General features: G+C 33.9%; 3 protein-coding genes across 5 annotated transcripts; 1 reads left to right on the plus strand and 2 right to left on the minus strand.

The window, feature by feature from the left end:
- Nucleotides 1-9,238: 9,238 nt before the first annotated feature.
- On the minus strand, nt 9,239-35,469 carry LOC133187505 (lysine-specific demethylase 5A-like). Of its 3 annotated transcripts, none has more exons than XM_061322905.1 (32): nt 35,176-35,469; nt 33,841-33,918; nt 32,646-32,705; nt 32,467-32,529; nt 31,611-31,787; nt 31,107-31,244; nt 30,685-30,720; nt 29,279-29,381; nt 28,995-29,077; nt 28,575-28,733; nt 28,342-28,461; nt 27,819-27,974; nt 27,605-27,697; nt 27,401-27,489; nt 27,078-27,240; nt 26,873-26,992; nt 26,552-26,746; nt 25,972-26,086; nt 25,490-25,681; nt 25,058-25,208; nt 23,613-23,727; nt 23,239-23,385; nt 22,608-22,819; nt 22,293-22,431; nt 21,919-22,098; nt 20,163-20,312; nt 19,765-19,936; nt 16,547-17,161; nt 15,845-16,074; nt 15,138-15,390; nt 11,466-11,723; nt 9,239-11,218 (listed from the first exon to the last, which is right to left on the minus strand). In XM_061322905.1, exons 1-32 carry the CDS (start codon nt 35,323-35,325, stop codon nt 10,530-10,532), a joined length of 5,601 nt encoding a protein of 1,866 aa, XP_061178889.1. In that variant the 5' UTR covers nt 35,326-35,469; the 3' UTR covers nt 9,239-10,529. The 3 variants fall into 3 exon arrangements, with proteins under 3 accessions (XP_061178889.1, XP_061178888.1, XP_061178890.1); XM_061322904.1 differs by having other exon boundaries at nt 29,267-29,381; XM_061322906.1 differs by lacking the exon at nt 30,685-30,720 and having other exon boundaries at nt 29,267-29,381.
- Nucleotides 35,470-35,866: 397 nt separating this feature from the next.
- LOC133187507 (coiled-coil domain-containing protein 77-like) lies at nt 35,867-43,711 on the plus strand. The gene is made up of 11 exons (XM_061322907.1): nt 35,867-35,915; nt 38,147-38,217; nt 38,415-38,536; nt 38,755-38,876; nt 39,046-39,183; nt 40,917-41,085; nt 41,393-41,642; nt 41,927-42,143; nt 42,566-42,691; nt 42,806-42,958; nt 43,128-43,711. Exons 2-11 carry the CDS (start codon nt 38,213-38,215, stop codon nt 43,296-43,298), a joined length of 1,473 nt encoding a protein of 490 aa, XP_061178891.1. The 5' UTR covers nt 35,867-35,915; nt 38,147-38,212; the 3' UTR covers nt 43,299-43,711.
- Nucleotides 43,712-50,505: 6,794 nt separating this feature from the next.
- LOC133187953 (probable G-protein coupled receptor Mth-like 4) lies at nt 50,506-51,735 on the minus strand. Its single transcript, XM_061323349.1, has one exon. It carries the CDS (start codon nt 51,733-51,735, stop codon nt 50,521-50,523), a length of 1,215 nt encoding a protein of 404 aa, XP_061179333.1. The 3' UTR covers nt 50,506-50,520.
- Between the last annotated feature and the right edge of the window lie 9,859 nt (nt 51,736-61,594).

The raw sequence follows: 61,594 nt of genomic DNA on the forward strand, positions 1-61,594 counted from the left end.
CGTCATAGTTTAGCAGATGTGTGATTGAAAACATTACATAGCATGGATTTTAGCAACATATTTATGAAGAAATTTGCAGTTTTAGCTCTGTCAAGATGCTTAAGTACTATCTCTATCTTATGACAGGCCAGAAATTATTTTTTACTTACTTTGATATCCTTTCACACTGTGAGAGAATATTATTTTGGTATCCTTTCACTCTGTGAGAGAATATCACTTTTATTCAATAAATAAATCACAGTATTTCACTGTTGAAAATGTAATAAATGGCACTAGTTTTTACAAAGGTTTCAAAACGAAATCAACAATACCGGTATTTGCATTTATTACATTTTCAACAGTGAAATAATGTGATTTTTTTATTTATAGAATAAAAGCGATATTCTCTCACAGTGTGAAAGGATACCAAAGTGATATTCTCTCACAGAGTGAAAGGATATCAAAATACTAAGTAAAAAATAATTTCTGGCCTGTCATAAGATAAAGATAGTAACTAAACCATCTTGATAGAGACTAAGACTGCCAATTTCTTCCCAAATATGTTAAAATCCATGCTACGATATTTTCAATCTCACAATTGCTAAGCTATGACGTCTCAACCGCTCAACTATGACGTCACAGCCTATGGCACTGTGTTAATATAAAAGAAAAGACAGAGGCAAAGGGAAAATCAGAGAAATGTAATATAAACTGAAAATTCCATATCCAATTACAAAATATTGAATATCCTCTATTTACATAGTTACAGACGATTGTAGATCAATGCCTGCCTATTTTATGTGTTTAAACACTTCTGCTTAGTTGGAAGAGCTCATTTACGTTTAAAAACTATGCTGCTTTGCACATCATGTGACAGAAATTTGTATTCACAAAGTTACCTGAGGTTAAACATCATGTGGTTATTATTCAACAGGTCACACTGGTCAAAATCACTTGGAAGCAATAGAGACATAGAATGCAAGAAGAAATTTTCCTTTTAAGTTTTTAACCATCTGTGCATTTTTGTTAATAACCTTTGACACGAATTTTATATATTACAAATATATAGCTACTATTAAATAGAGAACAGCAAACATGCGCTGATTATGTATCAAGTCAGTAATAACAAGAGGCCCATGGGCCACATCGATCACCTGTGCACTGTGGCTGGCTAGGAAAAAAGCAGAAATCAGTTCATTATTGAAAAAGTTTAAATACATAAGTGGTCCCAACCTACCCCTAAAAGGGGGGGGGGGGATTTAAACAAACTCTAAACTACCTGGGGATGCCTCCATATCCATGTTACCAATCATTGCTTTGATGTTCTTGAGAAGAAGATTTTTTAAGATTAATTGCAGAAAAATTCAATTGTTCAGTTTTTAAAGATTTTTTTTCCTCGTATGTATTCCTATGTAAAACTTTGATCATCCATTGTGGCCCCACACTACCCCCCAAGGGTCATGATTTGAACAAATCTGAATCTACACTACCTGAGGATGCTTCCATATGAATATGACCAATCATGGCTTCGCTGTTCTTGGGAAGAAAATTTTTAAAGATTTTTCCGATGTATTCCTATGTAAAACTTTGATGGTCCATTGTGGCCCCACCCTATCCCCTTGGGCCTGCTTGGAACAAACTTAAATTTACACTGCCTGAGGATGCTTCTATATATGACCAATCATGGCTTTGCTGTTTATGAGAAGAAGATTTTCCCTATGTATTCCTTTGTAAAACTTTGATCATCCATTGTGGCTTCACCCTTCCCCTGGGGGTCATGATTTGAACAGACTTGAATCTACACAACCTGAGGATGCTTCCATATCAATATGACCAATCATGGCTTTGCTGTGCTTGAGAAGAAGATTTTTAAAGATTTTTCAGATGTATTCTATGTAAAATTTTGATCATCCATTGTAACCTCACCCTACCCCCGGGGGTCATGATTTGAATAAACTTGAATCTACACAATGTAATAAAGGTTTCAGGTAAGTTTCAACTTTTCTGTCCCAGAGGTTCTAAAGAAGAATTTTAAAAATGTTTTCCTATATATTCCTATGTAAAAATTTGATCCCCCTTTGTGGCCCCACCCTACCCCCCAGGGGCCTTGATATGAACGAAAACTGAATCTACACTACCTGAGCATGTTTTCTATATCAATATGACTAATCATGGCTTTGCTGTTCTTCTGAAGATTTTTAAAGAATTTTTACTGTATGTACCCATGTAAAACTTTGATCGTCCACTGTGGCCCCGCCCTACCCCCCTCCCCCCCCCCCCCCCCCGGGGTCATGATTTGAAAAAAAAATTGAATCTACACTACATAGTGCATAATAAAGGTTTCACATAAGTTTCAACTTTTCTGGCCTGGTGGTTCATGAGAAGGTGATGCCACCAAATTTTCACTACTTCTTAATTATCTCCCCTTGAAAGAGGGCATGGCCCTTCATTTGACCAAATTTGAATCCCCTTTACCCAAGGATGCTTTGTAGCAAGTTTGGTTGACATTTTACAGACAATTTACAGACGGACGGACTGACAGACGGACGCCGGACAAAATATGATCAGAAAAGCTCACTTGACCTTTCAGCTCAGGTGAGCTAAAAAGGGTTTACTCATTATTGTACGGAGATTCAAGAAATCGCGATGAACCCCTCCGATGAAAATGGGACTAGATATCACAAAACTATCGTTAGATCTGCATGTCTTAAGATCATTCTGAAGACCATCCCGTCTTCTGACAATCATAAGATTTGCCACTGCCTTTTCACAAAAAACTATCTACAGTATTAATTTGATTATCTATTTTCATGCAGTCAAGAACAGATTATTTATTTCCTTCTGCACTGAAAAAAGTTTGACAAGCAGAAAAAAAACTCTATGTCATGAAAGGGGGGGGGGGTAGTAGCACTAGTCAAGTACAGATTATTTTTCAAAATTTTCGAGGACAGATTTATTTCAAAAATCTGACAGCCCCCCCCCTGCCCCCCACTTCAGAATCAAATAGTCGCCCCCTTAGAAGTCTTGGCATATTTTTCATGCTACTATTTAAAAGGAACTTGCAAAATAAATATGCTTGCTCAAGTTACCTGCTGCTTTTCTTCGTTTGTATTTTTTTTTATAATAGTGAATCTTAAATAATTCAGTAATAAATGATAATTAATTTTTGTAGAGTTTTAATCTCGAAAATAAATGATAATTAATTTTTGTAGAGTTTTAATCTCGAAAATAAATTTTGAATGCACCAACTACAGGGTATCATTCTTTTTTTCTGTTATTTATATATTTATTTATTGAAGGGGGGGGGGGTAAATGACAACTTACTGCCTGTGAACAACTTTCACACAGAACCTGTGTGAGAAAAATAAAGCAATGATAAACATTTGCATGAATGTCCTTGTTTAAAAAAAAAACAAAACAAAACAAAACAAACAGAAGTTTCATTCTGTTGAAAAGATTACTTTAAATTTGATCCACCATAGGTAGAATGTTCTATCTTTAAAATGATGTCCTACGCACCCGGTTTAAGGACATACGCAACATACCTTACCTCCTGATATTTTTTCAAGATATTCTTAATTTAAAAAATCATAGTACCATCAGATATTCGTAGACAAAAAATCAGCATGTATTACAAATGCTTTTGAAAAGATATCAATTGATGAAAATTAAGCCTTGTATAATTCAAAGAAAAATATACAAAAATTACTAAACATATATTCCAGGCCCGTAGGAAGCAAATTCAGTGGGGGGTGGGGGGGCACAGCCATACATTTTCATATATTATCTATCGTTTACTATAGTAGTCTATATATCGGCAAAATTATTGGGGGGGGGGGCACGGTCCCCCCGTGCCCCCCCCCCCCCCCCCGGTTCCTACGGCCATGTATTCTAGATGTTTTGTTTATCCAAACATGTTTTAGATGTGTACAACAGCATATATAGACATTAAAATGTAGCACACAGTTCCTTTGAGTATTGGAACTCTTCAACTCCAGGGGAAAAGACAATAAAGTTCAAACTACGTTGCGTATGTCCTTAAATGTGGTGAATTATTTCAAGAAGATAAGTGTTGTTCTCTTCAAGCTTTTGAAATGAAACTTAAAGGTCATAGGAGACAATTACCTGAACATATTGAGTTACATACTGGAATAAGTTCATCTGAGCTGGTAAAATAAGACTGAAATTGTTTTTTGGATTTTTTACGCAAGATAGCTACAGCACAGTCGATCAAAATTACTCAGTCGTGAAAATTCACTTTGACTAACGTTGCTTATCTCCCTTAGCATATGATGTCAGTAAGGCCCAGTCGCTGTTCAAAGCTACGCAATGTTTACAAACTATCATGTCATTTTGCAGCTTAATTTTAAAGAATATCATAATCATGGCTAAAACCTTGTATAAATATACGATCTTCAAACAAGCCAGTATTCCTTTTTAAAAATTCCATTGCATATTTGCAAGATGTTTGCATGTTTTATCAGTCAAAATGTGATCATTTTCATCGTTTAACACTTCGATCTATTGAGAGAAAAATAAAGCGATCGGAAGAGAGAAAGAAGGGAGAGGGAGAATGAGAATAAATTCATTTTTCATAACCAGGGCAGTTGTTTTAATGAAATCATTTATTTACAACCTAGTTTTACTTTCACACAGAGTCCAACACTTTAGTGTCAGTATCAGTATATGATGACACTTTTCCTGACAAACGATACGTACCTGCTGTGTAGCATACATGGCTTAAAAAACAAGAAAAAAATTTCTTGTGTTACTGTTTTATACAATTTAATTAATTCTTATCATTTGACACAGTCTTTAATTCACTTAATGTACAACATCACCACCAATACCCGTTCTCTGGCGCCCCCCTCCTCCTTGTTATTTCTTTGTTTTTGTAATTGAAAGTTCTTTAAAGTTCTTAATTGTGTCATCTTTAAACACACTGCAGATGGGTTAAAAACAACTCTGGCAAAAACTAAACGTAAACTTGTATATATGAGAGTTAGTACAAACGCCGTTTAAACATGTAGACCTATGTATTAAAGAAAAAAAAAAGGCAGCTCTAACATGTGGAAATATTTCTATGAAGAATAAGGATTCTACCAAATGTAGATATTGAATGAATTAGAAATCGACATTTTTTTTTATTTAGTAAAATTTAATACATAAAATACCAAAAAAAGGTAGGTATCTTTCCCATCAATATGTTAAAATATTTATCAAAGATCAGTACTTATCATCGTATATAAACCTATTTATATTTCCGGTGTACATGTATGTTATATTTACGGGGGATTTTTTTCTGTAAAGGATATAATTTCAAAAGTTTTATTACCTGTTGAAAAGAACATTAATATTAAAATTGTAGTCTCGCAAATGATGGATGGATTTGTAAACTGATCACGGACTGTACTGTTTACTACTTCATACCGAGTATTTCAAAAATCGATATTGTCGAGTCAAACCGTGACTGCACAAAGTATCGGCATCGTAACAATTTCATTTGCTCTGGGCTCAACATTTCTTCTTTATCTATCTATCTATCTATCTATCTATCTATCTATATATATATATATATATATATATATATATATATTAGAATAATACGATCATGTCATAAACGCAGGGATTCTACTGCTGTATCGTTTTAACAGCAATATGTGTGTTTCAGATCGGGGAAAACGAAACTTCAAAACGCTGACAATTTCAGTGGTTCGCGCTTATCATGGACTTCAATACCACTGCATGGCTCCAGTGTTTATTTTGGGGATTCACGTTAGGGATATTCCCCACATACGTGTCATATATCTTTCTTTAACAGAATATTATAGGCTTAATTTTTATTCTAAGTAGAAAAGGTCGCTTTTAATAAATTGCTCTATTCTATGTTGCATTATGCGATTTTTCTTGGAATAAAAAAGACTTAATAACTTTTTAAAATGACGATGAAATCCTCTTGGTATGTCGTATATGTGTATTAAACAGTGAAATATTTTTTTGTTTCTAAAGCGGAGTAAGTAATCGAAGTTGTAGCTTAATTTAAGCGTAATTTTATATAGGATATTCATCAGGATCATCCTCCGATAAAAAGCTCCAGTTTTGAGTTGCCGTGCCTTATAAACGACTCGCTCAAACTGAACTGACTGAACTACGAAATCAGATAACTCACCCGAAAACATAGACACATTTATATTTACAAAAATAGCTTAAATTAACTAGATAAAATATGGTAGAAATACATTAGTCTAATGCTCTGTTTACATCAGTGGGCTCTTGTGACGTCATAAAACCACAAAATCAAGAACGATAAGCGGGTAAGAAAAGTAACAAGTGGAAAAGTTTTCACCTTTGTTTTTCAGTAGAACAAAGGCCAAAAAATATTACTACTCGTAATTTAACATTCTATCATATATAGCTTTAGGTTTAAAAAGTGAAATCCTAGTGTTAAGAATCGTTTCCTATGACCTTTAATGTAATATCTCTTTAATTAAAGAAAGTTGCCTCTTGATTTTGAGGTCAAAAGGTTATAGGTCAAAAATATACATATTTTATGATATACGAAATGGTACACTTAATAAGTTTCCCAATGATATCCTGAAAGTTCTTTAGCTTTTGCAATGAAATCTCATATCATAACCCCTAAATATATGTATGACTCAAAAAATACCCTTATTGATTTTGAGGTCAAAGGTCAATAATTCCTTACGAAATGGGTCACTTTAGGATATCCGATCCTCAGCCAGGAAAGATAACTCTTAAATTTATTATTTTATTTAAAAAAGTTTCAAAATGAAGCTTGAAACTGAGATCTTTTTGTGCAACAATTTTCATTTTATGCATCTTAATATGATTCAAGGTTCTTTGAAGTCTTAGAAATGGTCTTGTAAAAAGTTTACATTTGTAACCCGTAAAAGAAAAAAAAAAATGAATTCATTTTTAGAGAAATCGAATTTCCTTTAGTCTAGCATTAGATACCAATGCTTATTAGCATGATATGAAATTAGATGTGATATGTGATGTCTAGCAATGATAGCACAAGCTTTTTACACTATGTATTAAATGACAATTGAAGTAAAAAGAACTAAAATACTGTATAAGCATAAAAAAGATGTAAATTCTCTCGAAATACCTGGATACCTATATTTTTCTATCCTAAATTATATTTGGTGATTAATTTTCAATTAGAATATGCATAGCTGGTGTTTTTATTCGCATTTCCTGAAAATATATTTGAGATTTGATAATCTTCCCTATAATATCTATACTTATAAATTAATAAATTTTGCAAATAAACTCCGAAACGGGTGCACCAGAGTTCTTACTTACTACCCTAACAATACACTAGATACAAGCTGATGTCCGTAAACTATATTTAGATTTCACTCGCATAGTAAGTATCTTACATTAAATTAAAAGTCTACTTTCATTTTCTATAAACAGCCATGAAATAGCTAAAAAGTGAGTACTGTGGCGTTTCCGGTTGGCGGATCTAAGTTACTGGCAATTTTTAATGAAACTGACAACAAGCAATCGTTTATTTATTACATAAAACGTCATCACTGAAATATTCAATCAATACTCGATTTAAATGATATAAAAGAAATAAGTTGTGATAACCGATTAAAAAGGGAAATGTGCAAAATATTTTCGTCATTCACCGATCTTTATATTGACGGAAGCTTCTAGAACATCATATGGCATCGAGCCCGATGTTAAGAAAAAAAACGAGGCGATTATAGCTGCATGACCATAAAAAAAGCTTTTGTGTAAATGGTCATAATTGAAATAATGGTAAATCACTGATAACACTATAACTTGTGAATATAATTATATATCGAAAGACTATTACATGTACATGTATGTATAGTAGGTTTTCCTAATTAATTTATCGGTAAAATTTGTATATATTCCTTACTGTGAGCATCGTGGCAACGAACCCGAAGTACAATTTGTACTTCGTAATAAACTTGCTTACATGAAAAGAGAAAATTAATGAATAAGGTATTGTTCAAATACAATTAAAGATGTAAAATTTTGCGCTTTAATCAATGCACAGTTCATTTCTGAATACAATCTTTTATAGCTGCAATAATGTAGCCCTCTCCTTTTTTGAAGGGGGGGGGGAGGGGGAGAGAGAGAGAGAGGCCAGAAAATTTCAGATCTAAAACAAAAAAACAAAAAAAAAAAAAAAAAAAATCGGAGAGGGCTACATTATTGCAGCTTAGTCTTTTGTGTCAAATACCCAGCCTATTCATAGGGCGTTAAAAGCTAATTTTTACACAGATACTTGGTTCTTGGTTTATAAATATGTATGTACCTTATTGATAGGTAAAAAAGTAAAGTACATTTTTACATATCAATAAGTTACAAACATATTTATAAACCAAGACCCAAGTACCTGTGAATTTTTACACCCCCCCCCCCCCAATCAATTTATTAGTAAAATGTGCATATTCGTTGCATGCTTTTATCCTTGACGGAAATGAAATAAGAGCATCGGAAGTACAATATCCATAACATAGTATAACAGGTTTCACAATAAACGTCAATTAATGAAATTGCTATTTTTCAAGTTTAAAAAAAAAAATTAAAAAAAATAATACAAACACAAAAAACGGGGGGGTTGGATAGGTAAATCTACTTCATGCGGGATTTTGAACACAGTATTTGTTCCTGCTATAAGCCTGTAGGCTGTCCGTAGAGAACTACAATATATATATTCTGTCGGTAGTGGTATAAATTCAATTCCCCGCGCTTGCGCGGGATTTCATCTAGTGATTAACTATAATGATGAACTTTGAAGAAATTCCATGGGTAAACTCATGTTTCTATGTGAAATCAGAGACATTTTTGTACGCATTTTTAATTAACTTAAAAGCTGATTTTCGGAACCTGAGGATCGGACTACCTTAATTGATAATATCCCTGAAAGTATTCATTTGTTTTTTTTTTTTGTTTTTTTTTGGCAATGAAAATTCGTAACTCCCTATTACAAGATGAATGCCCTTATTGATTTTGAGGTCAAAGGTCACTAATTCATATATTGAATAAATTGTTATGAAGCTGGTACATTTAGTTCTTTTTTGAAATTAAAATGTTAATTCTTTTCAAGTTAAAAAAGACTCCTACTGATTTTAAGGTCTAAGTCACAAATTCATATATGTCATAAAATGGTACACCTTCACTTTCAGTTGAAGGATATTTTATAACACTTTACTTCTTCATCTTACACAATGGCATGTAAATAAACTGACAGCTGTTGTACTTAACTTTTATTTAATGGTGTTTTTTTTCTCTGTTCATCTACACAATATTACATAAACACATTCATAACCTAATTTCATACAAAACATTGTCCAACTGTTGTCACATAACAGTCTGACTTCATTCAGAATGATAAATCATTAATGAAACTTTGTTGCTACATGAACAAGTTTGTAAAAGTATCCATTGTGGCATAATCCTTCCAGCATTCCTTCAATACTATACCCAAAATTCAATATGAATATTATTGCATTAATAAAATGATAAATTGGTACATATCATATAAATTTTTCTTAAAGAAAAACTTGAATTTTCAACACAGATGCCAAAATGTCTACTTTTACTGACTTGGAATAATTTCTGTACTTAAGATAATTAATCATAATAAGTTCATTATCTAACATGTCTAACAACCCTCACAAGTTTCTGTGAACCCTGGAGTTTTGACACAATTTTGGTTTTGGTTTTTGTGTTACCAGTTGTTAGGCTAATTCTACAATATCCTCTGCAATAGTCATTACACCTTGCTTCAGAAAGGATTGGTTCCTACAAATATTTCTGTTTTTGTTTTTGTTTTTTCACCAATCAAAATATATCATGTCAAACACAATGTTCACAGGTCTTAATTATGATAACCTTTTATACAAAGGAGGATGGTACATAAATCACAATGTACATGACTAAAATTGTCCCCTTACAATACAAAAAAAATGAATTTATGTAAAATACTTGTACATCTCCCATGTACAGCAAAAATAGATAAACACGATAAAACAAAAACAAAGCCAACACTCTTATCTACAAAAGATTTACAATAAATAAAACAAATGGATCTAAATGTAACACAAGTATAAAAATCTGTAGGTAACTAAAGGTGAAATTGATAGTAGTCACAAATAGTCACAAAAAACATAGCACTCCAAAATGATCAACAAGAGATACTGTACAATATGACTGCTGCTGAACAGTTGGATATTCTGTACAAGTATGAACATGACCAAAGAAATTTGATTTGAAATTTGCTGACAATGCTTAGGATGGACACAATTTCATTTTATGTTAGGACTGGTATGAAATCCATGTTGAATATGGCAATGGTTTAATACAAACTGTGACACAAATTCTTTCAAATGAGGATTTACAGCATTTAGGTTTTAACCTGTTATGTGATGAAGGCAAGCACAACTGTCTCTCTCTCTGTGGAGTTTATGTACATATATACATCTACACATACATTCACAAAGATTTGACCATTCAGATTAACAACAGACAGATGGATCAAAAGGTCATGACTCGTCTGCCGTTTGTACTATGGCCTCTATATCCTGTGTCATCTGCTCTGTGTCGTCTGTGCTGGGTTTTGTGGTGATCACTGGCGACTCTAACCTTGTCATCATACCATCGATAATGTCTGCCACAACAACAGAGTCGGTCGGACTTCCATCATTCACTTTCTCTCCACTGTCTCCAAGGTTACTGTCCTCCTCCTCTTCAAGAGGAACAAGCTCCTCCTCAATGTCCTCACCAGATATCACAGAACTCACAAAATCCCCCTCCTCACTAACAGACTTCTTCACCGTGGTGCTCTCTGAAACTTTTCCAGCCAAAGATTTTTGAGAACAGAATTCCTGAATTTTAATGGGTGATTGAGTCCTTATAATTTTTGGGGGAGAACTGTTTATCTTCTCTTGAGGAGTGATTTCCACATCCTTCACAGTTAAAAGGTCGGTCTCTCGAGTTGTTGTGACCCCTGACGATGTGCTGATGGTTATGCTCTCTCTAAGACTGTTCCTTACCACCCCCTCTGTATTTGGTGTTCCGTTGGATGAAACAAAAGTTAGTGCACTGTCACGGTTTTTACACTTAAAACACTCATATTCTTCATCCTCAGTGACCTCGTCTGCCCCGAGTCCAACACAAAGCAGATGGTACCACTCCTCACATCGGTCACACTGCACCCAATTTACCTCCTCACCTGTAACAAATAGAACATCTTAATCAGATTTCAAAGATTTCTTTTTTTACAATTACTGTAAATAACCTAATTTTTGTGATACCTTACACAGTCCCTTGATATTACAAGAAAAGTGGTTTACAATATTTTTTATGCTAGAATTAGATAAATAAATGTACATGATTAATGGTTTGTTTTTAACTATATGAACTTGAGATAAAAATCATAATCAATATCTGGCCATTCCCATTATATATGTAGTACTGACCTGTAGGTTTCAAACATTTAATTGCGGCACAGTTGTCATCATCATCATCATCTCCGTCATCTTCCATCATCACCAGACACTCCTTCTCTTTCTTCTTCCTTGGTTTTCGTTTCTTCTTCTCTACTTCTTCTGTCATCCCTTCTTTCTTTACCTTTATTTTCTTCTTCTTGGGTTTTTCCAACTTTTTGAGTTTTTCAGCATTTAGGTCAACCATTAATTTTATCTTTTCCAGATCTGATGCTGTTGATTCTGACATAACTGGCACAAAAAGAAACAACCAAAATTAAAAATGTGTTCCCGTATAAGGAGAAATGTTAACAAGGATTCAATTTTGGCATTTTTAGCGAGGGTGTTGAGATTGCCAATAATTAAATATCACTAAGAATTTATTCCACACAGGTTACTGTTATTTTTCTATGCACCATAAAATGGCTAAAATTACTTTCTCACTAAAATTAAACACTGATTTTTAAGGACAAATTACTAAATTTGTGTCTCGCTAAAAATTCCACTTATACGGTATAATACACATATGACATATATACTGGTACAACTGCAGTACCAATATACTATTAATCACTTTTATTCTTCACATCATAAAAATGTATATACTCCCCTATACCTCAGATTATATGGAGTTAGATTTTGGTCAAAAACTCAGTGTCCAACTTATAGTTGAGTCTTATAAACATTGGTATTTTTCTGGTCGATAAAATGTAATATATTTTAATTTGTTGCTTAAAAATGAAATGCCATATCCCAAAAATATTATTTCAATGCAGGTCCAAATAATTAAGAGTATTTACATGTATATAAAATTGACTTTTTGAGAATGAATGATAAAATATTTATATCAGTGTCATTTTCCCAAAATATTATTTGAAACACAAATAAAAACAATAAGAGCATTGATTTGAAATTGGCAACTGATTCTTGCACATAAGAGGATCAGCAAATCCTCCAAAATGACGTTTAAAATATACAATCGACTTAAAAGCTGAGGGACTTAAATTAAAGGTGAGTATATACGGTAGTACACTTATAAAAAAACAAGAGGCCCATGGGCCTTGAATCGCTCTTCTGATAAACTGTACAACCTATCACTTCTATTTGAAGCCTCGAAGTATCCTGTATATTTACATGAACCCTTGAAATTCCAATTCACACTCTGAGAACCCAAGATGATTCTAAGCCAATTAGTACCTGAGAGTTGGTCATGGTGACCTACTTATCACTTGTCATTCTCTGAGGACCCATCAACTAAGTTTGATGATTCTAAGCCAATTAATACCTAGAGTATTTTTTAAAATTATAATCATAAAATTTTATAAGTAAGTCAAAGTGACCTACTTTTCAATTGTTTTACTCCAAGGACCCAAGATGCATCAACTGACAAAGTTTGATGATTCTAAGCCAATTAGTACCTGTAATATTTAATTAAAGCCATAAATTTTCAAAAGTAGGTCACCGTGACCTACTTTGCAGTTGCTGTACTCCGAGGACCAAAGATACATCGACTGACAAAGTTTGATGATTCTAGCCAATAAGTACCCAAAATATTTAATTACAGCCATAAATTTTCAAAAGGAGGTCACAATGACCTACTTTTCAGTCAACCTACTCCGGGGACCAAAGATGCATCAACTGACAAATTTTGACTATTCTAAGCCAAATAATTCCTGAAAATATTAAATCCAGCCATAAAACTTCAAAAGTAGGTCACCGTGACCTACTTTTCAGTTGTTGTACTCCGAGGACCCAAGACGCATCAACTGACAAAGTTTAATGATTCTAAGCCAATTAGTACCCGAAATATTTGATTAAAGCCATAAATTTTCAAAAGTAGGTCACCGTGACCTACTTTTCAGTTGTTGTACTCCGAGGACCCATGACGCATAAACTGACAAAGTTTTATGATTCTAAGCCAATTAGTACCCGAAATATTTTATTAAAGCCATAAATTTTCCGAAAGTAGGTCACAGTGACCTACTTTTTAGTCGACCTACTCCAAAGACCCATGACGCATCAACTGACAAAGTTTGATAATTCTAAGCCAATTAGTACCCGAAATATTAAATTAACGCCATAAATTTTCAAAAGTAGGTAACTGTAACCTACTTTTTAGTCGACCCACTCCGAAGACCCAAGATGCATCAACTGACAAAGTTTGATGATTCTAAGCCAATTAGTACCTAAAATATTTAATTATAGTCATATAAATTGAAAAGTAGGTCACTGTGACCTACTTTTCAGTTGACCTTTTTTTGAAGACCCAAGATGCATCAACTGACAAAATTTTATGATCACAGGACTTAAAATGTCCAAATTATGCCTCTAAAACGCTTTGAAATTGAATGCCGGCAAAGTTCAAAAAGTAGGTCACTGTGCCCTAGTTTTTAATAAATATGTTTTATGGCCCCAAGATGCATCATCTTACAAGATTTAATGATTCTAAGCCTCCCCGTATTCGAATTAATGACCTTAATTGTTTTAAAAATGATTAGCCATAAAATTCAAAAAGTAAGTCAAGGTGACCTACTTTTTAGTTGATGTACTTTGAGGACCCAAGATGCATCAACTGACAAAGTTTGATGATCATAGGCCTTAAATTGTTCAAAATATACCTCTAAATCATTTTGAAAAAGAATGGCCGCAAAATTTAAAAAGTAGGTCACCGTGACCTACTTTTGAGTCAACATGATATGAGGTCCTTAGATGCACCAACTGACAAGATTTGATGATCCTAGTCCTTATAGTAAGCAAAATATCAACATTTTAATAAAATGTAATTTTTGGTCAACTTTGAAGTGACCTTGAGACCACGCCCTTTGCCCCAGGGTAAATCCCCGTGCAAATTTTAATCTACAACATATCCTCATCCTTTTGTGTAAGTTTGGTGATAATCTGCCCAGTGGTTCTTGAGAAGAAGATTTTTTAGCAACCAGTACTTTTGTTTCTATTTTCCTAATTATCTCCCCTTGTTAAAGGGGAACAACCCCAGTTTTAGTATAAAAGGGAGCCCTTGGGCCAAGGATACCCTGTGACAAATTTGACAATAATTGGCCAAGGGGTTCTTGAGTTATGGCCCATATTCTAAAAAGTTTACGCACACCGCACAAATGGCCATAGCATTAGCTCTTTGAGCCTTTGGCTCAGAAGAGCTAATAACAATGTGTACATGTACTTGCATACTGTGAAATCACCAATTTTTTTTTTTTTTTTTTTTGGGGGGGGGGGGGGGGGGGATGGGAGCATTTGTAGCTTTTGTGGTATGAAGAGACCCACAAATTCATGTCCTGCATGAAATTTTAAAATTTCATATTGTAGTATGATGTTTCTCCTTTAACCATCAAAGTCCCTCAATCAGTAATTTTTTCCTTAAACTACAAAAGTTTAACCCCACAAAAAAACAAACAAAAAAAAACAAGTCATTATATTGTATATTAGACAATATATGGAGAATGTTTCAGTCTTATTGAACCAGACATTCATGAGAGAAGAATCTAGCTCCAGTAGACTGAGTTACTATCTGCTACAGATGTCAGACGAACACCACACAGGATTCACAATCAGATGTGGCTGTCTTTAGCATTTCATAACATGCATTGAATGAATTCAATTAGCTTTGAATGATATCTGTTAACTTTCATGTATCTATGTCCAATGACTTACTTTGATCTTGCTGGAGTTCGAATTCCTTCAGGAGTTTCTTTTCTTTCTCTCCTTTCTCTTTTCTGACCTTGACCTTTTTGGGTTTTTCCCCTCCTTCAGATCCATCCTTTGTTTTCTTTGGTTTGGATATGTCTCCACTTTCCTCCTCTTTCTTGCGTTTCTTCTTTTTCTTTTCTGGATCCTTTTCTTTCTTGAATTTCACAACCATTTTTTCTCTTTCAAAGTTCTCCTTTGGCACAATGTTTTCAGGACCCTGTGTATATGAAAAGAATTTTTATTTTATTTGGTACAGGACATATTGTTTTCCTGGCAAAAACAAAATTTTACAGTGGAAAACTCTACACTCCAACCTTAAACCAATTTATAATGCCTTCATAAAATCTACTATGAACATAATGAACTGTGTGCATTTTCACCACTTGACATGCATACATGTATATTATGTAGCCAATATGTACAGAAAAGGATTCTTATATGATTACTCTTACATCTCGGAAACAAAATTAAGCAACTTGCCTTCTTCATGTGACAGACTCAGAAACAAAATTAGGCAACTTGCCTTCTTCATGTGACAGACTCAGAAACAAAATTAGGCAACTTTCCTGCTTCATGTGACAGACAAAATCTGCTTGTAAACACACGATATTTTTTTTCTGCCTGTTTTGCTCATTCCCAAATTATAAATTCTATTTAGATCAGTTTCGTACCTTATCTCCAATATCTAGATCCAGTAGTTTCCCTTCGCCCCTTGGCTGACAAGCCTGGAGGATCCTCCAGATGTGCTGCGTCTCATCCAGTGACACTTCTAACAGGTCCCCCTCCATCATTAACTCCTCCAGCTGTTTCTTGGCCGTCATTGACAGTTCGAGGACAGGGGCCTCCAGGCCAGAACGAGCCACTAGGGGAGATTTCCTCTGATGTTTTCTAGGTGAGGCATCTACAGCAGATACATATAGGTATAATGTCAGTATTTGACAGATAAATTTACACACAATTAATTATACATGTACAGTACATAGGTATATGAAGGAGAGTTTGAAAAACAAGAAACTATGTAGTTGTGACAACCTCATTGCTATTTTTTTCACTTTGAAAATTAATTAAGAGCACAATAAATCTTCTGACAGCTGTTTTCACATACTTTAAAGCATTTTCATATACTCTGAAATCATTATATTTCATGAGGTTATCATTTTGTGGATTTCATGGATAAACTATGCTCAGGAATTTACAACCTCTATGAATTATGACGAGAATTTGTTGAGTATATCGTTATGATGTCTTCTTTTTTAAAATATCCATCAATCAAATGTTTCAATAAAATTTCAAAAATTCTAATTAACCATTTCCAAAAAAAATTAATGATTCCACAATATTTATTTTTTCCAAACACTTTTAGTTCAACATACTAGATCCTCCTTTGGAGGCTGTAGAATAGGCGTGTTCAGACATTCCTGTGTGGTTAGTGCTGCTTGATATCTCAACCTCCATCTGGATGTCATCCGAGTTTTGTTCAGGTGACATGGGGGGTGACATGGAATTTTCTGAGTCCAGGAATCCAGAGTCCATCTGTTTCCCATTGATCACTCCTGATGTTCCACCAAATGCACTCTGTGTGACACTGGCCAGGTGCCCCTGTAACTCAGGGTTATTAGCCGCCTTCATCAACTCTGCATTAATGATCTTCTCTGTCTTCTCTCTGGCAGCCTGTTCTACCATCCTCTGACTCAGTACACTGAGTTTGGCAAGAGCAGAAGCGAGTTCACTGGTGGTGAGGGCCTGTCGAGCTCGGTCCTGCCAGGCCATAGCTCGCTCAGTCAGGCACTGCAAGGCTTCTCCCTCGGGCAGACGAACGGGGAGCTTCTGCAGAGAAACCAGGAGAGACAGAATGGTTTCCAGTCTTGGTCGTCGTGACCTCAGACACAGGGGACAGAGAAATTTGAGATCCTTAGCAGCCTGTACGGCAGCAGCCTGCTGAGATTTGTTCTTCAGGTTGGCAGATTTAGGCAAGGGTACACAAGTTCCTGCAGGAATAATACAGAACAATTATATCTTACATAAAGTATAATAATTGAAGCTCAAATTGAATTTATTAAGAATATTGTATTATTAAATTTTTTTGAGTTTATTATTCTATTTTACATGTTCGTATATATATTGCCATTGTAACATACTGTTTGAACCATGTCAATATGAGAACAGATCACAGCTTGATTAAGTTGTCTTTATATTTGCTGTTTGCAGAGAATAATACAGGTAAATATGTATCTCTCATTTAAAGATTAAGCAGCAATTTCTTATGGAAAAATTAATTCAAATGATAAGAACATATATAAGTTAGTCACTGTCTCAATATGAACATTTTTTTAATGAAAATCATGTTTTTCTTTGAAAAAAAAAAATCATTGAGAATGTTTGTGGATGTTCCAGTCTGATTGAACCAAACAGTCATAATGGGCGAGTCTAGCTCCAGTAGACTGAGTTACTCTCTGCTAGAAGACAGGCACCACAGAAGACTAATGGTCAGCTGTGGCTGTCTTAGCAATTAAAGTTTGACTAAGAGATGAAATGTTATCAATCATAAGAGAAAGAGAATTGAAAAAGTAAGCTAATGCTCTGCAGTATGGTCATTTTGACATTGACTCCACCAAGTAAGCCCAAAATGAATGAAATTAAAAGTAGTCATAATGATATTAACTTTAATTTTAGTAAGTCAGGCCAGTGAAAAAAAATTCCACTGAACCCACTTGCCAAAAGAAATTATCAAGGATTTTTAAATAAATACAGTGTAAATTCAGAAAATCTGAGTGTTAAGACTAACAATTTTTTTTTACTGACTTTTATACACTGATGTGTGCAGGTACTGCCCCTCTTATTTTTGTAAAGCTTACTAACTTATATCAGTGTAAAGCCTTTATATACATGATATACAAATGTACATAATATACAGTAGTTTAATATTAGTGACAATCAAATAAGCAGACCAAAAAATAATACGTCCCTATATATAATATATAATATATAATATATAATATATATATATATATATATATATATATATATATACATACATATATATATATATATATATATATATATATATATATATATATATATATATATATATATATATATAGGATGTAGTAATATCTAGGGATGTCAACTTTGTCAAAAATTCATATTCGAATATTCAATGAAAGTATTCGAATATATTCGAATATTCAATAAAATAAATAAAATCTGTTTTATTTTAAATATGCAGCATCCTACTCTCATGAAAGGTTTAGCGTAGGTATACTTGTATTGAAAGTAAAATTGTATGAAGACTTTTGTATAGATGTACAATAAGAAATTCCATTTATTATTTGTCATTGTTTGAAATAAATAATTGATTTAAATGTAGAAAAGTATAATTTTAACAATTGATACATGTGTATCTAAAGTAGCTATAACTGAGGAACCAGTCATCTTCCCAAAGGCAAGATAATCGTAACGGTATACTGTTCAGATTTCAATACCTGTAATAAATTACAATTATCTGCCTAATAAGAGATATGATTATAATCTTTGATAATATGTTTTTAAAATAACAATCAAATATTTCCATAGACAATTTTCCTAGGTAATTAACTAATTTCCCGAAAATGAATATAAAATTCAGGATTATCTATGACCCGAGATAATCAAGTATTTTACACATTTATTCTATAATTGAGCCCTTTGCAATATTAATTACAGACTAATTCCATCGGACATTCATTCAACGATCAATTAAATTTATTTTGATAAGTATATTTTTCACGTCTTTAAGACATTCTAAGAAGGTTTTCAATTTGTTGTCTTCGATTCTACATCCGATCGTATCTAACTAAAAGAAACTATGAAAGTACGTTTTGTATCATACATAAAGCATTACTATGCAATTCTTGAACACCTTACTCAAAACAAAACTCATGTAATTTAGTAGATCTATGAGATAAGAAAGTTGTGAAAGAAATTAGGCGATCGAAATTGATTGCTAGTAAATTAAATATGGATAATTCCAACACTGTACTAATCAAAATTTATTAATCACAGTATTTCTTTTTATGAAATCTGAAAAACACCAAATATTCGAATTTTAAATTCATATTTGAATATCAACTCATCGAATGAATATTCGAATGTTCGAATATTCGTTGCCATCCCTAGTAATATCCTTAATGAGCAATAACTCTGTAACACACTGTTTGAACCATGACTGTATGAGAACATATCATGGCTTGATTAAGTTGTCTTTTATCTTTGCTGTATAAGGAGAACAATACACATAATCATGTAGCTCTCATATAATGATTAAACAGCAAATTTCAGAGTTTTTCCTAAACCTTAATTCATGTATAAAGGAAGTGGTGGGGTGGGGGTGGGGGTTATGCTAGACAAAGAATCAATAATTTTATATTCATACATGTGTATTTCTTATTGCATTTTATTTCATGTGGAAATGTATGGGAACATAATATCAAAAGAGCTTCCAGTCCAAATAATAGGAGTTTGAAATTTAACAGAGATGCAAGAGAAATCCTTAAATGCCCCACCTCTCATTAAATTTGCTCTACACTGCAGTTCAAATACTTAATTTACTCACCATGGAACCAGTCTTTACAGAGTTCACACTGTAACATGAATCCCGATCCCTCTTTACGACAGATGCAGTACTTGGCCTCTCCATGTGGCTGGCGAAGTTTGGCAGAGTTACGGTCCCTTAACTCCCTCATCAGTTCTATCTCTCTGTGCTCTGCCATTTTGAATGCAGCAACCTAAGTTTGAAAAAGAAAGCAAAACTTTGATTTAAAAAAAAAATGGAGATGTACTTTTTAAAACTTTTGACCTAAATATAAGGTAACTAAAAATGATCCATATGAGCAGATGAAACATATTTATATACAAATAAATAAATAAACAATATCTTATTAATTACTACAAATACATGAAGCATGTTGATGTAAAATGTACATTATTGATTATAATAAGTAAACTATTTACAATAGCAGCAGGATCTCTTTGTTCATCCACTCTGTAATCTGATTGGTTGTTATTCTCGCTGTCCCGGCGATCTCTTCCCTCCTCTTTGATCTTTTTCTTCACTTTCTTACTACCACTGTAGATTCCTATGTCAGCTCTGGGTGACAAAACCTACAACAAACACATTTGTGAAATATAATGTACCTATTATCTACGGTGATAAATCTGTATTTGACCTCTAAGTATCTTCTGGCTCTCCCAAAAAGCATTAATAATGAAAAAATACATGTATAAAAATTATGATTTATTTGGGGTATAAATTAAAGTACGGATAACTGTATGTTACTGTTGATCAAAGAAAAGTCAACATTAAACTACAACTTCCACCTTTTGTTAATTTTGGCACCAAAATCTCAATGCAGTTGTTAATGTATCCAACACATGTACATGCATGAGTTCATGAATGAGAAATATTATCTTCTTTTTCTTACATGTATATAAACATAGGTAATCAGAGATTACAGAGCTCACCTCAACGAATGTTGTCTTTAAGTAAGGCAAAGTCCCACACTAAACTAATAATCTAGGAGTGTGCATCCCTAGATGCAACATTTATGCAATTTTGATCTGATAGGGCTTGCAGTTACTTGGGAATAGACTTATCTGAAAACTTAAAACTAGTCACTCATTCAGAAAATGTAAGTCAAATCCAGCATCCGAAGCAAGTTTTGAGATTGTTCGTCCCTTGATGCATCATCCATGCAAGTTTGGTTCAGATAGGCCTTATAGTTACTTGGAAATGAGATCTGCTCCAAAAAATTTAATCTGGTTACTCATCCGGAAAATGTAGGTCAAATCCAGCATCCGAAGCAAGTCTAGTAGTGTGAATCCTTAGATGTATCATCCATGCAAGTTTGGTCAATATAGGGTTTATAGTTACTTGGAAATGACATCTGCTCCAAAAACTTTAACCTGGTTACTCATCCAAAAATGTAGGTCAGATCCAGCATCCGAAGCAAGTCCAGAAGTGTGCATCCCTAGATGTATCATCCATGCAAGTTTAGTCAATATAGGGCTTATAGTTACTTGGAAATGACATCTGCTCCAAAAACTTTAACCTGGTTACTCATCCAGAAAATGTAGGTCAGATCCAGCATCCGAAGCAAGTCCAGTAGTGTACATCCTTATATGTATCATCCATGCAAGTTTGGTCAATATAGGGTTTATAGATACTTGGAAATGACATCTGCTCCAAATACTTTAACCTGGTCACTCATCCAGAAAATATAGGTCAGATCCAGCATCCAAAGCAAGTCCAGTAGTGTGCATCCTTACATGTATCATCCATGCAAGTTTGGTCAATATAGGGCTTATAGTTACTTGGAAATGAGACCTGCTCCAAAAACTTTAACCTGCTCCAAAAACTTTAACCTGCTCCAAAAACATTAACCTGGTCATTCTTTAGCTGAAATTGCAGCATCTGAAACCTTGACTGGTACAATGAAACACACTAGAAGCATAATCCATGCATCTCAGACTAATATAGGCCATAGAAGTACTTGAAAAGAAAACTGCTCCAAAAAACCTTAACCTGGGACGCCGACGCCGACACCGACGGTATTACATAACCTCCCCCAACTTCGTTGAAGTGAGCTAAAAAAGCAAATTTTTAAAGAAAAAATAAGACTCAGGTACACGTATGCAAACACTGCCTATTCTATATAGATCCTTTTCCTTCAGCAAGTTGGGAAATACTGAACAAGCCTACAAATCCTACCTCTAGTAGAGAGTATGTGCAGTTCTTCTTTAGGAAGGTTCTAGCAGTCCTCTCACGCCATGACTTGGCAGCTGCGACCTGAGACTCCACCTGTGGTAGCTGATCCAGACGGACTGGAATAGGACGACCCTTGTTCACCAAACTCTCCAGAGCATCCAGATAGGGATAGGAATCTGAGTTCTAAAATATGCCAGTAGAATACATTTCAGAACAAAATGTTGTAAACTGGAAATATGACACAGGGCGGTACTTGATAAATTCTTCTAAAACCCCAACACAAGAGTGAGGTTACTTGGTCCATAATGCAGATATGCCAGCCTCTTCACATTTTCTTGCATATTTTTTTCAATTTAGATTGAAGTGAAATGCCTAACCTGTACAGTCTCGACTTTCTGTGTCCAATCCTTTGCTTTCTTCAGAGCATCCTTAAGTGAGCTAACATTAGGAAGGAATGCTGGGATACCCTTGGCTTCGTTTATGATGGCTTCCAGTGTTGCCATCACATGACGGGGCCTGAAATACACACGTGAAATTTTTACCAACTCTCATTTGATAAGTATTTCTTCTGGTAAATTAATCATTTATGAATCAAATAATATTTTGCTAAGAAATGAATTCAATGAATATATATATTTTTCAAATTCTTCCACACCATTCTTTGATGAAATCTTGATCCATCCCTGCCTTACCTAGCCTGTAAACAGATCCTGGCCTTCTCTTCCCACCTCTCGCTGACTGTCAGTAGCTCCTGTAATTCAGCCATAGCCTTCTCTACAGCAGGATGAGGGGCGAGCCCTACCCCTGCTTCCATCAGTTTCCTCATTGACTCCAGGGTGACCTGCTGCTGATCTTCAAGAAGAGTCAATTTGACCTCATCCAACCATTTTGCTTGCTGTAGCACCTGTTGAAAATTTATACAATATTTTTCAGATCCAGTTATGATTAAGATTCAAATTACAAATTTTCTGGTGTCATTCAAGTATTCCAGTTCACTAGTGAATGGAACAATGCTTTAATCAAAGGAATGAACTATAAGAATGAATTGATACATCTCTGATGTCTTTTATAGCAATGTATAACAATGTTTTGAATCAATGAAACTTTGGTATAGCATCCAGATGGTAAAAAAGGGTTAGAGTTGCTGTAGCAAATATTGCATTACTTCCAAGATGCCCTAGTAAATATAACCTGTTAATATGTATTATATTTGTTTAGTATGACATTTGGCAAAAATTAATTTTTCACCAAGTTATACTTTTACAGAATATTAAGTACAGGCAAATGCTAATACAGTGCACAATAAGGCAACAATTTTCTGACCTGCTTCAGTTTAGGAATCTCCTGAAGATCCACATCTAGTGTAACACTGAACTCAATCAGCTGTTCTAGTTTCTCCGAGTCTGGATTCTCAGCTTCTAATGCCTCCTGGGCATCTTTCTGGAACTGTACAACCTTGTCTAGCAGCTCCTGTTCAGAAATCGTTATGAGTAAGTGTAAGAATAGAGCTTCTCATAATTAAAATTAATCTTCAAATGTGCAATACTTTTCATCTCATGCTTGCTTTTGTTGACAAAATCTACCTCCCTCTGGCATGTCTTACAAACTCAATGTAAACTTGTTACTAAAAACAATTAAATTTGTTCCTGTTCAAATTTTACATAAATTTTCAGACAGCACAGTTAACAAATACTTACCTTGACAAGTTTGGCCTCCTTGATAACACATGCTAGACTGGCCACTTGTTCATAGAAACAGTTCAGTTCATCTAAACTTAGCTTGGCTATGTATTTCCCTTCATTGTGTCGATTTCTGAAAAATAATTTTTTTAATAAAAGATAATTTCTGCATTTCTTTTTTATTCTTAAATTTTCTTGTCTTTCTTTTTTAAAATATTTAATTGAAACTCTTCTGCTTATCAATATACATGTATTAGAAAAACAAAATATGTTTGTTAAACACTATGCCCCCGATGGTAACACAATTCTGGAGTGGAACGTAGACTACAGTGCAATAGTTATGGCCAATGTTAAAGTTTTTCAAATGTAGGTCAAAGGTCACAGTTGAGGTCACATGATCAAAAATTTCTGTACCAATGGAAAGGTCTTGTCATAATGAACACTCATGTCAAATATTAAAGCCTTACCCTTGACAGCGCAATAGTTATGGGCTAGGTTAAAGTTGACAACAGACAGACAGGACAAAAACAATATACCCCCGGGATCTTTTGATCTTGGGGCATAAAAATAAACAGAAACAAGAGAATACTCGGTCACAATGCTCACCTGAGTCATCATTTAGTACATATAAATAAATGAAACTCCTCACTGTGTTCACCAAATTACGCATATATATAGGACTTCCACAATTTAATTTACAGTATATTGAGGCAACTTCACAAATTGTACCCCCCTTTTCTTGTGGATGTCTAAAAATTTCTTTGTAAATTTTTAATTTCCAACCTACATCCTTGTGCCATGCCCTGAACTCGAATCTTCTTTACATGGGAATGCTTGCATGTAAACATGACTAACTTTCTTGAGAAGATGATTTTTCTTATAAATTCCAGTGCAAAACTTCGACTTCAGAGGAGCAAGTCCTTATCTAAGGAGCCATTATTTGAATGAATTTGCATCTACCAACATGGGGATGACTGACTATCAATTTGACATATTATGGTTCATTGATTCTGGAAGAAGCTTTTTTTTTTTTTAAATTCACATGTAAAACTTTTATCCCTACTGTGGACCTGCCATCGTCCTTGGGGCTATGTTTTGAACAAAATGAATCTACACTATATCAGAAGCTTTTGTGTTAGTTTTGTATACCAGGTCAAGTGGTTCTTGGGAAGAAGATATTTAAACGATCCCAACATGTTCCTTATTTCTTAATTATCTCCCCTTGGTAAATGGTGTGATTCTGTAGTTAAACAAACTTGAATAGCCATTGCTTTGTGGCTAGTTTTGTTAAAAGTGGCCAAATGGTTAATTGATAAGATGAAAATGTAAAGTGTTTACATAGAGACAGACAGACAGACAGATAGTCTCCACTCACTAGTTTTGGTGAGCTAAAAATCCCACACACACACTATTGATACACCATCTGGCAGTACCTGTCTTTGATAGAACAACCTATAACTGACCTAGTTCTGGCTTTCTTGGACACGAGCTGAGCAGCCACATTAGCACACTTTTCTGCCTCGTTGACTGCCATAACTAACTGCTGCATCAACTCCGAGTCGGGGAATCTCTTCTCTTCAGCTTCACTAATGTACTCCTTCAGATCAGACAGATCTACAAGAAAAATCATTGACTTAATATTGTAACATTCAATGTACTCCACAAACACAAGTCAGACACTTAAAGGTTTAGATTCAATCAAGATTTACCACTTCACAATGCAAACATTTTCAATACTCATACAGGAAATTAAAAATATCCTTCCACTTATGTTTCAGTTAAGATAAAATTTTTATTCAGAGCTACATGTACATTGTAATTAGATGGGAGGAATAAGGATTTAGTTTCTCTGTGATATTTTGTATGGTTTGACCAATGCAATTCACACAACTTACCAACTTTCTCTTCCACTTCAGCCTCTAAAGCAGTTCTGACTTTAGTTGTCCAGTTGTCAAACGACTCCGCTCGCACTTTTAGGCGATTGAGCATTGTGGGTAATTCATCTAGAGTGTATCTGTATCTCAGACAGTATTGTGATGGTTTACAAACACACAACTTGTCCACATGATGAATACAAACAACTTTATCTGCAAAAAAAAAATACAAATGAACAAATCCAAAAAAAAAAAATTGCAACTTATTCAAGACATAGTTGTCTTTACTTTTTCTAATCAAAATAACTTTGAAGATAATTTAACTAAGTACCAAAATGATTGACATGTAAAGATACTTGGAAATACAATGTATGTAAAAATACTTGGTAATATGTAAACATACTTGGTTTACTAATACATAAACAAACATGTTTTACTAGAACATAAACAAACATGTTTCACTACTTTGTAAACATACTTGGTTGACTAATTTTTAAACATACTTGGTTTACAAGGACAGGTGACAGCAGACAGGAAACAGGTGGTTTTACAGAAGTCACACTGTCGCTCATCGTCAGGGAGTAACTCAAACGCCTCACGCTCTGCTTCCTTTGTTCCCTGTAAAAAGAAGTACATGTATAACAAATTAAATAAGACATCTGATATATATATATATATATATATGTAAAATAAACCAGGTAAAATATAACTAACATCATAATTTCAAATACACGGTCATTGATTTTCCTTCAAAGTTGCCAAAAGGACAATATTTTTGGTTTGTTGCATTTTTCCAAATGTTCTCTAGAATCATTATACAAGTACATGTATATACAGTTTGTAATAGTTAATATGTATTTTAACTTGATTTATAACCCTGCTGAATACCACATGGTATCCACTTGTGAGAATCCTCAGTAATTTTTTACCAAAGAAGTTTGATTTTTTTTTGTTTTTTAATAGTAAATTTTCCCAAAAACATTAGATTATGAAATTTCATCAAGAAAATAATGTCCCAGTTAACCAAAATAATTTGAAATGTCATACTACATACTCATAATTAACTTTTAATTCATTTCTTACCATTTCCAGCAGGTTTTTGCGCTGTTTCCTTTCATCTTCTACTATAGCAAGCAGATCTTTGTGAGTGCTGGCTGCAATGATGAGATCTAGGTTATCTGGATCAGCTGCCATTTTACATACTAACTCTTCATGTGAGAAAACGCACTGACGACACAAAGATCTATAGTGTTCAATACAAGCACGTCCTATGGGTAGCTGGAAAAATGTTTGATATATTTTAAAACATGATACACTTACAGAAAAACATTGAACAAATTGCAGACTTGTAGATTTATTTGAAAAGAAACCTGGTAGAATGGCATGTGAAGATCTTGAACTTACCCAGTCAGCTGGTGCAAAGTTGACTGCTTCAGCAAAGTTGTACCCCTGGTTAAAGCCAGCATGGTAGGCTCGGGGGAAGGTAATGATAAACTCTCCTGCATGTTGGTTGGTGCGCACAATCTACAGAAAGAAATACAAGTCATTAATAGTATTCATTTCCTTTGAGTAGAGTTGTCAATGACTTTAAATCCACAACTTTACTTACTGGAACACCATGGTCCATGAGAATGTTAGGATTCATAATGGTTGTCAGCTGATGTAGAAGATCTGGAGAAGCTTCAAACAACTCGGGGGCACTCTTCTTCATTACATCCTCAAACAAATCAGCCATCGCTCCAGGGACACCGTACCAGGTCTTTGGTTCTCCCCTGAAATGAGTAGTGAAGAGTTCTCAAAATTGAATCATTATTGAAAGTAATCAATTTTATCTATAATTCCCACTATAAAAAGCAGTTCTTATAGCATCAGTTGATTTATATACAGAAAAATCCAGCACATAAAGTGTGAATATGATGGATAAGAACTTACCAGTGCATGTAGTTGATAGAGTAACTCCAGTGATCTTCATTGTGCCAGCAAAAACTGGAAAAACACATTCCCACATAGCACCATGGAATCTGTAAATAACAAACACATCATTAAACTGCATCACAGTAGAAAATATCACAAAGTATGGGTCTCTTAGTCAATGTCATTTTTAATTTTAACACACAATAAGTGAGCAGAACCCACCTTCATGCCAGAGATGTCTGCATTAATGTGACAGAGAACAGACTGCTCTAGGACAGGTAAATTGTTCAGATTCCATCCAGAATTGATGTACTCCTAACAAACAGAAAGAGTCATAGTTGCATCATTGAAATAGATATAATAATAATAAAGTTTTATCGATCAACAAATAAAACAATAAAATCTACTGTGTTTCCGTCGACTTTTTTCCCATTACCTCATCCTCTGGGAACATGTCTTTAGTGTCCTTGGTGGGGAATCCGCTCCCCATTTCTGATGCGTGGATATCTGCTCCGTATTCCACAGATACATCCTCCTCAATACAGTTAACCAATCGCCAAAACTCCTTCTCCACCATCTCACACGGCACCATCTACAGAAATCAAATTGTTTTTATGTCTTTACTTTATTAAAAGAGTACCTTCCTAATCAGCTCTCTATGTCCGATACTGAAATTATAATTTTAAAACTTTTATAATATTGAAATTATAATTTTAAAACTTTTATAATAATTCTTAATTCAAATTAAAAAAAAAAAAAAATAAATAGATTGACATGTACATTATGTACACTGTTCTCTATGAAACTTTACAATAACAATGTCAAAGCAAGTTTGAATACAAGACCCAAAGGAAATTGGAAATTGAATTCAGTATGCACAGAAGCACATTTCATTAACTTTAATTATGATTAAGTTGACAATATTGCTCAAAATTACTATACATTGAAGGGCCACTTACATGCACAGGCATGTTGAAGTAGTTGGATTTAAATTGGTCAGCCATTTCTCCGAAACTCTGCAGACTGTAGTCCTTTTTAGCTTGTTCAAATCCATAAGGGTTCAAAGGACGACAGCAAGCCTAGATACCATGAGAAAAAAATAAATGAAAAAATTGACAAACGTATCCTGTAATGAGAATAGATAAATCATCTTTGCAAACCTTTACATTTTGAATTCTTTCGTGAATCTCACCTTTGCCACACATTTAGGGCATCGCCAGTCCCCTTTAGGGACCTCAGGCATGGGAGGGATTAAGCAGTATGTATGGAATGCATCATCACATCCGTCACATAGCAACATGTACTCCTCCCCATCACCACGGTTACACATATGACAGATGTACAAATCCACCTTAAACATGACATACTCATTTTACACTTATCAATTGAACTTTTCCACTGAATGTTTTTTGTCATTTTTAGTTCCGTTATCAAAATTGATTTGCTTTATTTTCAACATCCATGTATTAAATTACAATTTTCTTAAACTGCTAATTAGAACTGTACAATCAAGTTTAACTTAGTATGAAAAACTCTTGTCAGGAAGTTTCTGCATTAAACTGACATGACATTCTCAACATCACCGATGACAGCTGTCCTCAGTAAGACTTACTGTGGTGTATGCCCCTGGCCCTGGGTTCTTATGCCTGGTGTTCACTCCACCACCATTCTCCAAAGGCTCCACTTTAATCTCATCTGAAATCATTACAGAGATAAATCATATAATGACAAAGAATGTCTCTGTTTCACTGTGTATGTACTTATTTTTTGACACACTTATTCATTTCTCGATATAAATGTATAATTGCATTAAAAAAACACAATAGAAAACATCACATACATATTTTAGTATTGCGCTTAAATTTCTAATGTGGAAAACCCAACCTTTGTTTTCACCTTTCCCCTCCCCGGCTGGGGGAACAGCAGCTTTTGGTCCTGCTCCAAAGAACTGTAACTTCTTCAGCTCAGAGTTAACATTATAGTCAATGTCCATCTTCTCCTGCAGGAGAAAAGAAATCATAAATTAATGCTAGCTACCAATATTCAACGTTAGCCATATTTCATGCCTTATCACCAGAAGCAATGAAAGCAGCGTCCTAAATCTGCCGAGGAATCACTGTGTAAGAATATTATCCGGAGAAAAAATAAAGTTCAGCCTTTTTATATTTCCATTTTCAACAGTGCTAGGAATATGCACCCTGTAGTGGAGAATAGGAAAATATCAAATGTTTTAAACTTTTAACTGTAGATAAGTTAGAGTTTTCATTGCAAGGACTTGAAGACCTAAATAAACTGTGAAGTGTACATCAATGTGAACAGAATAATTTTAAAGTTGTCAAACAATTAACTTTGAATTATTATTAAACTTTCCAAAGTATGCTGATGAACTCACTCCAAACCACTCCCTATATTTTAATGGAAATTAGTGAAACATTTAGCTCCACATTTATGATTTAAACAGTAATGAACATGATAGAGTAGTAAGACTCATAAAAAATAGAAATGTTATCTAGAACATTCTGTCTTAATCAAAATGGCTAAAAAATGCATTTTAGGCTAAAATTATTTCTGGTTCAGCACCCTGCATATGAAAGACAATTGCATCTTGAATACTTCAAACATGAACAACCCTATATACATATATATACAGTGTAGCTTCAATTTCACTTGATTTTTAGCACCAATCCCAAACAACATGATCAATAATTTTTTGGAAAAAGTTACAACCTTTCAAATGGGAACTGTCTAAATGTTTCCATAACCATAAATAGTATTCAAGAATACAGATAAATACTGGATTAAAAACTACTTGATGATGTTTTACTAAGAAATATCAGTTGCTATTCTACGAGTATATGTTATAATGAACATGGGTCTATCATTATTTTTAGCTTCCACATCAACACCAATTTAAGCAACCTTAGGAGATCTTTAGTGCAGCTAGAGCCTAGAGGACCTTATTACAAACAATTTACCTGCTGATTTCAGTTCAAGTAAAGACGCTCTGAGAACTTGAATTGCCATTGTAAGTCTAACTTCCATGAAGGTATTAATATATCAAGCAATTCATTTTCAAAGCAATTCTCTGCCTTCAGTTAGTGCCCTTTTGGAGCTGGGTTAAAGTAAATATGATTTTTAATATATTGCCATAGGCTGTAATTTCAAAGAATTTTTTAAGGCTGAAACTGTCATTCATATAAATTGGTAGTCTAATTCATAAGGAAAAGTCATGTACTTCTACTGGCTGTGTGATGTGAAGCTATAAATAATGATTCAGGGGAAATCTCAAAAGCAGCACTCACTAAAACTGTGGGGACTTCATCTGTGTCAGAGGGAAGCTTGAAAACAAAAGGCTTATTTAGATTTCTCAAACAGCAGAATAAGTGTATAAAGGTGAAGTAATTTAGGAAATTAGAAAAAAGATTTACATTTTACTCCTCACAAGTCAGATAAAGACAAAAAGATGGATAACCAGTACTGACTGTATTTAAATAGCACACAGTAATTTACAGACTAGAAATAATCACAAAGATTTGTACATGTATGTATGTATGTACTACATAGGGAAAGATGTAAATTACAGAGCAATGGAATTCTAAAATAATTGAGAAATAATTAGCTAATGTTGTGAAGGAACATACAGAATTCTCACCAGTTGCTCATAGTAAATCTTTTTTTGTACACCAGCAGTTATGATGTCAAGATAGACTTCTGCCCTACTCACCTGTTTCTGTGCCCTCTCTTTCTTGTTTTTGCGAGTATATCCCCCCGCTGCCGTTTTAGCTGCTATACCGTGTGGTTTGTAATCTTTGTCGGACTTGTCCTCCTCCTCAGCATTTGAGGACAAATCTGGTTTTGGTTGCTACAACAAATAGAATCATTCAAGTGAATTGCAAGATTTACATTAACATATACATGATATGTTCAAAATCAAATTAATCTGCTGTATATGCTTTATTACTTTGTAAATTTTGTTAAATTGTTTTTTTTTTTTAAATATTTTTTTTTTACCATTTTGGAATGAATTTAGTTCACTGACTGAAGCTTGTTATACTTAGAAATTTACCTAATCTTAACACGTTAAAAAGCTTTTTTTTTAATTAAGACTAACGTCAATGAAAATCAAGTTCTTTTGACATTAATCACTACAACATTGATCTCTCTTTTCTTTTTAAAATGGTAAACTTCCTAAATCCCTTTGCTATAATATTACATCATATACATGTACCTCTGCTGGGTAGGAGTCACCTTTCTTGAAGATAAAAAATGGGTAGAGGATTCGCTCATAGTGAGATCGGAGTGATCCCCCAACCCCCTTTCCTGGGGGATACTTTAATCTCTGAGCAATTTTGGTCCATTTTCTTTCCTTGGTGGCAGATTCCATACCACCCTCTTCTTCAACAGCCTACAAAATTCAGGTGAGTTACTAACAGCCTACATAATTTAGGTGTGTTACTAACAGCCTACAAAATTCAGGTGTGTCAATAACAGCCTACAAAATTTAGGTGGTTTACTAATAGCCTACAAAATTCAGGTGTGTTACTAACAGCCTACAAAATTCAGGTGTGTTACTAATGACCTACAAAATTCAGGTGTGTTACTAACAGCCTACAAAATTCTGGTGTGTTACTAACAGCCTACAAAATTAAGGTGTGCTTCTAACAGTCTAAAGAATTCAGTTGCATTACTAAAATCCTACAAAATTCAGGGGTGTTACTAACAGTCTACAATATTCAGGTGTGTTACTAACAGTCTACAAAATTCAGGGGTGTTACTAACAGCCTACAAATTTTAGTTGTGTTACTAACAGCCTACAAAATTCAGGTGTGTTACTAACAGTCTACAAAATTCAGGTGTGTTACTAACAGTCTACAAAATTCAGGGGTGTTACTAACAGCCTACAAAAAGCAGGTGTTTTACTACTTGTGTTGAATAAAATAACTGTTGCTTCATAGAGCATGATACCAGACAACAGTGTTGTTTAATTGATCTTATATTTTTTTAATCTGATATCTTCACATCATTAAATAACACAATACTTAAACTATGGATTTAAATATTATGGAAGCCTTCAACAGACTTACCTTGTACAAGTTGTACAGGTCCAGCAGCTTTCTCTCAACATGAGGAATTTTCAAAGAACAGCCCTAAAAGCATACAGAAACATGGAGTAATAAAATATCTGGTTATATAATCCTAACAATTATATAGGTTGCTGTGATTAAATTTGCAACAATCTATCAAAAGTAAAATATTGGCTTACCTGCAACTCCCAAAATCTTGCAAGTTGATCCAAGAAGTTCAGTTTAATCCGAGTGAAAGCCTACAGATGGTAAAAGTATAAATACAATCTGATCATAATAGTAAATTACTAGGTAAATTATTCATGTTATTGTGCACCATATCTTGAGTTTAAGCATGTTAAGTAATGCTGTTCTTAATGCTTACCTTTTCTTAGTCTTGCCATATATCTAATCCACAGATGTATGACTTAAAAAAAAACTTACTCTCTTCAACAATTAGGAATTTTATGTCCAATTATTTACCGTTTACAAAATCAAAATTATCTTTCATTTATGCCATTCACCACAATTCTTACAGTTAACAATAACATGGGAATTACATTTTAATATTTTCTAAATCTGGTTAAAAGAATCCAGTCCTAATATTTGAATTTGCCATTTTTCTGCCCAAATTAAAAAATAAAATCAAAATATATCTTCCACCTTCATATGTATTTTATAAATTCATGGCTTTCAACATGATCAAAAAGATAAGAAACAGGTGGTAGTTTTACAAATATAGGAGGAACCATGTGGAAATTTTAACTAAATAATGTTATTGAATTTTTCTCGAACAATTTGGCCGGTACAATCTTGATTTCAGCCAGATAAAAGTACCAATTAAAGGCAGATTTTGAAAGGCCTGTAAACTATGTAAATGGGATAAACTAAGCATTTAGTTTAGTCTTCAAAGGTTCAGAATTCTCAGATTTAATGACTTTTCTTCATGCATTACTACTGATACATTTATCATGTTTAAAGGTAATTTCAAAAATAGATTACAAATGAAACATGTGAATGCAACTCAAAAATTTCATAACCCCCCCCCCCCCTTTTCCCCAAGGGATAAAGGAACCTTCAAAAAAGGAGTTACTAAGCCCCAAGTATACCTAATTACAACAAAAACTAGACATTCAACTTATTTATCTGCCACAAATATGCGTTCTTTTACACATCATATTAATTATATAAATTTTAGGTTTCAGCAAGCTAGATACAACCGAAGACATAATAAGAGTCCAAAAACAAATGTATATATCTATTCCACAGAATAAGTATCCCTAGCCTATCAAAATACCTAACTTATATATACTGATATACAGAGAAGATACTCAATACACCATGAACACTGTATATACAATGATTGAAGGCCCAGTATAAAAATAAAATCCTTACCTCAAGTTCATTTAATCTCTGAACTCTTGGAGTAAATCTGAATTTATCCACATCCACTGCGAATGGAGGTTGCCAATCCTGAAATAAAGGGGATCCTCATCACAATACTGTCCCATGTATAACACAAATACACAAAAGAAGATGGCTTCCTAAAATCACAGGCAGCCATATTGGATTTGTATGTATCCACTTTTCCATAGCCAGATCATCATCTAAGATTGGATCTTTCTCATTCCAGTTAAACAAAAAATCCAGAATTTTATTTCATCATTGTTTTAATTTATGTTGAAAGAAAATAAAATTTATCCAGTAGAATTAAGATACACCCTTTCCTTGACCTTTTCAGGATGTGAAAATTAGTCTGGGTAATTAATGTATGCAACTGGAGAATAAGAAGAAATAGCTTGGAAAAAAGATTTATATAATCCTATATGCAGTCTGATTTGTATTATTAGAACTTAAAGAAAAAAAAATATTCAGATATAAATGCCACTCCTTTACGAAATCTATTGTTTTAACATGTTTAAATGATCATGATTATGTTTTCTAAGTTCCAGAAATGAGAAAACTTGTTACATATTACTATTCTTTAGTTTAATATAAAATCTGTAAATTTGAAAAAAAAAAAAAAAACATAATCTGAATTGTAATTTAACGTTTAATATAAAATATATTGGTTTTATTGTTTGAAGTAAATTTTACAACGTTTATTACAGTGAAAGAAAAATAATTGTGTAAATAAACTAAATTGATACGACTTAAAACTCCATAATAACTATAAAAATAAAAATGATGTTATTTTTATTTGACTCCGTTTCAAAATCTTTTTGAAGACCACACAATTTTGATATGTTATTACTCTATAGGTCCCTGCCTAATTTTACGAAAAAACTTTACTTAAAATTCTGTATGCATTTAACCTGAACATTTAACCCTTCCATTCTTAAACATATAGAAAATAAACAATGAAATTATGAATGTAAAATATGCTAATGAGTTATTCTATATTTGGTCAATGGCTAACCTAATAAATCTATCTATAGGTAACTGGGGGAAAAAAATAATTTCAACAGTTTTTAGGTTACATTTTTAAAAGAATGGCCTAAATTAATTATACAGACAATAAAGGGAGGTGCATCTATTTATATCATTTGGTAGACTTTTCCTTTGCAGCATCTGTCAGTTCCTATGGTCAAACAATGCGTCGCCATGTTTGCTCCATTACAATGCACGTACCCTAACCTGCGACAGTACTGACGTGCGTAAGTTTTAATTCACCATATTTCTGCATATTAAAATGAACGCATATCTTTAAATTAACAAAGAATAACAAACCGGTGGAGGTTTAATTTTGCAAATTCCAGACTTTTCGGCAATAGGTTTTATTTTTGCGATGTATCCTAGTGGATCTGCGAATTCTTCCTCAGTGGGAGTGAAAACCGGTGCCTCTGGAGGAGGAATAAAGTTAATGTATGGTTCATCCATTACTGACACTTCAGAAAGGTCTTATAAATCCAAGAAATCACGAGACCTAAGCCATTTATCGACACAAAACAATCAGTAACATTATTCAACACATCATAAAAAGCCAACAATATTCAATATGTGTATTGCCCAGGAACTCATGAACAAGGACTTTCCGCTTTAGAAAATAGGTCTAAGTTATTAAATAATTTCTTCAAAAATAAAATATAGTATGGACAAAAATATCTTCTTTCATAAAGTATACAATGTAATGAAATTTAGAATTATAAATTTGAATGAGAAATAGATTAAAAATGTAAAAAGAGAGCATTTAGCGTAGGAATATAACCAAACAAGGTCATGATTGGTCATTTGAAACATTTAAGGTTCGCAACAAACCTGAAAAGGATTAAAATAAAAATAAAAATTGGTATAAATAACCAATGGTTTATTTTAGGAATCATAAAAATCATCAGTATTTACGAAATTTTTACCTAACAAAATAAACGAAAACAAAAACATAATAACTGCGGGACTTGAAGCGGAATTTTTCAAAATGGCGTCTGCAAGTTGTAACACATAACAACAAATGAACAAGAAACAGTGTTTGAGTAAGCTTTTTGTGGGTTAATAGAACGTACTTTTTAAATGGTACAAAGAATGCTTTTTGTAAGAAGTTTTGTTTGCGTGTACATTTTTTGTAAGTGATTAGCAGCATTAGTAAGAACATAAAAAGGAAATGCAGGTTTAGGCTTGTTTCTAAACCAAAGTTGAAAAACGTGAACATGGTAGGATGGGAATGAAAGTTTTCTTCTAACGATCTTTACATTTGGCTTAAGGTTTTTGGGATATTTTTGAATGATTTTTGAGTATTTATTTTTTCATTTGAGAAATGTAAACGTAAATCTAGTCTTATATCTATGTCTCAGGACAGACCTTCACCACAGTTAGAACATGATCCATATATAGTTGAAATAAAGCAAAATGGAACAGATCTGCTTTGACAAAATTTTTGACAAAACAAATTAAGTTGCAATGAAAATAATAAGTTTGATAACTTGCAAATTTCAGGTCCAGTACAATCAGTACATTTAGCTACGTAGCTAAACTTACCTAACATAGCTTTATTTACCTACATCAGGTAGCTTTATTTAGCTATTTCAAGGCAACTTTTCACAATTTTGCTTTTTATTTTAAAAAGACAAAAAGTCGCAAGAAAATGTCTACTAATATTTATTCTAGGTATCATTTAAAAAGCAATATAAAGCAGAGATAGTTTTAACATTGCTGCGTTTGATCACTTTTAAGGAAAATGTGTATTCCCATTGTTTGAGTAACTGTACACTCCTTGTGCGCGATGAGGCTGGATAAGTATGATTACTTCACATTGTGCTCATGTTAACCAAAACTGATTTTCTTTGTTATTACACTCAAAAAGTAACTGTTAGGTCACAAATTAACTGTTGTATATCATGTATATAGCCCCAAAACTTTTAGAACTTTAATTGCAATTGTGCAAAAAAAAGACACATCTCCAAGAGTGATTTTTTCATGAATTGTTTTCAGATGAGTTCAAAGTTGAAAATTATCACTGCATCAAAGTGCAATTTTCTGCACTTTCTGGGAAAAATTCTTATTTAAGAAATAAGCTTGATTTAGTAGCTAAATAAGGCTACTTCAGGTAGGTAAATAAAGCTATGTAGGTAATTCAAGCTACGTAGCTAAATCTAGTGATTGTACTAGACCTGAATGTTAGGGTGATCAAGTTCAGTTGATGTGTATTTATGTTGACAGTGTGACCGTTAGGACAAGTGTAGATACCTCTTCAAACAGTAAGTGACATTTGGAATGTCTAGACTCTGACATCACATGTTATTGCACATTTCAGACTTCATTACTGAAGTGTACAACTAACATACGAGGTCGTGATGTCACAGTCTAAACCTCTCAAATGTCGTGCAGTTTGTAGATAGAATTTCTATCGTTAAAATGATTAATGTCCTACAGACCCGGTTTAACGATAGAATGCGTTCCGTGTATTGTCTATGTAGCAAAGAAAATACGGGAGATAACTCTAACTCAGTGCATTTACTATGAAAAATCCCGAGAGTTCCGAATGTCAACATGGTGTGTAAATTTGAAACGAGTAAAGACCATTGGTGAAAAAGTGTTGAATTCTTCCATTATATGGATTAAACTTTTAGATGAAAGGTATTTACAGTCTCAAAAAGGTTTGTTATGATTAATTTGACTGTTATTTTCAATGCAACTTCATTAATTTTCTCCAAAATCGTTTCGGAGCAATTCTGCAATTTTCTGTTACATTACGGGTATATGGGAGGCATTCTAACTGTGGTGAGGGCCCGTCCCGAGACACAGTTAGATTATTCTAACTATGCAGTTTGAAGATCTAAATTTAAAGTGAATAAGTAGGCTATCTGATGAAACACAACTGTGCTCACCCCAACGTTGCCACCATCCACATATTATTATACATATTGTATCACAAGTTAGATCATACATTAGCATTTTTGATAAGAAAAAGCTTAAAAATAAAAAAAATCCTATCTACCAACCCTTGATATTTTTGGAATGTTACAGGAAACAAACATGTTTAACAGTTTTGCCTATTGATGGATATTGCTACAGAAGGATAAGTGGCCTTATGTTGGTGGCTCATGTAATAAACAATCTTCATTAAAAATAAATTTTAACTTATTTATCTGTTTGGAACAAAACAAAACATAAATTTACATGTTTGGTGTGTTTATTTGTGTGTTTTTACCAGTTATCTATCAGAAATGGCTTTATTATTATAGTTCATTGAAATTTTCTCTTCCAGAGTGATTAGAACCAGCAATGATGTTTTACAATATGATATGAGCAGGCCAAACTCAAAAAAGGAACCATGAGGTATACTGCATTTGTGTGCTCTTCAGATGCATATAATTTTGAAATATATGTATGTGATTCTATTATTTAAAGCTCGTATTTAGTTTTGGATAGACAGTAAAATACGAAAATCAAATGTTTGCTATGTTTGCTGAGAAAGAGAAAGTATGCTGTGTATTAATCAGAGTGTTTATTAACTGAATCAGTTCTGCTTTTAGTGATAAAGGATCCCCCAAGCAGAAAAAGAATGTGTCTGTTATCAACCACAAAACAGACCCTGAGGAGTCTAAGCCCACCAGAAAAAGTGAGGGGGGTCTTCCAAACATCAATGAAAGATTAGGTCAGTAAATTTGGCATAATACAGTTAACAATTATGTAATACATGTACATGTAGTATATTGCAAAATATTGTTTAAAATTAAACTCTGAGAATAAAGCATCAGAACTGTCTCTGAATAAATATAATTTTCTTTGTTAATGTGTAAATATGGTTAAAGTAAGTCGATGGTAATTCACAAAATATAGTGCCTCTGTGTTTATTGGAATTGAAATTTGTAGGTCAGTTGCGTCCGTCCCGAGAACTGTTGGAATATTATAGGAAGAAAATAGCAGAATATGATGAAGAGCATGATCACATGGTCAGCAAACTAGAGGAATATCGTATCACATATGAAGAACAGGTAATCATATTTAAATAGTCTTCTGTAATTATACACTTTGTTACTTGTTAAGTGTTTAAATGGTGTGAAGGTTCTTTATTTTAAAACTGCAAACAAGTCATGCTGGTAGCTGTCTACCCTACTACCTTGAGTTACTCTTTATGTGAATTTTTTCCATGTTCTGTTACAGCACAAATTACAATGGGAGCTGAGACAGAGAGAAGAGGAGATTGTGGAACTACAGAAGGCACTCAGTGACATGCAGGTCTATCTGTTCCAGGAACGCGAACATGTTCTACGACTTTACTCTGAAAATGACAGACTCAAGGTACATGTAATTACTGTAATCTCTTCACAAATGCATGTTTCAGCCAACTTCTGTGTACCACTAAATTTTAAGATACTTTTGAAGGAAGACTTACGTAAATCAAAAAAAAAAAAAAATAAAAAATACAAATACATTTATGGTTGCCAATGAGAAGTATTTGTTTGTGTCAGAACCTGGGTATTTAGAATGTATTTTCCAGCTATTTATTTTTAGCTCACCTGAGCTGAAATATCCAGTGAGCTTTTCTGATCACCCGTTGTCCGTCGTCCATCTGTCTGTCCGTCCGTCTGTAAACTTTTCACATTTTCAACTTCTTCTCAAGAACCACGGGGCCAATTTTAACCAAACTTGGTACAAAGTATCCTTGGGTGAAGGGGAGTGTAAATTGTAAAAATAAAGGGCCAAGTCCCCTTACAAGGGGAGATAATCAAGAAAAGACAAAAATAGGGTGGGGTCAATAAAAAATCTTCTTCTCAAGAACCACTGGGCCAGAAAAGCTGAAACTTATGTGGAAGCATCCTGGGATAGTGTAGATTCTAAATTATTAAAATCATGACCCCCGGGGGTAGGGCGGGGCCACAGTAGGGAATCCAAGTTTTACATTGAAATATATAAGAAAAATCTTTAAAAATCTTCTTCTCAAGAACCACTGGGCCAGAAAAGCTGAATCTAATATGGAAGCATCCTGGAGTAGTGTAGATTCTAAATTGTTCAAATCATGACCCCCGGGGGTAGGGCGGGGCCACAATAGGGAATTCAAGTTTTACATTGAAATATATAAGAAAAATCTTTAAAAATCTTCTTCTCAAGAACCACTGGGCCAGAAAAGATGGAAGCATCCTGGGGTAGTGTAGAATCTAAATTGTTCAAATCATGACCCCCGGGGGTAGGGCGGGGCCACAATAGGAAATCCAAGTTTTACATTGAAAAATGTAGGAAAAATCTTTAAAAATCTTCTTCTCAAGAACCACTTGGCCAGAAATGCTGAATCTAATATGGAAGTATCCTGGGGTAGTTTAGAATCTAAATTATTCAAATCTTGACCCTCAGGGGTAGGGCAGGGCCACAATAGGGAATCCAAGTTTTACATTGAAATATATAAGAAAAATCTTTAAAAATCTTCTCTTCAAGAACAACTTGGCCAGAAAACTGAAACTTATATGGAAGCATCCTGGGGTAGTGAAGAATCTAAATTGTTCAAATCATGACCCCTGGGGGTAGGGCGGAGCCACAATAGGGAATCCAAGTTTTACATTGAAATATATAGGAAAAATCTTTAAAAATCTTCTTCTCAAGAACCACTTGGCCAGAAAAACTGACACTTAAGTGGAAGCATCCATTGTTCAAATCATGACCCCCCGGGGGTAGGGCGGGACACAATAGGGAATCCAAGTTTTACATTGAAATATATAAGAAAAATCTTTAAAAATCTTTTCAAGAACCACTGGACCAATAAAGCTGAAACTTATTTGGAAGCATCCTAAGATAGTGTAGATTCTAAATTGTTCAAATCATGACCCCCGGGGGTAGGGCGGGGCAACAATAGGTATATTAAAAAGGGGAAAATCTGATAAAGAACAGCATGGCCAAAGTTACTCAGGTGAGCGATGTGGCCCATGGGCCTCTTGTCTGGATATTAAAATGCACAATTTACCTTTCTTGGAATTCACAAATTGCATCAAGGCAATCTTGCTTTTTGTTGGTTACTAATCTGTTTACATTGTGACTTTCAGATTCGAGAACTAGAGGACAAGAAGAAGATCCAGCAACTTTTGAGTCTGTCCAGTACCCCCGACAGTGAGACTACATATTTTATGAAGGAACCTCCAGCAAAGGCTATTGTAGAGCAGAAAACTAAGAATAAAAGACCCCAGAGTGCTGCAGACAGCAGGCAAAATAGAGGTAAAGTCTCTCTCTCTTTTTCTCAATTTCTCTCTGAACAAATACATGTAAGTGTAGGTTAAAAATAAACATCAAATGATAAAAATCAAAGTCTGTAAATATATAAATATTTAAAATAATTAAACACCTTTGTAAACCATACTGTGGAATACCTAAACACTTTAAATAAAAATGATGCCACAAAAGTAGGCATATTTGATTAATACCTGTATTAAATCAGTTACTTATAAAAACGACAAAGAAAACACACAAGTTTTGTTTGCTAGTAATTTCTTCATATTATAGTAATTTTTTGCAAATTTTGCAGGTATAAAGAAGAAATCAGTGCCTCTGTCTGACCGTCGAGGCTCAATAGAGGCCATCCCCGAGGAGAAGTACAAACATGACAATGAGTCGCTGGTCCTCCAGGTAGAGGCCCTACAGGCACAGCTACAGGAGCAGACCAAGCTGGCCAAGGAACAAACAGAGGCACTGATGGAGGATAGGAGGGTGAAGGAGGAGGAAATGCAGACCAGAATGGAAAGGGATGAGGCCAAAATTGCCACACTCGCAGAAAAGTAAGTCACAAAAAGCATTTTTTCAAATTAATTTAAATAAAAATGTACCAAAAGCTCATAATTCACTTAAATATATGTCCAAAAAAGTAGAAATTTTGCTGTTTATATTTAATGTGTATTTCTGAAAAGTATTCAAAACTTTAGCAATTTTTTGGGTTATTATATGTATAAACTTTCAAGAATAAAACATATTAATTAAATATGAATAAGGAATATCATTTGTATTTCTGGAACATTCAAAAGTAACATGACCTTGACTAGCAAACAATTCTTCTGGTACTTAGACTACACAAAACTCAGGACCTTCTGTACGAGAGCACCAAAGACTTCCTGGAGCTGAGGTACCAGGGACGATCCAATGAAAGACAGTGGATGGGAGAGAAAGACAAGCTCCTGAGAGACCTAGATCATGTAAAACTTCAGCTTCATCCTAACAGAGACCCTGTGTTAAACATGTCAGAAGGCGCTTTAGACAGGGCAGGCTGTGTGGAGGAGATGAAGGTAGGGAATACGTTTGTTTGTACATTATCAGCAATAGTTATGATGGAACATTTCAAGATTAACTACAATGTACAGTGAAACACGCTTATGATGAATTGATGCTTACAGTGAAGTGATTTTCATTCCCTGTGATTTTAGAATATGTTGTAAACTTAACAGCTATAATGAATTATGCTTATTATTAAGCACAATCATCCATCCCTGGCACTTCATTATAAGTGTGTTCTGCTGTACCTATTTTTCCAGAATGAAATCAGATGTAAGTCTTTGTAAACCTGTATATTTAATATTCCTAGCTTTAATTTTATATATGCATGTTTGACATTGTACTTGTATAAGTGGAAGTTTTTGCAGTGAGATTAATTTCTGCTAAAGAAAATCTGAAATTTGAATATTTCTAAACTACCCAATTTCCTCCACAGTCTCTGGAATACCAGCTAACTCAGTCCCAGAAGTTGGCCGAGATGTACAGGGAACAAGTCATACAGCTTGAGGATGAATTGTCACGAATACGAGAGGAAGGGGATGTCACCAGGGAAATCTTTAAGGTTGTTTTACTGTACTTTTGGAGTGATGAAGAGCAATTACAGTATAATATGACATCAACAAATTAAAATTTGATTATTATATGAATTTTCATTTTATGTATCTGTGTTGTTTAGGGTCGAAGTGACAAAATGACGAAGCGCTTACAACTGATGAACCACAGGTACCAGGATCTAGAGAGAAGGCGTAATCTAGAAGTGGAGGGGTTCAAAAATGACATCAAAAACCTCAGGTCAAGGTTAAAAGATGTCGAAAGGCAACTATACAAGGTAGGGTAAATGAACAGCTGATAAGTTTGTTTATAAAAGCATACAGGATATATTGTGAATTTTACTATATTTAAATATTTTGATTTTTATTTTCAATTATATTGAGTAAGTATTTATAGCATTCTTTATTCAGTTATTTGAATATATCAAATTTTAAACTGTGATCTAGGTTACCATGGGGTTTGCTGAGGATATGGACATGAAACGGCCTGAGGAGTTAGATTTACAGATTCTGAAGAATGTGCGGGCCACAGCTGGAAGATCCAAGAAAATAATGGGCGAACTGAAAAATCTCAAGTCAAAAATGTATGGTATTGAGAATGATTTGAAGCATTTATGATTGATTACTGTGATACTTAACACACTTAAAAGTAACGTGATCTTCATTGCAAAAGAGGAACTGATTATTCAGCTGCAGTGTATATACATGTATGTAGTAATAACGGTGAAGAAGAAAAAAATATGTGCTAGATGACTTTAGATTGGTGTATATTTTGCAGTTATTGTAATGGCAGATTACCATATTTGAGGGTTGTATTGTTATTGAGGCAGTTTTGAAGATTAATAAGATCATGTCGTATTTATAATTTTCAAAGGACATTTTAGAAGTTCTTTAGGGAAACTGTCTAGTAATTAACCATAAAGTCATAAATTATGTGATACATATATGTTATTATGTCCTTTTCTATTTATATTTATGTGTCTGACATTAGATATTAAAATAAATGAGATAAGAACAGATGATAATTGAAATCAATTCTAATGTAGTATTTATTCAATTTAGTTTACCATGGACTTCTCTTTGAAGGTGTTCAATCCTTGATTGCTCTACTTCTTTGCCCTTGAGGTCAAATTTTGGCAGGGAGGGAGGTGTTGTAGTACTGTCATTATTTGTCTACTATGTTAACTTTGGTCTTATATTTGGAGACTTGAGACTTCATTACATGAGCTATATGCTCCAAATAATGTGTATTTTCAGCTTTTCTGAGCCAAAGGCAAATACTGTAATGGTCATTTGTGCGATGTGCATAAACTTTTTGGAATGCAAGCCATATCTCAAGAACCCTTGGTCATTTTGAGCTAAAGGCTCAAAGAGCTAGTGTTATGGCTATTTGTGCAGTGTGGTCAACTTTTTGGAATATGGGCCATATCTCAAGAACCCCTTGGTCAATTTTTGTCAAATTGTTACAGAGTATCCTTGGCCCAAGGGCTTTCATTTATGTTAAAACTAGGGATGTGGCCTTAAATAAGGGATAATTAGGGAAATAAAAACAAAAGTAGTGGTTGCAAAATAATCTTCTCAAGAACTACTGGGCATCTCACCAAACTTATAAATAAGGATGGGGATATATTATAGATTAAATATTGTTTGAGGCATCACCCTAGGGGAAAAGAATATGGGCTTAAGGTCACTTCAAAGTAGACCTAAAATGATGCTCTGCCCACTGTAAGGACTAGGATCATCATGTGTCAACCAAAAAGTAGGTCACCATGACCTACTTTCTGAATTTATGGCTAATCATTTTCAAAACATTTGAGGTCACTATTTCAGATACTGAGAGGTTTAGATGTAAGTTGATGCATCTTGGGGTGTTGAAAAATATTCATCAAAAAGTAGGTGACAGTAACCTACCTTTTGAATTTTGCAGGTATTCAATTTCAGTATGTTTAAGAGGCATATTTTGGACACTGTGAAGCCTAGGATCACCAAACCGATGCATCCGTAGGATTTGGAGTAGGTCAACTAAAAAATAGGTCACAGTGACATACTTTTGAAAATTTATGGCTATATTTAAGAATTTCAGTTACTAATTGGCTTACAATCATCAAACTTTGTCAGTTGGTGCATCTTCAGCCTCAAAGTTGACAACTAAAAAAATAGGTCACAGTGACATATTTTGAAATTTCATGACTATATTTAAATATTTCAATTAATAAGAGGCTAAGAATCAAAAAAATTAAAATAGAAAGAGGGTTTGAATCATCAAACAGTTGATGCATCTTTATGGTATGTTTTCAGAGTATATTAACCGAAAAGTAGGACAGGTGACCTAATTTTAGAATTTCAAAATGTATCTTCATATTTAGGATAATAAGAGGCTTAGAATAGAAGTGATAGGGTTGTACAATTTATCAGGAGAGCGATTCTAGGCCTATGGGCCTCTTGTTGGATTTGCCACAGAGTATCCTGTCCCAAGGGCTTTCATTTATACAAGAAACAGGGATGTAACCTTTAAACAAGGGAGATAATTAGGGAAATAAGAACTAAAGTATTGATCAATCGAATAAAAAAAAAATCAAGAAAAGCTGGGCAGATTATCACCAAACTTATGTACAACAAGCCCATGGGCTACATCACTAACCTGAGTAACTTTGGGAATGATGTTCTTTACCAGATTTCCCCCTTTTAATATACCTATTGTGGCCCTGCCCTACCCCCGTGGGTCATGATTTGAACAATTTAGAATCTACACTACCTCAGGATGTTTCCAAATAAGTTTCAGCTTTATTGGTCCAGTGGTTCTTGAAAAGAAGATTTTTAAAGATTTTTCGTATATATTTCAATGTAAAAGTTGGATTCCCTATTGTGGCCCCACCCTACCCCCGGGGGTCATGATTTGAACAATTTAGAATCTACACTACCCCAGGATGCTTCCATAACGGTTTCAGCTTTTCTGGCCCAGTGGTTCTTGAGAAGAAGATTTTTAAAGATTTTTCTTATGTGTTTCAATGTAAAACTTGGATTCCCTATTATGGCCCCGCCCTACCCCCGGGGCCCATGATTTGAAGAATTTATAATCTACACTACCCCAGGATGCTTCCATATAAGTTTCAGCTTTTCTGGCCCAGTGGTTCTTGAGAAGAAGATTTTTAATGACCCCACCCTATTTTTGTCTTCCCCTTATAAGGGGACTTGGCCCTTTATTTTAACAATTTACACTCCCCTTCACCCAAGGATACTTTGTACCAAGTTTGGTTAAAATTGGCCCAGTGGTTCTTGAGAAGAAGTTGAAAATGTAAAAAGGTTTACAGACGGATGGACGACGGACAACGGGTGATCAGAAAAGCTCACTTGAGCTTTCAGCTCAGGTGAGCTAATAAGTATAAGGATATGACGTTGATTAAAAATTGTTCATGACATCACCCTTGGACAGAGGGTATAGTCTCAATGTCACTTCAAAGTTTGTTAAAACTTCAATACTTTGCTCACTATGAGGCCTAGGATCATCAAATCTTGTCAGTAGATGCATCTTTGGATTTTGAGGATATGTTGACTCAAAAGAAGGTCACAATGATATATTTTTTCAAATTTAACATAGTTCATTGTCAAATTCTTTTAGATGCATGTCTTGGACAATGTAGAGCCTGGGATCATAAGTCTTTGTCATTTAATACATCTTGGAGGTCTGAGGGTCTGACAATGAAAAAGTAGGTCACAGTGACCTATTTTATTAATTTTATGGCCATTCATTTTCAAAGCATTTAGCTAAATAGTTTGGATATTAAGAAATTTAGAATTATAAAACCTTATCAGTTGAAGCATCTTAGGGCCCGGGGGTGTATCAGCTATAAAAGTAGGTCACGGTATTAAATATTGTTTTGATATTTGAGGGGATAAAAACTTGGAAGTAATCAATTATTAATCGATTACATCTTCAAAAGTAATCGATTACAGGACAAAATGAGTGTAATCGATTAATAATCGATTGCACAAAATTCCTCTTAGTAATCGATTATTAATCGATTACATTTTTCAGTAATCGTGCCCATGCCTGTCACGGTGACCTACTTTCTGAATTTTACAGTGAATCATTTCAAAAGCTTTTACCTAGGCCATCTTTAAAAATTGTTTGGTCGCCCTCTCCCGACCGATCGACCGGCTAAAAATTGTCCGACTCAAGACTTTTTTAACCTCCAGGAAGCAATTATTTTTTATGCATTTCAGAAAATAAATTTTGAAAATTCAACTTTGATGTTTAAATTTTCTGGGAAAAACATTTTCTCACCTACCTACCGACTGAATTTTGTTCATCTTGAGTCAGGAGAGGGAAAACAAACATTATTTTTAAGTTGGTCCTATATGTTTTGAACACTATGAATCGCAGGGTCAATAAACCTTAATATTTGATAAATTCGATAAAAAAATTCTGAGATTGCTGGCTACTCACCTTAATTTTATAATCCAATATTTGAGTCATATTGGTTGAAAACCATTTTATAGTGCACAAAGTTTGACAGTAGCATTACATGACTTAATGATATACCCTATTAAAGACAGACTTTCTAGTTCATAATCTTTTGTAGTACTTATCCAATGTAAAGAATAATTTTTCAGAACTTAATAGTATTATTCAAGCTATAAAGGCTTGGAAGGAAAATTCTCACCTTGACAAAACTATCAAAGAGCTTGCAAATCCATCAATTAATGTGAAATATTTACGAGTTGATGAAATGCCATAAAACAAAATGATTTTATGGATTCTTAATAGAAACTTTTCTGTTTCAACAGGTAAGACACAGTGGAGAGAGATTTTTGAGGACGATAATAAGGAATGAAAAGAATAAAAATATCACTTAGAATGACAAAAGACTGCAAACTCCAATAGTTTCAGTATAGAATTAAAACAAAGTGTTAACTCATTCAAAATTAAATAGGATTCTAAATACTACAATTTTGTCACTCTGAGACAAACTCCTATGCAGAGTTGTCGTTCGTTCATCTCAGACAAGGAAACAATAGAACATCTTTTATGTCTGAAAATCGATGAAGTTCACTATCGCACTATCGAGGTTTGGGTCGATAATGAGATAATGCAATGAAGATGAAGCAATAGTGCGTTGACGATGAAGCCATGGAGAGATATCGCGGTGAAGATGATGTGATGGCAAGACAATGCAATGACGATGACGCGATGGTGCGATGACGATCGTGTGTTCATTTACGATGACGATGAAGCAATGTTCAATATCGCTCCATTGTACAATCGCGCTATCGCATTGTCGCGCCATCGCATCATCGTCATTGTGTATCATTTCCTACGTTGTCTGTTTACTATGGAATATGGAATCCGGATAGGGCCACGTAATTCACTATCGCGCCATCGAGCATCGACTGAAGGGTCAATGCGACAATGTGATGACGATGAAGCGATGACGCGACAATGCGATGACGATGGTGCGATAGCATGATAGAGCGATTGTAAACATCGCTTCATCATCAGCTAACCATCGCGCAATCGTCATTGCTCCATCGTTTCATTGCTATCGCACCATCGTGTCATCGCGCTATCGCTTCATCGTGCCATCATATCATCGTTATCGCGCTATCACACCATCACTTCATCTTCATCGCACCATCGCTTCAACATCATCGCATTATTGCGTCATCGCTCTATCGACACAAACCTCGATAGAGCGATGATGCTATAGTGAACTACATGGCCCAATCCGGATTCTGTAAGATGTACTTGGAAACTTTTAGATGTATGCACTGCAATATCACAAATGAAATTTTATTATGACACACATATAAAAAATATTTCATGTAAAAATGATGGTAAGGAAAATTTTGATACTCATCGGAACAGAAGGAATTAGCAGTTTTCATGACCCTCTCTTTTCTTTCTCTCTCTCCCTCTCTATTATAAAAAATCATATTGTTTTGAATTCAATGTAAAATTATGTAAAAGATGTGTGAACAAAAAAATAAGGACCCGAGATGCTTCTTTTCAGAAGTAGGTCATAGAGACCTACTTTATATATTTGATGCAAAGGAGACGTGCGATTATCAAACCATGTCAGTTGATGCATCTTAGGACCTCAGGACATGTTGAACCAAAAGTAGGTCACTGTGACCTACTTTCTGCGTTTTTATCATCTCTGTATATTTGATACTTTGAGACTAAGGATCATTAACCTTGTCGGTTGATGCATCTTAGGACCTTTGGATAAGTTGACCTAAAAGTAGGTCAGTATGACCTCCTTTTGCATTTTATCATTACTATTGTTAAATTTATACATATTTGATTCTAAAAGACCTAGGAGCATCAAACCATTTCAGTTGATGCAACTAAGGACCTCAGGATCCAAAAGTTGGTAACTGTGACCTATGTTTTGCATTTTATCTTTATTCATTGTCTTAATACCTTTTTATATATAATATTATGATGCCAAGGATCATTAAACCTTTCATCAGTTGATGCATCTACAAAGGACCTCAGAATATGTTGACCCAAAAGTGGGTAACTATGACCGACCTACTTTAACATTTTATAATTATTCATTGCAAATCATTTATCTTTGATGCTAAGAGGCGTAGGATCTTCAAACCTTGTCAGTTGATTTGTCAAACAAAAATTAGGTCACAATGGCCGACTTCCTGAATATATTACACTATTCATTTCACATACTAAGAGGTTTGGCATCATCAAACCTTGTCACAAGTAGACTATAAAAAAGATTCGAGATTCCGTCAGTTTTGGTCCGATTTCAATAAGACTTAGAAGACAAGTAGTCTACACGAGGATACGAAGATACATAATTCTATAAGTTTTTGATTTCGACGATCAGTGTTGCTATTGTCACTATAAATAGAAATCTGAATTACTTTCAAAATATTACTCCTTCTACAGGTTTTGTCTGATTTCAATATGACGTAATGCACAAATCGTACATAGTACATGTACTCATTATTTGGTTTCGATTAGATGAACACTGTTGCAATGTTACATGTAACTAAAGATAGGGTACTGTTGGGATTCTTTTAGACGTTACTTCTCCTGTGTATTTGATCTGAATTCAATAAATCTTGATACACAAGTAAAATAACCAAGGATCATATAACTCTTATTTTTGGTGCTTTCATTGCTACAAAGTTTCCAGTCCAGGTACTACTTTTCTAGTTCTTATTAGAAATACAAACCAGTAGCGATACAGTCTCGTCTTCCAAAAATTTTACCATACCCCTCGCTTGAAAAGCGGACTGGACTATGTTATTCTTTCTATATAATATCGGGGATACCTATCTCTTATCCACAACTTCTTCTATACCACTAAATAAAATATAATGATACTTTTACAGAATCTTTATTACATAGTGCCACTGTGCACCTCCTAATTTACGTTCTGAGTAATATTTCTTAGTTCGTTGTGTGCAGTATCATCCCTCGAACTGTGCGTGTAATATATAATACAAACTGCCTAAAAGACTGACGGCTTACGATAGGACTTGAAGATTGTTTGATTGTGCTTTCATCACCCCCTCCCCCCCCCCCCCCCCCACGATTTGTCATTTGATTTGAATCAAAGATGTTACTGTAGTTGATGGCAAACTTTTGTCCATTCAGATGCCATGTAAATATCATAAGCTTAAATGTAATATTAAACTGGATGGTAAATTTCAGATTTTGCAAGAGATGAATGATGATCGACACACAGTGGTTTAGCTTATTTAATGATAAAATCAGCATATTATGAACTTAATCTCTATTAGATTGAACATCACGAGAATAGCAAAAGAAAAGCAATATGTAAAGATTCCAAACAATTAAAGATTAAGTGATTTACATTGATGTTGTTTCTCTTTTAGAGGTGACGGTGGAATTCGGGCTATGAACAGGAAATCTGTGAAGTTTATTCTTGTATAACTTCCATACTCTCTGATTACAAACATAGCTCACAAAAATAAACAAACCCTGTAAGCCGTTAAGAATAGCGACAAAGTAGGATAAGACAGAGAACGCCACAAATGTATCTATGATCTGCAAAATCCACGACAGCCCGGTCAGAGAAAATAACTTTACGTATATGGCAAAGTGAACCCTATTTCTAGTCGTTTTTTCGATAGTGGGAGTAGAATGTATTTTGTAGGCTGTTAATATATAAAACATCACATTGGTCACACATACAAAACATAGAGGAGTTATGAGTGTTACAATAAATGCTAGTTTATACATCATTAGCGTTGACACTCTATCATATCCTGTATTTTCGCCTTCTGTGACAATCAACGTCGCAAAGATATTGATTATGACAATAAGTAAAGAGCTACCAAAAGCGTAAAAGATATATTGGATCATTATTTTTCTGTTTTGATTACCGTTAAATTCTGATCGACTTTTTGCACTAAATACGCGATACATGTGGAAAGAGCAGACTTGAAGCCACAAAAACATGGAAAGCCAAGAAAAATGCGACAGGGCAGATACTATTGCTAGACCTGTGGAACTAAAAGACGGTCTTACTATCATAAGAAATTGCGCTAAAAACAAAGATACAACTAAACACATGTTGTTAATGCCAGGGAGAGTTCGAAGAATTGGAAACATACAGTATGTTATAAATGTTATTACTAAACAAAGCAATGATATAATAGTGCAAATAAGGGTCACAATTCTGAGAGCTGAGTTGTCATTTTGCAACACCCTTGACTTCAGTGTTTTTGTTAATAATGGTATATCATTGACACACACCCTTATCCTACCACCTTCTAAAGACCAAAGCTGATGAGAGGAAAGTGAAAATGCTGAAAAGGTATATTCTGTTCTGATTTTTTTCCAATCAACTCCAAATTCTTTGTCCCTCAGAATAACTTGTGGGCATGTCAACAAAGGGCTCACAAGCACATTTCTGTATAATGATGGTCCATGTTTCAATTCATTTGCAAGAACAAAGCAGTGAATCTCTTTGTCAAGTGTCCATAAATACGAAGGCAAGAATAAAGACTGTTGACTTCTAGAAACATTGATGTCCAACACAGATGCATTCCAGGCCGTCATTCCTTTCCCTATCTGTCCCCATTTCGTAGAAGATTCGGTTAAATAAATCAATGTCTTCTCCATCCCATCTCGATAAACTTTACTAGGGAGGAAAACTCTTAAGTACACAAACACTTCACTACGATCAGCAATTACACTTGTACAGCTAGTTAAGCTCATTAGTATGATATCTTCAATGAAGACATTAGTGTCGAGTAGATTATTTATTTTGTTTGTAATTTGATCTCTCATATATTCCATCAATTCTTTAAATGTCGCATTTATTCTGTCAAATGTAAAAAAATCTAGCTTTAAAGCTAGAGTATATCGCAAATGAGATGTAACTGCAAGTAACGAGATACAGGTATCCTTTATTAACATCTTGCCAGAAAAGCATGTCAGATTCCTGCATGTATGCTGAAACAAAAGAGTTTTGAAAGATTAGTAAAAATATACTATTGCTATTGTAGTAAAGATTCTAAGTTCATGAAAACAACACGAACTGTAAAAATGTACTACTATGACATTTTCTGCAGGTAAATTAAACCTTTTTTGATCAACGAGACTAAAAGTAGTCTAATTGTAACAAAGACCGTTACAGATGGTGCAATGGCCAAATGTTTCCATCGTTAGTTGATACGTATATTGATGTTTTCCGAAACATATTAAATTTTAGAAATTGTTTCCGTTTAATTCTTATTTTTTAAAAACTTTTTATTTATTTATTTTTTCATTTCATTAAAAAGAAATTAGTAACTGTTTGATTATTTCCTACCAACCAAGTGCCCAAGAAATCAATGTTATTCTAATTGTATATTTATTGAATCAATGTTTATGTCACACAGGATAAACTGAAATTCAATCTAGTTATCCAAGGGAATGTCCCTACCCGAGTGGCGTCATCAATAGTGATACATGTACTTTTTTATTAATTGAAAACATGTAATTATCGATAATAGTTATTGTAAACCTTTTATAATGATATTGCATTAGCAGTAATGAAGTTTTGATCTTCAACTTTAAAGAATGTTGTAATTGATGTTCGCATATACATACACATGGATAACTCATCTACTGCATGTTCATACAGTATTTACAATAAGTGATAATTTCATAAGTATAGTAAAATGTACTTTTTTCTAAAAATAGAGACCCCTACTGTGTATCAAAACAAACGGATGAAGTCATTTAGCTATCTTCTGAAGAAATATGTTTCATATAAAATTTTTCGAGTTTATATTGATTGCTTTATATGGCGTTTACTTGTCCTACAAGTTTTAGAAAGAAAAAAAGCCTGTGAAGTACAACATAATTTTGGCTTTTTTAAATGTAAAAGATATAAATCTAATACATGTACTTTAAACAGAAAAAGAAGGTGTTCAACCATGAGATTCTGAAAATATGTACATAATTGTTAAATGTACTAAATTAATCATTTGTAACATGATCTATATATATATATATATATATATATATATATATATATATATATATATATATATATATATATATATATATATATATATATATATATGTGTGTGTGTGTGTGTGTGTGTGTGTGTGTGTGTGAGGGTGTGTGTGTGTGTGTAGATAGATAGATAGATAGATAAATAGATATAGATATACATGATATAGCAGATAAATTAATGGATATTGAAAGTTATTTTGCTTTAATTTTATGTTTAGATTAGCCAATAATGTTTTTTTTTTCGTGTGATGAAAGAAGGGGGTATACGTTTTCTAAAGTTTCTGGTCAGAAAAGTAACTGGTCAGAAAAGTAACCTGTCAAGACGTGTAATTTTTGGGCTTTTTAATTACATAAAATATCATTCTAAAAGAAAAAATACTTTTAAAAAAAATATGCCGAGTAGGGACATACCGTAACAAAATATAACGAAAAATAAACGGTTTCATAATAATACCAATTCCTACGGAAGCCGGTAGGTGCCAGGTAGAAAAATATTTTATCTAGCAGCCGCCAAATAATTATCTGGCGGCCGCCAGAAAATTATTTGGCGGCCGCCAGATAAAATATTTTTTCTACCTGGCACCAACCGGCTTCCGTAAATTCCTCTACAAAATTTAATACGAACATTTTCCTAATGTTGTGTAATTACGGAATCACATAATAAATTTCAATTATCCCATCATCTATTAATAAGTTGGAAGAAAATTTTACCTGAAAATCATCAAAGATCTGGTTATGTTGACATGATATATATTCTTGTTTTGTCATAGGAATTTGGGGATCGGAAGCTGCTAGAGTAAATGTGGACCTGAAACTGTTAATTTTCAGAGGAAGAGAAGACGGAATGATTGGTCTAGGGCAGCAGCCAGGAATAACCGGTGGGAAAACGATTTCTCTGTAGCACTCCGAGACACTTCCATTATTATTGCACATTTCGCAGAAAATATTCTTATACGGAAAGCAAACTTTGATATCAGGAAACTCTCGACAAGCTCTAGCAACACTGGAATTTTCTAGAAAATCATTGCAGGGACCATCAAAAGGTAATTGATGAAAGGGGTTGCAAACGCTACAAAATTTATTTTTATAATAATTATTACCAACTTTAATCATGGGAAATCTAAATGTTTCAGTCAATTCACAAGCATTCTTGATGTCTTCGTTAAATGTTGTCCAACTTCCAGAGATATTGCAACTTTGGATACTGCTGAATTGTCCTTTAAAACAGTTCTTACTGCATTTAGAAACTCCAGCGTGAGGTAAAAATGACAACACGCACAAACTCCTGTTAAAATAGTTAATGAGTGTTTGTAATGATTGAAAGTTTCTATAGTTAATATATTTATCGCAAGTGACTTTCAAAGGCCAAACTTTCAATTCTTGTGTCACGTTTTCAGCAATGTTTATTTTGTCTGGAGTTTTCTTGTTGCACAAGTAACAAAACAGATTTACATAGGTTTCTCCATATCTTGTTGTCACCGGAAACGCTTGATAAAATTGTGATGTATTACCATCAGTGCAAAAATGTTCCAAACGTTGATCCTCAATACATCCACCAATCGCCAAGTAATCTTTACCTTGATCATCTTCGTTCCTATTGAATCGATCATCAATACAAATCCAAGGCTGCGTAAATGCAAAATCGTCACAACAGTCTTCTCTGCAGCCTACATTACATGAACAAGGTTTTTGTAGTGGAATTGTATAGTTCAGCAATGATCCTGGTCTACAGGCACCATGTCGTGAGAATGCAAAGCCTGTTTGAAGAACATTTGTAATGTTGATTGCAGGAAATCTGATCATTGAAAACGATGGGCTCTTGAATGAAAATGAAGGTGTAGAAGGTGGCAATTGTTGCCCAAAGTGGACTCCTGGAGGAAATGCTCCTATAGGAGGAAACTCATTAACAGATGTTGGGCACTTTAACAGGTTTTCCTTTATATAGAGATTTTGTTTTAAAGGTGGCGCATTCCCTTGATTGGAGTTTCTGAAGACTTCATTGACGTATTGCTTTAAATGAGTATCACTAAAATCAAATGATATCTTATATTGAAAGGGATATTCTTTGTTTTCATCGTATATCTCATCGGCTGATAGAAAATCAACATCAGTATAATACTCTGCATTGTTATCACCATGGTTACAAAGAAAGCAAAAGTAATTCTTGTATGGAAACGAAGCTTCTATTGTAGGTTGAAAGGAGCATGCTGTTTTGTAGATGCTGCTTGAATTTTCACATTGTTTTATTGCTAAATGCGTTTCCAATGAGGGTGGATTGCACATGGCACAGAAAAGATTTTTAAAGATACCCATAGAGGCATTATAAGAGCTCAGGCACGCTTGCTCTATTTGCTTGTCATAAAATAACCACGATCCGGTGACATTGCAAGATGCTATTGTTTGATAATAATACTTTGAACAATATTGAGCTGAGTTCGGGGAAATATGGATTAAATTACATGACTGCGTTATTGCAAAATCTATAATATCTTGATATGATGAAAGAAAGTTGAAGTCTGTGTTCTTTCCGCATTCGAAGTTCACATTCCATTCTTCCAATAAAGTCGCATTATTACAAAATGCACAGTACTTATTGATATATGAAATGTTCGTGGTGCCACTAGTCACTGGTGGATGAAGGAGAATATCCACTTTAGATCGTTCCTTAGTACATTCTTTTGATAGAGTAAAATTAGTCCCTATAGGACATGAGGCAACTACTTCTTTTAAATTTGCCCTAGTGAACAAAACCTTTATATTTCTACATTCTCGAAGCCCATGCCTAAAGAAAACATCAGGACAACATTTTTCCTCGGAAAAAGGAGATAAACATCTTTCTTTACATGAACAAGTTCGACATCTTGATGAATTCGGTTCTGTTTTGTTTGGTATGTCGAAAAGTGTTAAAAGAGATTTGTTGCAAATTATTGCTCCTCCACATAAAAGGATGCTATGATAAAGTACATGAGTAATATTAAAATTAAAACCGGGTGATCTTTCAAGGTTCCGATCATCTTCAGCATGAGTTATTGCCATACAAACAATAACGAACAAAAAGGATGGTTTCCTCCATAATATCATTGTTTTCGGTGGTCTGAAAGTAGATACACTTCTTACTATGTAAATATTCTGTAATGTAAAAGGTGAAGATAACGAACAGTGATCAATTTCATAAATACAATAGATAAAACGAACCGTGAACAGGGCAAAAACACGGCCCCTGGAAACACCAGAAGTGGGATCAGTTGCCTAGGAAGAGTAATCATCCCCTTTCAAACGGTCACACCCACCGTGAGCCCTATGTATTGATCAGGTAGATTGAATACTCCGCAGTCAAATTTAAAATAAAAGCAATGATTTAACGAATGGTATGAAAAATGTTAGACAAAATACCACCCAACCCAACGAATGGTTGTATTTACCGTAGAATTTGCGAGTGCTGTTGTTAATTAACATGTATAATTCTTGTTGCGCAATTGGTGCATTTCCTTTTACATGTATTTTAAACACCAATAAATCGAATTTCAACATGCAATTCCCTAGATATGTTTATGGGGAATTGGCCCATTAAATAATTGTGTATTGATTAATATTGATGACATTGTTAATGGGATACTGACCCATTGAACAATATTGTACTTGACATTGCTAACATTGTTGATGGGATATTGGCCCATTCATTTGATATTGATGACATTGTTAATGACATATTGGCCCATTCATTTGACATCAATAACATTGTTAATGGGATATTGGCCCATTGTACCCATATTGCGTGGAGCTGTACATTCGTGAACTTTACCCAGTGCACAATTTAGTCCACTTGGGGTAGCCACTTTTGTTCTTAATTGTTGGGGAGACGACCCAGCGGCCGCTCCCAAATTTATCATAAATTATGACACCGTGACAACATACGCCAAACCCTTTGAAAATCTCTTCAATTAGAAAAAAGTTCCTATTAAAAAATTGAGATAAATAACAACGAAAACTTCAATACGCAAATCGTAACGCTTGGTAGGTTCATTGGAAAGATGTGATATTGAAAACTTCTAGGACAGATGCTGACTCTTCAAACTTTTAATGTAAATACCGAAATATTGAAAAATTCTCATTAATGTGGAGGTAATCATTTGAATTAATATATATCTATGGGAAAATAATTTATCTATATAATAAAGGAGTTATTGAACTTATATCGGTGAATATTGATATTCCTAAGCTCGTGCAGTAAAGTATCAAGAGAATAAAATATTTTCTATACAATACCCGCATCCACTATACAAATTCTCCATACAATACACGTCATGTATTTACAATGTTTAATTTAAAAAAAATAACAGGCTATAAACTCATTGCTTCATCTCCCAATAATATTTTGAAAGAATTATACAGTGGTGAATTTGTGTTGAAGTTAGTTTCGTGCCTTGAAGAATACAAATGACAGAAATACACATGTACCAGTAGTTTATGCAAATTAGCACTATTACGACGTCTATCTACCCATCATTTGAAAAATCGTATAAAAAGTCATTTATTTAAAAATGTAATTAGATTTTTTAAATTGAAATTTACTAAATTTATTAATTTTTATAAATTATGTAAAAATAGTTGCTTTAAAACAGTAGATACACTTTATTTTACTATGCTGCGCGAAGTATTGCACAATGAAAACCCCATTCGCCCCCCTTAAATTATCATGAAAAAATACATCTTCTCTAAATAAAAATACTTACGAAGCTTCTTTAGGAAAATATTACAAAAGAATAGCGATGTTACATTCTTGGTACATCACACACTATAAAGCTGCTTCATATCCCGTCCTTCTCCAGTGCAATGGTCAATGTTTTATTGATTTAACAGGACAATGATCTATTGATTTAAATTTAATCAACAACTATGCATTGAAATATTATTGTTGTAATTTAGAATGTTAATGCTTTTATTTTATACAATATGTATTGTATTACTTGTGTCATAGCCAGTAGTTTTGAAGAGTTATTGTTCGATTCTTCAGAAAATTATTTATTAATCAGGAACTGTTAGTAATTACGAATAAACTTTATTATTGGATGATGAGTTTTAAGTGATCATTATCTTTTTTTCCGCAGTAAACGTCAAAAAGTCGATAACACTACAAGTAGCAAAAGTATAACATTTGAATAACCCTACTTACAACGATATCAACTTAAACTAATTTTCTTACTTGGTTCAATCCTCTTAGGAAAAAAGGTTAAAGTGCATCGATAGGCCTACAACGTACCTAACATGTTTTCGATGTGTATACTTTGTTATGAACACGGCACTGTCTCAATAAAAACGGAATGAAAGTGTGAGTTTGTGTTTACATCAGATAAGAAAAAGGCCTTACAATTGTAATGAAACATATGTTAATATGTTAATAAAATTTAATACGCGTATTGTGGTCCTATCCTAACCCAAATGGGCTATAATGTAAATGAATCTGAAGCCACACAACATTGGGATGCTTCAATTTCAATAGGATAAACATGGCCTAGCTGTTATTGAAACAAGAATTTTTCTCTCTTTCATACATATATTATGCTAACTTTGATTAACAATTCTAGCTCATCCCAGAATGTTAAAAAAACCCCGCTGCATATAGCTTATGAATGTTTGCTTATCTGTACGAATTTAGTGTGGCTCTGCAACTCATGAGTTTTTCAAATTTTTCAGAAATTCCCAAGTAAAACTCTAAATATGTATTGTTGCCCAACCCTTCCCCTGAGGGTCATGATTTGAACAAATTTGAATATGCACTACCTGGGAATGCTTGCATACCTAAAATAATGAATCATAGCCATATTACATTTATGAAGAAGGTTTTACAGTTTTTTTTATATATATATTTTAATATATTCATTCCTATTCAAAAATCTGAATCTTTGTTTGTAATCCCCCCCTACCCCAGGGGACCAAGACGTGAAACATTTTAATCTGAGAATATTTGCATATTAATTAAGCTCTAGGGTCCATGAGATAGATATATTTCAATCTGCACTATTTGAAACTGCGAACACTTTTATATGACCAGAAAGGGCCCTGCTGCTTTTCAAAGGAGATTTTGAAAGATTTTTTTTAAATATATTCCTATGAAAATTTAACTTCCTATTTTGCCCCACCCTACTGTGGGTGGCCATGATTTGAACAAATTTAAATCTCCATCCTCTGAGGAAGCTTTGATCATTTATGGCCCCGTTGTTTCTTAGAATATTTTTAAAGATATTTACCTTTATATTCCAATGTAAAGCTTTGATCCCTGAATGTGACCCCACCTTTCCCAAGGGTCAAGTGGTCAACAAATTTGAATTTGCACTTTCTAACTTTGCTTACATATTAATATAACTAATCATGCGACTGATGTTCTTGAGAAAATTTTAAGGATTTTTCCTTCATATTTCCATGCAAACTTAAATCCTCTATTGTGTCTTCGATCCATTGTGGCCGGGCCCATGATTTGAACAAAGTTTTATTTATACTATGTCAGAAAGCTTTTACATAAGATTCTTATTTATTTATTTATTTATTTTTTGCTCAGTTATTCTTGAGAAAAAAATATGCTTAAACACACACCCTATTTTGACATTTTTTTAAAATCATCCCCCCCCCCTCCAAAAGGGTATGACCCTTTATTTGAACAAACTTGAATCCCTTTACTTCTGGATGTTTCAGGTAAGTTTGATTGAAATTCGTCCAGCGGTTCTGGAGAAGTTAGTGGAAAAAATTATAACAAACGGACGGACAGCTAGATAGACAAACAAACATGAATGGACAGACAGAAGTCGAACGATAATTGATCAGAAAAGCTTACTTGAATCGTCGGTTCAGATTAGCTAAAATATTTAATGGCCTGTCATTGATCCTCTCTTATATCGAGAAAAACGCTGAAGGTCATAGGTAAACTAAGCACAAAAAGATTGTCATTGCGTTCCCGACTTAATTTTAATTAGCAGCATGATGAAAACAGTTTACATATATAATGATACAGGAATGACTCTTTTGATTCTGTTGTAAAAGTTAATGCAGCATACAATAAATAATAGATGCCTAGATCAACAAGTGGTATCAAGACAGTACTTCCTTTATCTATTATCTTATTAAAAATTTAGCAATGACTTCTAACATAAATTATACTAAAGCACTTACAAGTTTCAAGATTACAGAAAAATATTTCACAACACATATTTCAACACAACTCAGAATCTGTTCGATGTCTGTGAGACAAGTATGAGTTTCATGTCAATTGACCTACTTCCGCCAAAGTAATTGCCATTATAATTTGAAAATTTCTACTTATTCACTGCTTTCTCGACTTTTTTTTCCAATGTATATTTTTTTTTATCCGTATCTATTTATTAACTTACATATCAATTTCACTTTCATGTAATTGACCTACTATCACCTTTGTTCTACCACTTGGACGTAAAAATGAATACCTACTTTATGTGAATAAAGTACTGAAATTTTTTTACCCACTTGTACAAACTGTATCGAATGATCAGTGTTTCAAAGACTAAACCTCATTTAAGTTCATCCAAAAATTTGAGTTTGAAAATACTTCTGGTTTGGTAGTTAGAACACTTTTACACTGCTATTCACCATTTTTACGCAGATTAAGTATGACACCGCATCAATTTATCGTCCGTTTTCCATAAATGTGTTTTTTGCAATAAAGTATGTGCAAGCAGATGCACAAATAAATTGAATGCAGTTCTATAACAAAATTGTAGTCGACTTCATATACTTTAAAATTCTGTTAAATTATTCAGTGTTTCCTTGTCATGCAATAATTGAATGCGCCTTCAAACACTAGTCTAAATTAATTATGTAGTATAGAGCAATCAGATATGATATGAAACATTTGAAAAATATTACATCGATTAATTTTTGTTTCATTTTCAGATGCGATTCTACTTTACCAGTGGGAATCATTTTTTCGCAAGTTTTATGGTCGATACAATGACCTTGTCAGCAAATACAGCCTATCATCAAGTCTAATGCTGACTGACGACGTTTTTCATACTAAATATTAGGCCATTATTTACACTCTAAATTGACGACGGATTTTTCCGTTTTTTCCGATCATGACAAGGAGCACATGGCGGGTGTGACCGGTTGGCAAGGGATGCTCACTCCTCCATGGCACCTGATCCCACGTACTTCTGATGTTTTTGAAGGTCCGTGTTTGCTCGGCTCCCAATTTATATTGTTTAAATGGAGTTTGAGCTTGGATACTGATCGTTATCTCCATTTATCATTTGAAATCCTTTGACAATTTTGTTTTAAGAATATTCGATCTTCACAAAATGGTTCCACTACATTTCAGAATATGGTATTCAATATCTGGTACCCCGTTATACAGGTTTATCTAACTCAAATGAGTATCAATGTTTG

The sequence above is a fragment of the Saccostrea echinata genome, unplaced genomic scaffold, assembly GCF_033153115.1.
Source record: "Saccostrea echinata isolate AGI-Se365-2 ecotype Australia unplaced genomic scaffold, CSIRO_AGI_Sech_v1 ptg000015l, whole genome shotgun sequence".
Lineage (NCBI taxonomy): Eukaryota > Metazoa > Mollusca > Bivalvia > Ostreida > Ostreidae > Saccostrea > Saccostrea echinata.

Bases quoted from the DNA above. Each gene is read 5' to 3' on its own strand.
- LOC133187505 (XM_061322904.1), bottom strand. From the start codon at position 35,325: ATGGATGAACCATACATTAACTTTATTCCTCCTCCAGAGGCACCGGTT. The intron at 29,382-30,684 runs GTGAGTGCTGCT...TTTCTCCTGCAG, and splicing joins ATGAAGTCCCCACAGTTTTA to GAGAAGATGGACATTGACTA. The intron at 23,728-25,057 runs GTCAGTTATAGG...ATTATTTTTCAG, and splicing joins TCCAAGAAAGCCAGAACTAG to AAATCGACACAATGAAGGGA.
- LOC133187507 (XM_061322907.1), top strand. The intron at 38,537-38,754 runs GTCAGTAAATTT...TGAAATTTGTAG, and splicing joins AAACATCAATGAAAGATTAG to GTCAGTTGCGTCCGTCCCGA. The intron at 41,086-41,392 runs GTAAAGTCTCTC...CAAATTTTGCAG, and splicing joins AGACAGCAGGCAAAATAGAG to GTATAAAGAAGAAATCAGTG.
- LOC133187953 (XM_061323349.1), bottom strand. From the start codon at position 51,735: ATGACGGCCTGGAATGCATCTGTGTTGGACATCAATGTTTCTAGAAGT.